The following is a 67,131-nucleotide window of genomic DNA, read 5'->3' as shown; positions in this document are numbered from 1 at the left end:
ATCGCTGTACAGATGCCTTAAATGTAGGCCAACAATTTGCAGGCCTACATTTAAGATGTCTGTCTCAGCCTATGGAGACACATAGGGATGCTTAAGCATGCCCAAGGCCACTTTCAGGCGAAACCATGCCCATGCCCCACCTTGGGCATACTTAAGCATTCCTATGCATCTCCTTAGCTGTGTGAGTGCTCTTTAAGTCACATTAAGAGGTAAATAACGTGACTGAAAGCTTGATAACTTCCTCCTCAGTAGGGTTACCATATTTTTACTTAAAAAAAGGAGGATGCTTGGCCCCGCCCTGTTCTACTCCCAGCTCTGCCCCATAACCCCGGCCCCACACAAACCTCATCTCTTCAGGGAGCGCGTCTGGAGGGCATCTGTGCATGTGCGGAAGTAATGTGATGACATCACACGCATGTGTGTGTGCATGTGACATCATCGTGTTGCATTCATGCATGCACAGATGCCCTTCAGACACGACCCCAAACTTAACAGTTTTCATTACCTGGACAAAGTGCCGGGTTTTGAAAACCTGTCCGGATGCCTGGACAGTCCGACATGTCCAGGTAAATCCAGACATCTAGTAACCATACTCCTCAGTGCTTATGTATTAGCTTTTTTTTTGTTTGTTTTTAGCTCTTTTGCCATAGTTATATTAATAGACAAAGCCCGTAATAAGTCACTTTCTGGAGGATGAGATGTACCAGCTACTTGCTTTTAATCAATTTAATACTCTTGCTTTTCCATTTATCATTTTTAATCACCATCCTGCTTTGTTTTTAGTCCCTGGGCAGACAACATCCCTAAGATCTCTCAAGCCCTTTGGTATTTTTAAGAAGGATCATTCTTTATTTGGTAAAAAAATTTTATTTTTTTATTCTAAACTTTATTATCAAATAATGTTTATTGAGCTTAGCATAGGAAAAATACCGACAACACAACCTGATACAGACAAGCTCAGAATTTCAAAACAACCATATAACACTATCAACCCCCAGCCCTTCCTCCCACCCCACCCCCATCCTCCATCAGAGCAACAATATGGGATGACAAAATCCAATAATCAAAAGAATTCAAATAGTGCAAACAAAAAACACACAAAACATATGATTCAGCAATTCAGCAGGTGACTCCGCACCAGGGGAGTCATAGTGTTCCAAAATGGTTCCCAAGTACGTTGAAAGGGGCGCCCAAAAGTAGAGGAAAAGTTGGAAATATCTCTACTCTCCCATATCAAGGGTGTAATCAAGCAGCACCTCCAGAGAGAAAAGTCAGGAGCATCTGTCTCCAACCATTTGAGGAGGATACATTTCAAAGCGACCAACACAGTCCATTTAAGGAAAGTAGTCGCTCCCCTCTGGCGAGGACAGTAGTGAGGAGGAAGTTCAAACAAAAAGAGAGGAGTATGTTGAATTGTAATGTTCCAAATGCGCTCCACAAAAGTGAAGATCTGATCCCAGTAGGCTCGAATGAGGGGGCATGTCCAAAACATATGACCCAGGACAGCCTCCGAAGCATGACAACGAAGACATTCAGCAGAGGCCCAGATTTGAGAGAGATAAGCCCTTTTAAGAGAAATATAGTCTCAAAATCAGTTTATACTGCTGTTCCCAAAAGTGGTATATTTTCAAAAAGTAGATAATTTTTTAATAGCTGTCAAGATCACATCCTTGGGTAAGTCTATACCAAGGTCGTGAGACCAAGAGTCCTGCAATCGATCGTGGTCAAGCAAGGGGGACTCATCCCGGGAGCTGGGAACCAATCGTATAAGCTGTGGACAGCAACTCTTGGCAAGAGATGGTTAAGTCTGCAAATAATGATGAATCTGCATATAAGCATACCCATCCGTGGGAGGAAGATCATATTCCTGTTGCATATTCCTGGGCAAAAGATTTTATTCTCCCGTCCTCCTCAACCAGATAGAACAAATAATGAATCCCCCTTGCTTCCCATCGAACAAAAGTAGCATTGTCCACACCAGGGGGAAAGAGATTATAAAAGCGTAAAGATAGAAAGGGAGAGATAGTAGGGCTAACACCCTGAAACTTGCACACCCACCTCCAGTCCCTCCTCAAAGGTCGGCACAAAACCCTATAAGAGAGAATGCCAGTCTGAGAGGAAAGAACTGAGTGTAAGTAAGCACTAGAATGGTTATCTGTAAAACATGAGAGCTCCAAAGGAGTATTAGTAAAATCTGAGATGCCCCGGAAAAAAAATCATTAATGTGCCGCACGCCACAACCGACCGTTATAAAGTGAAGATTCAGCAAACCCAGACATCCCTTGTACCATGGTGTGGTCGCTACCTGATATGGTAAATGAGCCCTTCTACCCGCCCAGACGAACCCTTGAATTAAACAAACCAGCCTGTTCTCATCTTTATGGGTCATATACAGGGGAAGGATCTGAAAGACATATAGCCAACAAGGTACAATGAGCATATTATAAAGACTCACCCACCCAAGCAGGGAGAGGGGGAGACCCCGCCACAGGTGTATCCTATTAGTGAGCGTCTGAAAAAGGGGATTGATGTTTAAAGAGTACAATTTAGTAAGATCATTAGAAATAACTCCCAAATATTTCAAATAGGAGTCAGCCCATTGCAAGGGAAACATCCCTCTCCAAGTGGTGCGAATCTCAGGAAAAGATGGAGTACTTATCTGTTAGTAGAGAGAGAAAATCTGCAAGGCAGAAAGAAAATAACCCAGGGAAGGAACCCCCAGGAGCCCAGCCTCCCCCAGGGCACAGAGAACAAGAAAAAGTAAAACTGCAGAAATGAAATGAAACTGAATCACATCAATTAGTTGAACAAAACATACTGACGGAGGACTACCAATCCCACCCAAACACCCACCCCACCCACACACATAGCACAGTATCCAAAACCAAAAATAACCCAACCCCCTCCCCCCCCCAACTAGCCAAAAGGCAAAAAGGTAGTACAGGCCCCTAAAGGTGTCCAAATAAAGGGTCACTCAAAATGTGAGAAACGCCCCAACACCACCCCCTGATATAATACACAGAAAAAATAACATGCAGCACGGGTATACAGTACTAAGGTTCATAGCCAATGAAATTGCATGCCTGTAATCTGAACTTCTTAGCTTTATAGCCACTCAGGTAGGCCAAGAAAAACTCACGGGAACGGAACCTCCGCCTCCAGAGTGTTCAAAAAGTCTTGGGCCAAAGCCAATGAAGGAAATTGCTGCCAATGACCCTCATGGAATACCCACAAGATAGCCGGGTAGATCAGCATAAAGTGAAACTTCCACTCCTGAAGTTTTGCACAAACAGGGGCAAATTTCCAGCAGGTCTCCATGAGGGCCACCGAAAAATCCTGAAAAACCCTGACAGGATTTTCAGCATATTTTAGTGAGTTCCGCTTAGATCTGTATTGGTGCAGCAATTCCACCTTATGCACATAATTGTGCAATTTGACAATAATGACTCTCGGTTGGGTGGCATCAGATCCTCGACGGCCTAAGTGACAGCGTATAGGCTGTACTGGTGCTGGTACTGTAAACTCACAGTTCAGCCAGTCCTCCATAGTAGTGAATAAGGAGGCATCGGAGACCGATTCAGGGATGCCCAGGAAGCGGAGGTTCACATGCCGTGCATGGTTCTCAAGTTCTTCTATCTTATCGGCCTGGTGCCACACGAGGCTCCGCAGCTCTCCGAGCTACAAAGACGTCATCGCAGAGGTATCTTCGACAGCGGAAACTCGCTGCTTAAGTTCCCCAGTCAGTGAGTCGTGTCTGAGTGGAGCCCCTCTAGGTGAGTAAGTTGGTCAGACAATCTGATCAAGCGCGGGTCTAACACAGAAACTACCGTCGTCTTCAGCATTTCCATTTGCGCCTGAGAAAGCTGTAATGTGGCGGTATCCGGTGACGCGGCCGCCATCTTGGCCTCGGCGGTCTTGGTCCTCTCTTTGTCCTTTCTCTGTGACCGAGAAAGCATGGGTTTGGCGACCAAAAAAGCAAGGGTGTGACCGAGAAAGGGGTTTGGCGATTTTAGCAAGTATTGGTCCATAAACCATTCACAAAGTAAAAGGTGAAAAATGGAAAGCCAATTCGCCCCCGATGCAGATGATTTTGGCAGGGATGGCGCTGGGGAGCTGCGAGCAAACAACATAAGAATTGCCGCTGCTGGATGAGACCAGTGGTCCATCGTGCCCAGCGGTCCGCTCCCACGGCGGCCCCTAGGTCAAAGACCAGTGCCCTGAGACCAGCCCTACCTGCGTACGTTCCAGTCCAGCAGGAACTTGTCTAACTTTGTCTTGAATCCCTGGAGGGAACACGTCTGCCGCTGCTCAGCACATCACGTGACCCTCCTATTCTAAACTTTATATCAGTTTACTACCCTTTTGATTTTATCCTCTGATTTAAACTCCCCTTTGTGAGAAGAACCGGCCGAGGTGTAGGTGGCCACAAAGGACTGGTCCCCCAGTAATGAGTGCCTACCACAGCAGTTCCAAAGGCCGTTTAATCTTCACTAGACTCATAATACACAAGTTAAATATATACAAAACTGTGGTACAAGGGTCAAATTCCCTCACCCCTCTCTGCAGGAGTCCTTGAGTAGGCAAAGAACAGGAGTACTGATGAGAAATCCAAGGGCAAAGGAAACACAGACCCAGAACAGGGGAGCAGGGGCACAGGTACAGGAAACCAGGAATTGCAGCCAACTGGGAGCTCTGGACAGAGACAACGGCTAGGGAGCAGTGACAAGGAGGCATATTAGGCAGTAAACCAGTGCTGACCCAGCCCTGAAGCAGAGCTAATATCCAATACTAAGAAAAAGGAGGACACACCCATCTATGAGGCAACACAAGGCTGGGGGCACAGCTCCTCCTACTGACAGGGAGACTCATACCTTGCACTTCTTAATCCAAGTCCCCTGCTGGCCCTGACACCCCTTTCCTTTCTTCCCTTTAGGTCTTATTTATTTTATGTATTTATATCCCACTTTTTATCATTTTAATTCTGTGGTCTTATTTTATCAGGTAATTTGTGACTGTTTTGTTTTATTTGTTTTTATTTTTCTTTTATTAGGCGACTTGTGACTATATTATGGTGCTTTATGTGCATTGTTTCATTTAGTGGAAAAGTGATGCACCATCAAGAGTGATGTGGTATGTTCTACTTATTTTGTTTAGTTTCATTCATATTGCTGGTTGATAGCATGCCTAGTTATATAAAATAGTATTTTTAATGCATTTTACGTTATATATTTTCCCTTTTCATCTTTATATGTGTTTTATCTTTTATTACAATTTATGAATAATGGGGTTCAGAATGGGCTCAGAATGGGTTACAAGTTTACATACATAATAAAACATAACAGAGTATACTGCCCACATATTTATACCTTCTTTTTGCTGTCCTTGTCGTGCATCAATTGTATATTAGTTGAATCCCCTGAGGTAAGCTTAGTGCCAAAACATATTTTGTAATTGATTCACATATAAAGATTCTTAATTGATCATAATACATGAGGACAAGCTGAATGTATTTTATGTATTATTGTCTACTAGTCTTTAAGCCCGTTACATTAATGGGTGCTAGAATAGATGTGTGCGTCTGTCTTTCTCTCTCTCTCCTTGGCCGCTTTCTGTCTGTCTTTCTTTCTTTCTGTCTCTTTTTCCTCCGCTGTCCACCACCACCCCTTGCCAGCAGTAGCCCTTCTCCCTTCCTTTTATCTCCCCCATGTCCAGCAGCACCTCTTCCGTGCTCCCCCTGTCCAGCATGTTCATTTGCAGCCTGGTGAGGATAGCGTCCGGCTGTAGCGAACCTCACAGGCCGCTATGCACCTCAGTAGCAAGTTCCCTCTGACGCGATCGCGTACGTCAGAGGAAACGTGCTACCGAGGTGCTGAGCGGCCTGCGAAGTTTGCTACAGCCAGCCGCTATCCTCACCAGGCTCCTTTAAAGAGCAGCGTCGGCAGCGGTACTGGGCAGTTTCACAGCAGCGGCGGCCACCGTAGCCAGCAATTGGGCGGCGACAACGCGGCTCTGGCGCCGCTGGGAGAGAGCTTGCCTGCGCTTCCTCCAGCAGCAGCGGTTGGTGAGTGAGGGTGGGAGGAGGAGAGTTACCAGAATGTTCCCTGCCGCCGTATTCTAAAATAGAATTTGGCCACTGAACAGAAAACACGGCGGCAGGGATCACAAAATCCTAAGTGCGCATGCGCGCTTAGGGTTTTATTATATAGTTATATTTGTTTATTTATTGGTTTTATATCCCTTTACTCTTTAGTGGTCCACACAACTTTTTATTTATCTAATAATCCACATACATACATAAAAACAAGATACATTATTGGGCTTCAGATTACATCATCCCTGCAAGAGAAAAAGAAATTCATAGAGAGATATTAAACATATCACTGCCACCATCAAAATCCATGCTTCATAAAGGGCTCCTTTTACAAAGCTGCGTTAGGGCTTTAATGCACAGAATAGCGCGCGGTGAATTGCCCCGAACACTAGACCTTAACGCCAGCAATGAGCTGGTGTTAGTTCTTCTTTTTTTTTTTTTTTTAATAATTGTTATTGAAAGAGCAGCCAGCAGCACCCTAACAAGGAAACTTAAGCTACAGCACAAAAGTAGGAATAAACAAATAACAAAACAGGCAGTCCCGGGAGGACTATAGTAACGCTCAACCATGAAAAGACAAATACAGTAACCCCAGTGAATATATGCTTTGCAGAAATAATACAAATCGACAGTAACAATGCCGGTTGTGGCTTGAAATTGGTGTCCACCACATGGATACAGAACTAAGGCAATTAGAAGGCCTCCTCGGGGAACAAAGCAAAGCTGCCTAACTTTTTGGATAAATGGACTCCACGTCCCATGCACGCCTGCCAGTCATCCAACACATACCTTCCAGCAAGACACACCATACCAACCTCACCAGTCACACCCCAGTCAAACCCCCCCAACTCACCCCCCATGCGCCCCCCAAACACACACACGCCGGCCCGAGAGAACACAGAGACATCAGCGAGTTGCCGAGATTCTGCAAATCAGACTCAGGGCGATGTAGTAGACACAGCCTCCTCGGCTGCGATACGAAAAGCCCGCCACAAAGAAACATAAAGGTGTTTATCGATGGAAGAAGCGGAATGGTCGGTATGTATCTCAAAGGAGGCAAGCTCCCTCATCCGTTGGATCCACTGCGTAAAGGAGGCTGGCGTCTGGCTCACCCAGTGCTGTAACAAAAGTTTTGTCGTCAGCAAAATCGCAGTGTAGAGAAACTTCCTGTGTGGGAAAGCAAACCCCGAGCTGGTGTTAGTTCTAGCCGCGTAGCGCGCGGTGTAGCATGCGCTAAAATCCTGCATGCACTAAAAACGCTAGCGCACCTTAGTAAAAGGAGCCCAAAGACTCAAGAATGAGTCCCAGACTTTCTCATACTTTTCTAAATTTTCCAGAGGAACACTGCCATTCAGCTGAGGCAATTGTTTGTGTATGAGATTACCAGATAGCGCAAAGAGCAGTTCCAGGTGTCTGTTTCTTTCACAGTGTCACTGCAAACCCAGCTACATGAATCAATCATTTTGACTTTAATCTTTAAAACCTTACAACAGGAAGCTCCCTTATGTACTACCACTGCTTCTGAAGATCTATAGATCAGCAATGGCATGAGCATTACAATCTGGAGATAAGGGATTGCTGGACTTCTTTCATTTAAACAGATTCGACTCAGCATCTACCGTGATTCTATTTTTATGGTAAACAGGCCCAGTACTTTGGAATGCTTATCTCAATGCATTCATTCTATCTTAGCACTTCTTACCTTTAGAAAATGCTTGAAAGAACATTTTTTCAGCATTCTCTTAAGACATCTGTATATACAGCCCTAATATGAGTCTTTTATTCAACATTTTTATTTTTAACTAGTTTTTTAGCCCGTTACATTAACGGGTGCTAGAATAGATGTCTGTCTGTATGTCTTTCAGTCTGTCTCTCTCCATGGCCGATGTCTGGGGTATTTTTTTCTTTTTCTCTCTCTTTCTTTGGACGCTGTCTGTTTTCTTTATCTCTTTCTCCTTGGCAGCTGTCTTTCTATCTGGGGGGGGGGGGTGTTCTCTCTCTCTCCTTGGATGTTGGCTGGCTGTCTGTCATTCTTTCTTTTTCTCTCTCTCCTTGGCCACTGGATATTTTTGCTTCTCTCCTTGGCTGCTGGCTGTGTGTCTTTTTTCTGTTTGTCTCTCTCCCTTGCCCCCTTCTATCTTCCTGGCCCCCTGACTTTCTTTCTGTATTTCTTTTTGTGTTTATGAAAACCCCCACTCAAAACCCACATAGATATACAATATATTAAAGAAATTAGGTTATGGGAAAGTGTCATCCGTTTTCCCCAGGTCCGGAGGCGATGGGTACCCGCTGGCAGCTTCTTTCCCTTCCCACGCCTGAGGGCAGCCGCACAAACCGAGCAGCCCGGTCCCCAACCATCCGCTTCCGCTTCCCCTCCCCCTCCCCCCACCTTCAGAGGGGTGTATTTGAACCCTCCATTCAGGCTTACCATCCGAAAAGGCCGATCCCTAATCCTGGAACGTGCTCGCCGGGAAGGAGTTGAGGTTGAAAAAAAAAACCCGCTGCCAAGATGGCGATCCAGGGCGTACCCGCTGGCAGTTTTCCCTTCCCACGCCTGACACCGGCCGCACGGACTGAACAGCCTGGGCCCCAACCATCCGCTTCCCCTCCTCCTCCCCCTCCCCAGCTGGAAATCACCTTCAGAGGCATCCTCCAAGCCCCGGGAAGAGATGCGGCAGGGCGACTTGTCCGGACGGTAGAAGGGGTGGATTTGAACCTTCCGTTCGCCACTCCCCCTCCCTCCCCAGCCTCACTCGAGTGCCATGGAACTCCTCCATCCGTGCCATGGAACAGCCCTCCATTCGCCAGGAAGGAGTTGAGGCGGGAAAAAAATGCCACCGCTGAGATGGCAATCCAGGGCGCCCGGGTAATGGTGTATGCCACATGCGCCTCTTCCCCCTCCTGCCAGTTCCAGGGTTCTCTCCAGCGAAGGTTATTTTTAAGTGTAAGAGGTCTGTGCGAGCAGGAAAGCCAGCGCTTTCCAATTTGTCTGGCGGCCACTGGAAAGCTAAGTGCGCATGCGCACTCTGCGGACCACGGAACTACAGATCAGGGATCAGGGAACACGGCGGTAAGAGTGCGCATGCGCGCTTAGCATTTTATTATAGTAGATGGGGTGGGGGGTTGTACATTGTTATTTTGTCTGTGATATTTATTATTTGTTTGTTTTCTTGTGAACTACCTAGAATTCGAGATAGAGTGGGATATCAGAATTTTTAAATAAATTGTGAAATAAACTTTTTGTAAAGCTCAACAGTACTTTGTTTTCCCTTTTGCCACTAACTTTGCTTTCAAATAAAATAGGCACGGTTCAATGGGAATGAGCCCCCTGGGTTTAGAAGAGGGAAGTCTTACCTGCGGGACTCTGGAGTCGATACACCAAAATTTCAACTCTGACTCCAACTCCTACTGATATTAGGCTTTAAGGGCTCCTTTTACGAAGCCGCGTTAGCAGTTTAATGCGCGTAATAGCGCGTGCTAATTTGTCAGCCACGCTAGCCGCTACCGCCTCCTCATGAGCAGACAGTAGTTTTTCGGCTAGCATGGGGGTTAGTGCGCGCTAAAAAGTTGCATGTGATAAAGCCGCTAACTCGGCTTTGTAAAAGGAGCCCTTAATAATTAAATTAAAAAATGATGGGATTATATGGGATCAATGATAGCTCATGAATTGGTTGTGTTGACAAGTTATACAGTCAAATAACTATGAGCACTATGAGGTCACCATTTCCTATAAAAACATAAGAAGGATAGAGTCTACTCCCTATTAGGGTGTTGTGTCTTTGACAGAAATTTATTATATTATTTATTTATTATATTAAATTATTTATTATATTATATTATTTATTTATTATATTAAATTTATTATATTAAACCCGGATATCTCAATCCATTCTCCTTTTTCTGGAGCCATATGGTAACCCTATATTTACCTCTATTTAGGAGGTGCTAAGTGCTCCCACATTAACTATGTGTTATCCAGTTAGCGGGTACCAGTGACATAGCTATGGGTGCGCCTGGTTGGGACCGGCCCACTCATTCTTGGCTCAGGCCTACCCAACACAATTCAGCAGTGGCCGCCTTTCTTTCCTCTCACCCACACCTGCATCTGTCATTTGCCCCACTCACCAGCCTAAAGCCCAGCAAATCCCCCCTCTCTCTAAACCTCCCCTTCCCGAGTCTCATCACCTTTGCAAGTAGGAGCAGTGGCACAAATTTGCTTCCTGTGCTGACTCCACAGACTTTCCTCTGCCACACCATGCTCTTGCAGATGTCACTTCCTGTTTTCTCTCTAGCAGGACGTAGCAGAGGGAAGCCTGTTGGGTCAATGCAAGTAGTGGATGCACATCGCTGCCACTGCTACCACATAGGGACTGAGGTACACTGGGGGGGGGGGGCAATTGCTAGGCCACAAATGAGGGAGGGTGGTGGTAAATGCCAGAGCTAGGGGCAAGATGCAGGATAAATTATGTGGTGGGGAGACAGTTTGGGAAGACCCATCCAACACAATTGTTGGCCCACCCAAAATAACAGGTCTAGCTACGCCACTGGCAGGTGCTAATATGAACTAGCTACGCTATTGGCAGGTGCTAATATGAATGCACGAACTGGATAATATTTGCACATCTATTCTGTGTCCCAAGAATGACATGCCCTCTCCCAAAAATATTACAAAAAAAATAAATAGTGCACACTTACAGGCAAATTACCACAAAACACTTTAAAACATTTTGCTGTAAACCTTTTTCCTACATTAACATAGTAACATAGTAGATGACGGCAGATAAAGACCCGAATGGTCCATCCAGTCTGCCCAACCTGATTCAATTTAAATTTTTTAATTTTTTCTTCTTAGCTTTACCCAGTACTGTGCTTGGGTTCCAACTGCCGAAATCTCTGTTAAGACTTACTCCAGCCCATCTACACCCTCCCAGCCATTGAAGCCCTCCCCAGCCCATCCTCCACCAAACGGCCATATACAGACACAGACCGTGCAAGTCTGCCCAGTATTGGCCTTAGTTCAATATTTAATCTTATTTTCTGATTCTAGATCCTTTGTGTTTATCCCACGCTTCTTTGAACTTAGTCACAGTTTTACTCTCCACCACCTCTCTCGGGAGCGCATTCCAGGCATCCACCACCCTCTCCGTAAAGTAGAATTTCCTAACATTGCCTTTGAATCTACCACCCCTCAACCTCAAATTATGTCCTCTGGTTTTACCATTTTCCTTTCTCTGAAAAAGATTTTGTTCTACATTAATACCCTTCAAGTATTTGAACGTCTGAACTCAAGAGCCATGCCGTAAGCCCACAGCATTCTATATTCTCTAAAGTGATTGGGCTCTGTGTAAACAGTGTCAGATGGAGAAGTCGTCTCAGAATCTGATCTCTTTGCAGCTGAACTAGATATGCATACCGTGGGTGATATGGCCAATCTGGAGCTACAAGGATCACCAGCCCTTGATGTGTCACTATTCTTTGAATGATTCAGCCTATCATTTGCCAAGGCAGGAACACATACAAAAGATCCCTGGCAGGCCAAGGTTGTACTACAGCGTCCATACCGGTGCTTCCCCACTCGCACCTTTGATTGAAGTATTAGGCAATCTTGTGATTAATTACAGGCTGATGACATTAGGTCAAATGTTGGATGTCCCCAACACTGAACAATCCTACTGAATACTATTTGGGACAGGGACCACTGTCCTGGGTACTGCTTCTGTTGACTGAGAAAGTCGGCTTGAACACTGTTCACTCCTGCTACATTAATTCACTCAATTTTCTATACTATTCTCCCAGGTGAGCTCCGAACGGTTTACATGAATTTATTCAGGTACTCAAGCATTTTTCCCTTTCTGTCCCGATGGGCTTACAATCTATCTAATGTAATGTATCTAATGTGCCGCTGAGATGGCTAACAGATGGTTCTCTGCCCAGTAAAATAACAGTTAGGTCTCCACTTTTAATGGCGCACTCTTGGTGCTTCCTTGTCTGTTAACATAAGCCACTGCTGTGGCATTATCTGAGAAGACTATAATGTCATTCGAAGCCTATAATGTCATTCGAATGGCTTTCAGCTCCAATCTAGGACCACGGTCTGTGAAGGTTCCCAGTGGCCTTGGGCTGGATGACCCTCACAATGACCTCCCCAACTGTAAAGGCTGGCATCTGGTCAGGATCACCAACATTGCTATGCTTAGAGGCAACCCCTTGGACAGCATCTCCAGCCTTAGCCACCATCGCAAACTTTGATGGGCGTCAACTGTCCACTCCAAACGCATCTAGAAGTCCGACAACAGTGCATTCTGGAGAGGTCGGAGATGAGCTTTCACTCTTAGTACTATCTCTATTGTTGCCACCACAGACCCCAATAACTGTAGATGTTGACACACTGTTGAGGCTGGCATTGCTAGAATCTCTAAAATCTGTGGCCTCGGCTTTTGTTTTTGAGCCTCTAGAAGAAAGACAAGGCTCTCTGCCATGTTGAATACAATCCCTGAGTACTTCAGGGATTGCAAGGGATCCAGATGACTTTTTCAGAAATTCATGATCCAGCCCAGTTTCTGCAAGAGGCGGACTACTTGCGTCACAGCCCTGTGGCCTCTGCTAGAGATGGAGCCCTGATGAGCCAGTCATCCAGGTACATATGGAACCTGAATTCCTACTCTGCAGAAATGTGTTGCTGCCACTCCCATTACCTTGGCAAACATGTGTGGCGCTGTTGCAAGTCCAAATGTGAGCACTGAGAACTGAAAACATTTCTCCTGCACATGGCATCTGAGAAACCTTCTGTGAGCCAGAAAAATAGGAATATTCAAGTAATCCTCTGTCAGATCCAGAAAGGCTAGGTATTCCCCTCAGAGCAACGAAAGCAATAACTGATCTTACTGTCTCCATACAGAACTTAGATATTTTTAAGACTACACTTAACACAGTTTAGTAAAAGGGCCCAAATGTGCCTTAATTTTGTCTGTTAATGAGCTTTTGGTGCAAACCCTTAGCACAGATTAGAACATAGACCACTTATGGGGTCTTTTTCAAAGACCCTGGCTGTCCTGGGTAGTCCTGCTCTTGCTATTAGAAGCTAAGCAGGGTCAGGCCTAGCTAGTACCTGGCCCCATGTTGGACAGCAGCAACCTAGTGGAGCCACACACTGTGCAGGAGAAGGCAATGGCAAACCACTCCTGCACTCTGCCTTGAAACATCACAGGGAGGATTCCTCACTGTGCACATAGCCATGGGTCAGTAGTCAACTCAAAGGCATATACATACCACTTCTACTCTGGGACCTGGGTTGGTCACTGTTGGAAACAGGATACTGGGCTTAATGGACCTTCAGCCTGTCCCAGTATGGCAATTCTGTTCTTAAATATGAAACAGTTGCAGGTTTTCAGAAAGCTGCTACATGACCAGTAGTAAAACAGATGTAGGCTCTCAGACTAACATCCTACCCATATCGAAGGGTTACTAAGGAAAAAAAAAAGAGGGTAATAGGATGATCATAAGGACTGTTATATTTTCATTATTTTCAGAGGAATAATAGCCCAACAATACGCTGATTTCATAGCTTCATTTTATCATCCAAAGGAACTTTATCTTACTATGTTGTAATTTTTATGAGAATCTCATTAAACACAAAATATGCTAAGGGAGATGAGCATATCAGAGAAATTTCTAGAACTCAGATCATAGGACCTCTTCTGATCAAATACCATTTTAGGTCCACATCCTGTGTTCCATTTTTTAAAATCATTTATGCTCACTCCTCCCACCCTACCTTATAAATCAATTTCTCTGATATGCTCATCTCCCTTAGCATATTTTGTGTTTAATGAGATTCTCATAAAAATTACAACATAGTAAGATAAAGTTCCTTTGGATGATAAAATGAAGCTATGAAATCAGCATATTGTTGGGCTATTATTCCTCTGAAAATAATGAAAATATAACAGTCCTTATGATCATCCTATTACCCTCTTTTTTCCTTAGCAACATGACCTGTAGTAGGCAGGGAGCTTAAAACATATTACAACCATTAGAACTTATTACAATAAGACAAATTTCAAAATCTCATCTCTCTCTTTTAAGATTTTCTATAAAAATGCTTGTCTTATTTATTATGCTATCTGTTACCTAAGACCTGCTCAGGAAGTGTGTGCGAGGTAGGACTGGAAAGTTCTTTCCAAGCCCACAGCCAGTCAGGTTTTCAAGCGATCCAAATGAATATGTGTGAGATCAATTTACATGTATTGGAGTTTCTGTATATGCAAATGATCTCACATATAATCATTGTGAGTTTCCTTTTTAAAAAAAAATAAAAAAATTCTTTATTCAATTTTAACCTTTCATCAAGTGTACAAAATTCATAATAACAATATTAAGTAGACCACTTGAACATCTTATCGGTATATTTTATAAACATAAAAGCAACCCTCCCCCCACCCTCCCTCTAATCCCATTATTAATTGTAAGATCATAAACCTAGAGAATGACACGGTGACAAAATTCATCATCATTCCCGTCCCCGCGGATAACCGCGGGAAATAATCCCATGTCATTTTTTAGTATCTATTTCAACCTCAGTCCTTCTACACCAGCATTCTTCAAAGCAAAGCTTGAGAGTCAGTGGTTGTGGCCATTCATATTCTGATTCTTCCCTCTCTCCTTAAAGAATGACATAAAGATGGTTTCCCGCGGTTATCCGCGGGGACGGAAATGGTGATGAATTTTGTCACCGTGTCATTCTCTACATAAACCTTCCAATAGAAACCCTACCCCATCCCAACACTAAGTGGTGTATAATTAATAGAAAAATAGCATTTAATCATGACAAAAAGATGTTAATGGATTCCATATTTTTATAAAATTTTTATAATTTCCATTCTGTACCGCTAGTGATTTTTCCATTATATATAGGTGACACAACGAATTCCACCAGAAATTAAAATTAAGTCTACTATGGTCTTTCCAGTTATTAGTAATATGTTGGATGGCAACTCCTGTCATGATCAATAAAAGTTTATTGTTACACGATGATATCTGACTCTTTTTTCTCATAGACATTCCAAATATCACAGTATCATAAGATAACGCTACATGATTTTCCAATAAACAATTGGCATTGTGAGTTTCCTAAGGAAAATGTGTACTACAAAGTGTGATAATTTTCCCATCTCTAGAATGCTCTCTCAAATAATGTCTGCCTGAGGAACTTAACTGATTTTCAGGACTGCACTCAAAACTTCTATATTTGGCTTTAACCTTTACAGCCTATTGTTCTGTTCAAGGCATCACACTAGCCATGATTCATTTCGGTTCACTCCCTTTTTTTTTTTTTTTCCATTTTGGTCCCTTTCATGTGTAACACTCTTGGAGAAATTCTGTAAGAGGTGTGTCTGCATTTACACCTGATTTTCATATGTAAATGCAGAAGTATACATCCGTTACATACGCTCATCCCAAGTGCTATACCATAAGCTTACATGTGAAGTGGCATAGTGTACAGCTAGGAAGGGGTTGGATAAGGGGGAGGAGCATGGGTGGGATGTGGGCATGTCCAGCAATAATTGCAATGCACACCTCGTAAAATACTACATTGAGTTTGGCCACCCATCTATTTATCCCACAGGACTCTGTACCCCCCATCTTGTCCCCGTTTAATATCTGCACTTGGCCCCTCAGTTACAGGGTAACCTGCATGGTAGAAAAGCATTAGCATCATATCCATGTTATTTGAATGTTCTAATATGTGCTTATTAAGTGTTTCATAAGTATTATGCTAACATTGTATTGTATCTCTGATATTTGAATTTCAGCGCTATTAAATGTGTATATTTTTAATATTGTTTCGTGGTAGTGCTATTAAGTTTCAGTTTGCTGATTTCAAGTTCACTTCAATTATTTATGTTTATATTTGGTTATGTTACTGTTATGCTGTTAACAAATTTGTACGTTTTATGGTAAAATGTACCTGTTGTACACCACCTTGAGCGAATCTCTTCAGAAAGGTGGTTAATAAATCTCAATAAACAAATAAATAAGCAGGCATGCCTTAAATCTTATTATTAAAGTATATAAAGGGACAATATTCTGTACAACTATTTAAAAATCACAAATAGAGCCTTCCAATTCTATCTGGTTTTGGTACAACCTTCCCAAAGATCCAGGGCTCCTTTTACTCAGGTGCACTAGCGTTTTTAGCACACGCAGGATTTTTGATTGCGCTAAACCCCCGCTGCGCTTCTAGAACTAATACCAACTCAATGCTAGCATTAAGGTCTAGCACACACGGCAATATAGCGCACGCTATTCCATGCGTTAAGGCCCTAACGCACCTTTGTAAAAGGAACCCTCAGTTGCGTATGTATTTACATCATCTGGAAGTTAATTGGATTGTCTTTCAGACATAGGTGTAAAAGAGAACCTAAACTGTGTGGTGGATGAACAGGAAAATAAGTGTCTATTAAATGTTAGAAATGTTCCTTGATGCCAGCAATGATGGATGAATCTGTTGCAGTAACGGTAAGACGCTGGAGCATCTGGACACATGATGGAAGGACATTGCAAACGGGAGACAAGACACAAATGATGTCATTTAACAGTTCATTGAAATCCAAAAGCAGCTTCTGCAGAAGAAGACAGATGTTGATGCCTCTGTATAGGTAGTTGGTGAGGCTGCACTTGGAGTATTGTGTTCAGTTTGGGAGGCCGTATCTGGTGAAGGATATTAAAAGACTTGAAGCGGTCCAGAGGAAGACGACAAAAATGGTAACAGGTTTGAACCAAAACTATGAGAAGAGACTGGAAGATCTAAATATGTATATTCTGGAGGAGAGGAGGGGCAGGGGAGATATGATACAGATGTTTAAAAACCTGAAAGGTATTAATATAGAACCAAATCTTTTCCAGAGAAGAAAAAATAGTAAAACTAGAGGGCATAATTTGAGGTTGCGGGGAGGAAGACTCAGGAGCAATGTTAAGAAATTCTTATTCACGGAGAGGGTGGTAGATGACTGGAATGCCCTCCCGAGGGAAGTGGTGGAGAGGAAAACGGTGATGGAATTCAAAAAAAGCGTGGGATAAACATAGAGGATCTCTAATTAGAAAACAAAAAATGTAAATTAAAGAGCTAAGGCTGGTACTGGACAGACTTCCAGGGTCTGTGTCCCGTATGTGATGATTTGGTGTAGGATGGGCTGGGGAGGGCATCAATGGGAACTCCACTAACTTGGAACATGAAGATGTTACTGGCCAGACTTTATGGTAGATATCCTGCAAACAGGATGGTTGGATAGGCTGGAGTGTGCTTGGACGGCAACTTCAGCATTTGGAACCTAGGACAATACCAGGTGGACTTTGACCCAGTTTATGACTTTGGCAGCCTTTGAACCAGAAATATCAAAGAAGAGACAAGTTAACTTAATCATTTAATGGGTATAACTAACAGACTAATTTAATTTAATGGGTATAACTAATAGACATACTGGATGGACCGTTCAGGTCTTTATCTACCGTCATTTACTATGTTACTATGAATTCAGTTGCTAATTGTCTAAGATTTGTCAAGTTTATACATATTGATACTAGTCTCAAGTTTTTAGAGAATGACACAGGGACACAGGGCTCCTTTTACTAAGGTGCGTTAGGGCATTAACGCGCGGAATAGTGCACGCTGAATTGCCGAATGAATTAGACTTTAACGCCAGCATTGAGCTGGCGTTAGTTCTAGCCACGTAGCGCGATAATATCCTGCGTGCGTTAAAAATGCTATTGCACCTTAGTAAAAGGAGCCCACAGTGTCCCTACCCCATCCCTGCGGGCTCTGTCCCTGTACCGGCCCTAAAGATACCCACAGTTACCTGCCCCATGTCATTCTTTAATTTGCACTAGTACGAAGGAGTGCTGAAAAGTTCTCAACCCATCCAAGAAGAGAATGATGTGGATATGGTTCAATCAAAGATTTGAAACAATGTCAAAACCGTTTCTGCAAATTGGCACTTAACAAAATAAGATAACACTCTGTTCAGTTACAGTGGCAAAATAACGCTCAGAATTTAGGAAGTTGGTTGGTTGGACTGAAAACTTTTCAGCACCCCCTCCTATGTAATAAAAGTGAGCCAAGTATAGGACAATCAAGCCATTGTGACATCACTAATGAGGTTTTTTTTTATTTTAATTTTAATTTAATTTAATTTGAATTCTTATATACCGCTAATAACCGTGAGGTTTCTAAGCGGTTTACAAAAATGATACATTAAAAGATACAATAAATAAAAATAAATACACACTGTCTTGGTCAGATCATTATCTAATTACTTTTCCTCTTTACATGTCACTATTTTTTCCTCTTTTTTGATAAAACTCTTCAGATAGTATGTTTCAATCTTGTCCATGGGCTTCATTACCTGAATCCTACAGGCTATATCACCTTTGTCCCAAGCCTTTCCAGACTGTTTTCCTTCTTTGCTGCTTGAAGAACAAGCCCATTCTTGGAATACTATTAATTCCATTCTCGATTGTCTGGGCTTAGGGAGCAAAACAATGTCCAACTCATTTTAAGGGTCCCTAATATCATCTGTAACTAGGCCTCCTAATGCAGAAAGTTCATAGAGCAGAGCGCCTGTGATAAATTCCATACAATGGAATATTGTGATCTTTGTAAATCCAAACTACATTATAGCAACTCCAAATTAAGGTTAGCCAAAAGAAATTATTTTAAGGCAAAATTGCCTTTGTTCATATCCCTTCAAAAGCAGCTACTCTGTCTTTTACCTCTTCCAGGAAAACTTTTCTCCCCGCCACTTACTCTTCTATAGATTCCCTGGTCTTTTGTTTCTAAGGTAGAGAAATTAGGGGAACCTCTGTTACTAACTATGACGTCCTCAGAACAAGATTCCTCAGCTACATTTATCCCCATCTCTAGTAGCTCTGTCTCTAGTCCAACTTTCCTGTCCACCATCTCACTTATATATCACTCTACTCTCAACCAGTTTGCCTCAGTTTCTTTAACATCTCTTTTTAAAACTGTTTCCTCGGTGAAACTGATGATATGTTCACTAGACCAAATTCCTTTTTCCTGGTTGAGGGTGGCACAGTATGATTAAATAGAATTAATGCCAATGGTAATAAATCAAAGCCTATCTTTAGGTTGTATCCCCTCTTCCTGGAAAGAAGCAACAGTGTATCATGTGCTTAAAATCATCACTCGATCTGGCAATATCTTCTATGAGCCAGTTTCTAATCTGGTTTTTTAAATCCAAACTTACAGAAGAGATTAATAAATGGAAGAAGCTGGGAATAAAACAAACATACTCCGATTCTACATCCACATCAAGCAAGTTTACTGTTTCAGTGCTGTGCTGGTGGCAGAATCACATCTATACTCAGTGATCTTATAAGAACCTAAGAATAGCCTTACTAGGTCAAACCGTCTTCTTTATTGTCATTCAAAATATGACCATATTACTCCTTTACTCGAATCCAAACATATGCTTCTGAATGTTTACAGAATACCATTCAAATATAATGTACTTACCTTCCAGATCCAGTCTTCTGGGCTCCCCTCATTTTTGGCTAATTACCTGATCCCCTATTCACCAAAAAGGGATCTTTGTTCTTCCAACCAACATCTTCTGTCTATACCATCTCTCAAGACAGATGTTCTTGGATATTAACCAGGATTCTTGTTTCAGTTAAGGCACCTACACTATGGAATTCACTACCATTATACTTAAGGTCTGAAAAATCTCTCGAGACCTTTAAGTCTCATTTAAAAGCCTATTATTTCAAAATGGCATTCGACATGACCTCATAGGATAATTTTTACTCTGGTTAACATGTATATACATATTTTTTATTTAGCTGCTGAACATAAGAGTGAAGGACCCGACAGATATCCAACTTGCACAACCGCTTCTGCTCCAAAGAGCCCTCCCGACTTCCCAACACTGGGAGGACTACGGACTGATTAACATAAAAAGGCGAAACCACCTTTAGCAGAAAACAAGGAACAAGCCGCAACACAACATGCTCCCTAGAAAACTTCAGGAAGGGAGGCCTACAAGAGAATGCCTGCAGCTCAGAAACACATCTCGCAAAAGTAATAGCCACAAAAAAGACCGCTTTAAGAGTAAGGTCCTTCAAGGAGCAGGAATCTAAGGGCTCAAAAGGAGGGTGCACAAGCACAGACAGGACCATAGAAACATAGAAATAGACGGCAGATAAGGGCCACGGCCAACCAAGTCTGCCCACCCCAATAACCCTCCCCTACCTTTCTCTGTGAAGAGATCCCACGTGACGATCCCATTTTGACTTAAAATCAGGCACGCTGCTGGCCTCAACCACCTGCAGTGGAAGATCATTCCAGTGATCAACCACCCTCTCAGTGAAGAAGTATTTCCTGGTTGGCTCTTATTGGTGGAATGAGGCATTATGACTTCACAATCTCAGCTCTGGTTACCAGACACTGAAACTCTTCACACTATGAGGGGGTGCTGAAAAGCTCTTAGCCCAACCAAGACATGGATATGATTCAATCAATGATCTGAAACAATGTCAAAACTGTTTCTGCAAATTGGCACTTAACAAAATAAGATAACACTCTTTTCAGCTACAGTGGCAAAATAACGCTCAGAATTTAGGAAGTTGGTTGGTTGGGCTTTTCAATATCCCCTCATATTCTATAGCAGCATCAGGGGCACCAAAAAGGATGTACTAAGTTACAGAATTGCCCCAATGTTGTTTCCAACTATCACACAGAAATTGTAAACAGGACTTGCTAAAAATGAAATTAAACAGAAAACACCCAGAAGTGTGTGTGTAAGGTTATTAAGCTATTATAGTCTGTGATTTATGAATGATTTGATAGTACCATGGTTTCATGCCAATTGGTGTCTAGCCAGTTTTATGATATGTTAAATTGTTTTCTCGTTCTGCTATTTTAATAGTTTACAGTTTTATTGTTTTGTGAAGCACTTTGAACTCCCTGGTAAGGCACAAACTGATCCAGCAGTAAATTACATCTAGAGAAGAGATTTATTTGATATGGAAAGCTCAAATATTCGGGGTGGGGGGGGGCAGGATTAATCCTTTGCTATTCTGTAAGCACACAAGAGTATTAACTCCCTCCTCAGAAAAGTATTTTAAAACTCCCACAAATATGGCCTCCATGGATTTGACTGCTGAGGAGGAAGCAGCGGGTGAGAAGCCTGTTCACTTCTCCTGCTGGCTAGACAATGCATGGGTGGGGGAGGGTAATTTTATTGAGCAGTTTTTGCAATAAAGGCCTTTTAATACACATGCTTCCATAGCTTTTGAGATTGCAGGCTATATATAAGAAATAAAATAAATAAATATAAAAGGAAATTTATAAAATTACATCCTAGAGGTAATAAGAGTGCACCTTCTAATCTAATCTAATATTTGTATGTCGCACATACCTATTCAGGCTCTAGGCGACATTCAGAGAGGGGTTGAAAGGGGATCAGGAGGAGGGACTAAAAGGGGCCTTGAAAGGGGAGGAGGGTAAGGGGGGGGGCAAGAAATCATAGTTGTCTAGGAGCTCATCTAGCAAAAGAGGTGGAAAGATTCATTTCTGAGAAGTCAAGTAGGTTCAGCTGTCAAAGAGGAAAGTTTTCAGTTTTTCCGGAACGTTGTATGTTTAGTTTCTTTTCTGATTATTTCTGGCAGGTTATTCCATGTTTTTACTCCTATGAATGTAAGCATGGAGTGGAACAAACATCTGTAATAGAGATTTTTCATAGAAGATAGATTCAACTGTATTCTGTTTATGAGTCTCCTGGAGGTAGACCAGGCCATTGAGAATAGTTGGGTGAGAAGAGTGGCTGAGTTTCCGTGGATTATGTGGTGTAGGATGTATGATGTTTTGAAGAATATTCGCAATGAAATTGATAGCCAGTGTAATTGTTTGAGGTAGGCTGAGATCAAATCATATTTCTTTAGGTTGAAGATAAGTTTGACAGCTGTGTTCTGAATGAGTTGCACTTTGTGAACTAGAGAGGAGTTGATCTCCAAGTATGCTGAGTTGCAGTAGTCCAGCTGGGGTAGTACCATCAGCTGGACAATCAGAGCAAAATGATGTTGGTGGAAGTATGGCTTAATAAGTCTTAGTTGACGCATAGTGAAGATGGTCTTTTTCCGGAGGCTGGAGATTTGAGGATCCATTGTGAGTGTGTCATCCAGAATGATGCCAAGTACTTTTGAGGATTTCTCTACTGCAAGGGTGGTACCGGATTGATGATTAATGCTTGTTGGGACATTCTGCTGAGCGGTGTGGAAACAGATGGCTTTGGTTTTGGTGGCATTTAGTTTAAGTTTGTTTGTGGTTGCCCACGTGTGGATTTTTTCCAATGTTGTTTGAAATTTTCTTGTCTATGTTTGGTTGGTTGATTGTAATAGGGATGAGGAGAAGAATGTCATCTGCGTAGGATAGTAAGGTTTCGTCTTCTAATTTAATGTTTCCAAGTGAGCTCATGAAAAGGTTGAAAAGGATGGGGGATAATGGGAACCCTTGCAGAACTCTGCAGAATGCTTTCCAGGGGTAGGAGAATACTCCTTTCTTTTTAACCATGCACTCTCTATTTTGTAGAAAGTCTGTGAACTAGTCTAACACAGCTCCTGTAATTCTGATTTCAGATAGCTTGGTTATGAGCAAATGATGGTCTACCGAATCAAAGGCAGCGGAAATATCAAACTTAATTGCCGATGCTTGATGGCTGATGCTTAGTAGTTGTTTTACTTTGGTGATTAGGGTGATGATAAGGAGTTCTGTGCTGTGTTGCTTTCTGAATCCATATTGGGATGGGTGAAGGCATGAATGTAGCTCAATATGAGAGGCTTGTTTGCTTACGTGGGTTTCAAGGATTTTTGTTAGAATAGGGATGCCAGCGATGGGCCGGTAGTTTGAAGTTTTGGAAAGGTCTGCTGTTGAAGTTTTCGGTTTGGGTGTGAGAACAATTTTGCCCATTTCCTGGGTAATTTGCCTTGGCTCAGGGAACTATTTAGGAGGTTAGTGAGCTAGGCTATGATTATGGGGGGGAATGGCCGACAGTAGGTAAGCGGGGAAGTTGTCAAGAGGACTACTGCGCATAGTTTTGATACAAGTCTTTTGGTATCGTGGTTGGTAAGTTCAGTGAAGGCGGTCCAGATTTGATCTGCTACAATAGGTTCTTTGTGGGGCTCAGCAGTGCTAGGGTGGTGGTTGCTTTGTATGGTGGACTTTGCAATTTCTGCTTGGACTGATTTGATTTTGTTGAGGAAATAGTCTGCCAGGTCTTGTGCAGATATTTTGTTGACGTGACCGGTTGATAGTTGGTCTAGTGGGATGTAAGCTGTCGTACCAGACGGAACAGCCATTTATTATTGGTTGTTTTATTTCCTAGTTTGCTTGTATAGAAGTTTTTCTTGGCTTCATTTGTGTTGAACTTGTATTTGTTAATAGCTGCATACCACTGTGCTATGTGCTCTGGCTTTTTGCTCTTTCTCCATTTCCTCTCCAATCGTCTGCATTGTTGTTTGTCTGTTCTTAGCGAGTCTGTAAACCAGGGTGAGGTTCGATTTGGTTTTATTTTACATGGATGGAGGGGGGTAATGGTGTCTAGTGTGTTAGTTGTGGTTTTGTTCCAGTTGGTTAGCATTAGAGTTGTGTTTTTCAATGGGGCGGTGAGAGACTCGGATACTGTGTTCCAGAATAGTTCAGGTCTCATCTTTCTGCGCACTAGTCTTGTATCCGTGGTGATCTTGCTGTTCTGGTCTTTGTCTCTGAGATTGAGGCAGAAGTTTAGGAGGTAGTGGTCAGACCATGGGACTGGGAACCATATGACATTGCTAGTGAGATTTATGGAGGAGGAAGATGCAAATAGATCAAGCATGTGGCCTTTTTTGTGTGTGGGCCTGAGTGGGCAATTGCAATTTGGTGGGGGCTTTGAGTTTGGTGACCTCTTTGTTGACCGTGGATTCAAGAGGGAGATTGGTATGTCCCAGGATGATTGGTTTATCATGTTGGCAAGCTAGGTTGATGATTATTTCCGTTATTGTAGTGATGGATCTAGGTTGGGAGTTAGGAGGTTTATAGACCAGAAGGAGTCCTACGTTGTTCTGTGTGGAATTAGTCTTATCTTCCAGTTTGCAAGCAATGTATTCCAAATTGGTGTGAGACCTTGAGTATTTCCGAGATGATATAGGCTTTTTTGTGAATAATTGATAGGCCACCTCCCCATTTAAGTTTTCTCGGGAGATGGAGTATGTTGTATTTTGGGGGGCAGAGGTGGGGGAGTTCTGGGCTACCTTGGTCTTTTAACCATGTTTCCGTGCTAAATACTAGGTCTATATCCTTGGTGGAGATCAGATCATTTATGAGGAATAGCTTATTGACCACTGATCTTGCATTCATGTACATGCAATGGGCGGAGGAGGGTTTGTAATTGTTTGGATTCATTGTTGGGTTGTTGTGTGACTTAGGGAGGGGTCGCTTTCTATGTATATTTTTGTCAAGTCTCTTGGTCCAGATTATGGGAATAAGTTGACCGCTTCCACTACGACCTTCCGTAGGATGTGTAAGAAGTTCTTGTGATCTAGGATCTTGGGATCTTGGGATTTTTGCATTGAAACTGTGGTTGGGAGATATGTTGTGTAGTGCTATGAGGGTGGTGAAAAATAGTATCGGGAGCTGAATGAAGGAGGGCTTCATTTTGTAGTCTGGGGGGGTTGTTTTTTGAAGTTATAAGGCAGTGTGAAATGAGAACAAGTATTGCATGTGAGAGTTAGGGCTGTTGGCTGTTGGGAGGCGGAGCTCGTCTCCCACACCAGCACACCTCCTTCCCTAGCGGTCGCCTGCCGGAGGTCTGTTTGGGGCAGCTCCCGAAACAGCAATGGAGCTGCCCTGCAGATAAGGAGCTTTAAGTTTGCGCTGCTAGAGCTGTTGGGAGGCAGAGCTCGTCTCCCACGCCAGCACAACCCCTTTCCTAGCGGACGCCTGCCAGAGGTATGTTTAGGGCAGTTCCTGAAACAGCAATGGAGCTGCCCTGAAGAGAAGGAGCTTTATGTTTTAAGTTTGTGCCACTAGAACTGTTGGAAGGCAGAGCTAGTCTCCCACGCCAGTACAACCCCTTCCCTAGCAGACGCCTACCAGAGGTCTGATGTTTCAGAGCTGAAGTCTGGGTGAAGTCGTGTGATTTCTTTGCAATGTTTATAAAATGCATCCCCACCTTTATGCCTGCTGTTAAACAGTCTAGGGGTGATTTCTGGAGCTTTGCCCCACCTGTGCTATAGAGACACATAGCTCATTATAAAACTACCCTTGTGGTGGGAGTTTGAGACAGACCTCCACGGGCAGCGATTGGCTCTGGCTCTCCCCATCCTCTTCTTTCTGCCGGAATTTATCAGGGCAAGGAAATCTGCCTTGGAAGTCACTAAATTACACATGTAGACCCTAGGTAGTGTGTTTATCCTATCAGCCTGTCCTACAAATCTTTATAGGCCCCTGTCTTGTTTTTATTGCGATTGGATTTGTAAGCAGTTTGCCCGTGTTCGAAATTCCCATATCAAAAGCGATCATTTATTATTATTTTTTTTTAATTTGTCTCCCCATCTCTAAAAAAACAATCAGTGCTCCAAAATGCCGAAGGAACAAAATAATTTTAGCAAAAGTATGAACGTTTGAGCTGCCTACCTTTCTATTCTGACAAAGAGTAAAGGAGGCTGGGCAATTAACCCCAGATTCCAGGAAGGCCCTGACTGTCCTCTAAGGAGCCGAGGGACAGCACTGGCTCAGACCGGCTGAAATCAGAAGTCAGTCCTGGCTGCCTTGGCACGCCGAAAGCAACGGGAGCGCTGCAGCAAGGCAAGGACAGGAAAGTCTGGGATGCGCTGCTGAGGCGCCCAGAGCCGCGCGGGGCTGATCGGAGCCCACCGAGAGCACAGAGGCAGCAGCACTCAGCCGCCCTGCCGGGAGCGCCATGGGCGGCAGGCTGAGCCGGAGCAGCAGCCTAGAGGGCGAGAGCCCCTCCGCCGAGGACCTGGCTCCGAGCCCGGCCGGCAAGCGCCTCCAGCTGGCCTCCCTCCTCGTCGGCTCCGAGAAGCTGTCCAGGGTGCTGAAGAGGGGCAGCCCGCCTCCCTACGTGCGCCGGGTGGGCTGGATCCGCGAGATCCAGACGCTGCTGCGGGCTCATAAGCAGGAACACGCCGTCCCCATTCTTCGCCTGCTGAGGAAGGTAAGGAAGGGGGCCCGGGAGAAAAAAAAAAGTCCATCGCTGAACACAACTGGGGAAAGAGGGCGGGGAGGTGATCACGCTGAGCGAGTCCTACTGAAATAACTCCTAAGGTTAAACGGGGAGATGGGGATCTAGGGGTTTCTTGCTGCTGGAATTGACCCCCCCCCCCCTCTCTCCAAAAGAAAAAAAAAGAACTCTCTGATCCACGGGAGGAGGGTGTCTTGTGTGACTGTGGACCGATCACACATGGGGACATGTAATGAGCCAGCACGTCTGAAATGTTGCCGGGGATGAGTGAGCTCCTCACCCTTTAGCCTCTCCTAGGTTTATTCCGTCTTGGATTCTCCTAAGCGGGGTTCGGCGCGCAAAGGCCCTACTGGGCTGAGCAGGCTGAACCCAACGACAGCTCTCCAGCCAGTGCTGATGCACGCCAACTTCACTGGGCGGAAGGGTCTCTTTCTATCGCCCTAGCACTAAAAGCCTGATCAATGTCACTTTGTGCAGCCGCAGAAAGTCCCGTTTTTGCATCTAGGCAAAGCCAACGTCTGACTGATTTACGGATTTGTATTGGGGTATTCGTGAAGCGTCATTTGCTAGCTGCAATTATCTTTCTCGCTGGTAAACAAGTCTTGCACTCTCACCAAGCCAACTATATGACTCTAGTTCAGGACATAGATGGGTCCCACTAACCCCCTACGCATTTTCTTTCTTAGGAAAGTGATGGAAATTGATTGACCCACTGCCCTTACTATAAGCATTCATATTACCACCAGCTGTCCTCCTTTCTTACTCATGCAAGAAAGAAAGGGAGAGCTTGATTTAGAGGCTTCATCAAGGCCACGCCCAGCTGCCCTATGTGCTTTTAGCTGCTGGAAACGTCTTCGTAAAAAGCAATACACAGCTGATGCACTGGGGAAAAGAGCCCAACCATTAAGTACCGGTATGAGATTTACAGATTTAACAGTAGGTAAAGGAAGAATTGGACAGTGTAGTTATCAGTCAGGTAAACAAGTCTGAATGAAATCCACCCCTAGGTATTAAAATTAATCGGGGGTATTATGGCACTCCACTGAACTGAATATTTCAAATAGAAGTAGATTACAGACAATCCCAACAAAAAGGGCTTTCTAGCTGCCAAAATAATATCAATTGCAGGCAAGAAATGTAAGTATTATAGTGCCTCAATAAAAGTAATCATTATTTTAGCAAGAATCAATTTCGAGGAAGAAAAACCCCTTAAAGTCTTTATAAAAGAGAAGATGGCTGTATATTTGGAGAACAAGGGATTGATTAGCTAGGCTCTGCATAGTCTCAAGCAGCATTATATCGTGGACTAACCTTGTTAGGTTTTGGAGACTGTCAGTTGAAAACTTGATACAAGAATAACGATTTGCTTTCGACTGCCTGAATTCTTCCAAAGCTTCTAGGGAAAAGTGATCATCTAGGGACTGGTCATTATATTTGGAAGACAGTTATGAATAATTACGGGTGCTACAGATGTACATTGCTTTTTAATATTCCTTTATTTTGGATCAGCACATAGCCACAGCAGTTAGGCGAGTGAAGAAAGGATTAGGGTCGATGGTTCTACCCCATTTAGAACAAAGCAAAAAACTCTGAGCTTACCCTCAAGGAATCTTCCACATTCAGCCAGATGAATGAGAACATTGCCAAGACTGAAATAAATCAGTAAAATGAGACTATCACCAGGGACAGCCCAAGTATCCAGATGCAGAAGGCAAGAATATTTGGCAGGAATTCATACAGGAGCTGTAGACCCATTAGTAAACAAATACCTTCAGTAGATTGACCTCATAATTGACAGGTTACCAAATAACCAAAGAAAATAGTTTATTTCAAAAACTGCTCAGGAAAATGTAATGTTTCTCTCTAGTATATAGACTAGTTTAACTTCTAGACTCATCAGACAGGATGTCTCATTGTTAGAAAAGCAGTCAAAAAGGTCCAAGGTTAGGAGAACCTTCTTGGCCCTGAAAAACTGCAAACATTTTGTCAGGAGGGAAAGACGAACACCTCGAGCAATGCTGGCTAAAGACCACCACAGTTGTTAACCAAGATGTATTTTCTCTGATCTGCTTACCAAGCGGTCAGAACAGAGCTCATTAAGCCCTTGCCAAATCGCACCTCCAGCTGGACAACGATTAGCTCAGAAAATATTACAATAGAATGTGAGAACTGGGGCCAAGAAATACCAGGCGGTGTTGCTCAGTGTTTGTATCTGCAAACTGAGAGAGAGCTATGAGTCATCCCTCCTGGTTCTTTGTGTCTTAAATACGGCATTTCTATGACCTTGTCCCTCGACATTGATGTTCAGTCTCTGTCAAACCAAAGCAAAGTAACCTCTATCTGTTTAGCATTTGTAATTGTGTCATAATAGCAGTGTTCCTTCTCCCCCTTTGGAAGCCTTCATGAAACTCACATGCCTGTGTGTTCATAGTGTGAAGCTGACTGGAATGCCTCTTAGAAGATGTACACAGGACACTGAAATAGGTGCACCATGATGAGGCTTTGGAAATTCCTTTGTGCCCAGCGGATATGCTTTGAACAAAAGATTAAGTGCATCCATAACTTGGCAACTATTACGTATCAACCTTGTAACTATGATGGCTTTTGCTTTGGTGACTTCAATGATTCGGGCACTTGGACTAAACAAAATGGTCCAAATTCATCAATCCCATATCATACATCAGCCAGAGCAAGATCCACCTTGTCAACCTGAGAGGTGCAAAGCTGCTCATTTCACTATAGCCACCCCTCCCCCCAATATCTCACTTCACTTATCTCCCCCTTATGCTCCCCCCCTCCGTGAACTCCATTCATCAGTAAAAGTCCCTCATATTTATACCCTTCTCCTCCACTGCGAACTCCAGACTCTGTCCCTTCTTTCTTGCTGCGCCATATGCCTGGAGCAGGCTGCCTGAATCAATACGTCATGCTCTGTCTCTAGCAGTATTCAAATCCAAGCTAAAAGCCCACTTTTTTGAAACTTCTTTCAACTCTTAATAGGAGCCCGAGAGCTCGTCTCGACGGGCATACCTAACGCGGAGCTGGGAGGCCCGCGTGGTAGCCCGTCGGAGACGCGGGGACGCTGGGGTGAGCAGGAGGCAGGGGATTGGTCGGCAGGTCTTCCCGCCACCGGGAAGACCTGCCATTGGATAGTCGTGGCCGCGGAGGGCGTCGGGAGGGGGGAGGGTTTATAAGTCGGGCCTCGGAGGACTAAAGGCATTTCTGGTCCTCCGAGGCGGCTTTCCCGCCCGCCCACCCTTTGGCTTCTGGGTAGAGGGGGTGAGTTGGGATATTTGGGTGGTATCTCGAGCTACTGGCTGGGCTCATCAGGGGATGAGCGGTGGGCCGGCTGGGAGCCGTGCCTGGTGGGTCAGGTGACCCAAGTTAATGGGGCATGTGGGGGACATGCCACCCCTCAGATTCTTGCTTCATGGCGGGGTCGGGGGCATAACTTGTTTTACAGTAGCTCGAAATAATTTTGTGTTATGTTTATACTGTTTATACATTGATATGTTATTTAACAACCTGTTATGACCAATAAACAGGGCTGCAGCTATTTTTTCACCATAATTAGTGTTGAGTTTTTTGTGGGTGAATGTAGGGGAGGGGTAAGGGTTTGAGATATACAGGTAGCGAGCCTATCCAGATTCCGCTGTTACTCCTACTAACTGCTGTCAGATACCTAAGCTCATAGTATCATTTCTTCTACCAGAATCTCCCCAACTCTGAGATGTCCTGTCTACCTGCCCAAATTAGATTATAAGCTCTTCTGAGCAGGGACTGTCTTTTGTATGTTAAATGTACAGCGCTGCTTACGCCTTTCAGTGCTATAAAAATTATATATAGTAGTAGTAATCCCATTAATATCAGATATAGTCTATTCTTTCTATTTATTTGCTCTTCTACCAATTCTGGCAAAAACTGATCAAGACAAAACATCCATAGGACGTCATAAAACAAAGAATAACAACACAGATTCAAAACATTAAGAACATGAAAAATTAGATATATCACACTTGTACCAATCACCTTTCTGAAGCTCCTCACTTCCATCAAAAGCAATAGCAAACAACGAGCGACAATAACGTTTATGCCACAAGAACAAATATTTGGAATACGTGGGAAAAGATTTGTGTATATATAAATCTATGGCTTGATTCTAGTAAGCAAGTTGATTCTGGAGTCTTATTAAATTATGGAAACTTTTAAGAAACCAACAAGAAAGTTGTTTAGCCTTGAAGACTTTACAGATCCCTTCTTCAGAAGTCCAAGACTGAAATTATTCACATAAAAGACTTGTGAGATCAATGGCATAGCGAGGATATGTGGTGTCCAGGATGATGGTGCCCCTCCCCCACCCTCTTCTCCGACCCCCCCTGCTCTTTCCCGACCCCCCTGCCCCATGCCACCTTCCCCCATACTTGTTCAATTTTCCTCATCGTGTCGGCTATCCCTTTGATGTTACTTCCTAGGGGCGGGGCCTGTAAGTGATGTCAGAGAGAGGCCACACTGACGCAGGCAGCAAGTTCATAATGCTGCTCACACAGGAAAAATTAAAGAGGTACGAGGGAAGGGAAGGGGCGCACATGCGCAGCAGGGGGGGGGGCAGAGAGGAGGACAGGTGCCTGTGCCCTTTACAAAGGCTATGTCCGGGGTGGACCGCCACCACCATCCTCTTACTATGCCAGTGCATACAGATATTTTCAAAAAAACCCTTTCTTTCTGTAAATCAGCTGAAATACTTCCTGAGCAGCCTGAAAAAAGGAACGACCATTAAAAAAAAAAAATCCTAAACTTAACACTGAAGGGAGAACAGGTCAAGTACGCATGGCCCAGATTCTGTATTGTGTGACGCAAGTAGCGCCAGTAGTTGACAATTAACACCTATTAGCTGAAGCCAATTGTCACTAATTAGAAGTACAAGTACAACTTTCTAAGCGCATTCTATAAAGTGATGCATATAAATTCTAGTGTGTGACTCCCCTAAAGGGGTGTGGCCAGGGAGGAACATGAGCAATTTGTGAGCATTCCTAAAGGTTAGGCATACTGTTATACAATATGCTCAATCCACCAAGAATTTAGACACAGGCATTTAGGCCTGGTTTTCATTGGCCAAAATGGGTGTACCGAGATGTTATTCAACAGAAATCAAAATAAAAAATGGTTGTCTATTAGTTGAATAAATATACCCCCAAAAACCATTAAAGTTCAAAAAGGACTGAAGACACAAAACTCCAGATACTTAAATCCCTTACCATATATACTAGAGAATTGAGATTTTTTTTATATAATAAATTATTGAATGAATAAATTATTAAATAGGTATCAAATATGGAGTAAATAAAGGTTGAGACTTTTTTTTAAAATTATTTATTTATAAGACTTTTTTTAAAAAAGTAAGTTAGATGAATGAGAGCAAGTAGTTTAACTATTGATAATGGATTAATTTGGTAGGGAGGTGGGACTAAGCCAGTGATATTAGAGGAGTTAGAGAAATGATGCTTTCTTTCTCTTAAAGATATCCCACAATGGGAGGATGCACTCCATGATCTGAGGCTTGTCCCTTAGTTAATGTTTTGAATTTTTAAATTAAAGTATTAATTAAGTATCTGGAGTTTTGTGTCTTCAGTCCTTTTTGAACTTTAATGGTTTTTTTGGGATATATTTGTACCGAGATACTGAGCATGATTCTACAAATCACTGTAAGTGCCATTCCAATTAACACTGATTTTTTTGGTACCATATGTAGAATTTGGGGGATACTGTACATGAGAAGTGCCTCTGCTGGGTCAGACCAGAGGTCCATCGTGCCCAGCAGTCCACTTGCACGGCGGCCCAATAGGTCCAGGACCTGTGTAGTAGTCCTCTATCTATACCCCTCTATCCCCTTTTCCTTCAGAAAATTGTCCAATCCCTTCTTGAACCCTAATACCGTACTCTGTCCTATCACGCCCTCTGGAAGCGCATTCCAGGTGTCCACCACCCGTTGGGTGAAGAAAAACTTCCTAGCATTGGTTTTGAATCTGTCCCCTTTCAACTTTGCCAAATGCCCTCTCGTTCTTGTGGTTTTCGAAAGTTTGAAGAATCTGTCCCTCTCCATTTTCTCTATGCCCTTCATGATCTTGTAAGTCTCTCTCATTTCCCCTCTAATTCTCTTCTCCAGGAAAAAGAGCCCCAGTTTCTCCAATCTCTCAGTGTATGAAAGGTTTTCCATACCTTTTATCAAACGCATCGCTCTCCTCTGAACCCTCTCGAGTATCGTCATATCCTTCTTAAGGTACGGTGACCAATATTGGATGCAGTACTCCAGATGTGGACACACCATCGCCCAATACAACGGCAGGATAACTTATTTCGTTCTGGTTGTAATACCCTGGTTGTAATACCCTTCTTGATTATACCTAGCATTCTATTCGCTCTCTGTATACATTTCTGTGTGGACTGTCCAGATTTTCAAGCAGAAGTATGTATGTACTTTGAAAATTTTGCAAAGAAAACTCTGCCTTAATGTTTATACCCATTCTTTTGGGTGCACAAATTTTTGAGGGTTAAATTACATGCATAAATTCAAATTTTCAAAAGTTTATACCCAAGTGCAAACTCATCCCCATTCCCAGCCCCCATCCCCCCACCCCCAACCCTCCCATCAAATAGTGAACAAGCTTGCTTGTTTACAGACTGTATCTAGGGAAGTTTTATATCAGAGTATCTCTGTGAGCAAAGCAATGTCTTTGACAATTACTCTTAACGAACTCTGCTGTGAGACTCATTGTGGTGGAAACCTTTTAATGATGATCTTGGCACTGGCCATAGCAATTGCTGACTGTATTATTTCCTTGCAGATAAACATTTTACATGTTACATATGTACTCCCATATCCCCTTCCTTCCATTATCAATCCATGGCAGATCTTTTTAAGGTACCTTCAAGATCCTTCATTTGGCAAATTTCTCCTAGTAGTGATATGTCACTCAGCCATTGTAGCTGTCTGTTACAAGTTGTAATGAGGCAAACTGCATGCTGAAGTTTGTTTAGCAATATGGGTTTTCTGAAGCAGCCTCTGCGAAACGCGTCGGAACCCAAAGTTTTCAAAAGATATAAGATAAGTGCATATATTTTTTAACTAAACAAATGGAATTTGTGGATTTGGGCAGTATCACTGGTGCAATGATTGGAAGTAGTTCAGACAAGCTATTGGGAAAAATTCCTGGATAGTGGTCTCTTTGATAACACTTCTGAGCACTTTGAAAATATATATTTCTAAACGTATAGTGGTTTGCCTTTTGAAAACAGGCATTTTCTTACTGCCGACTTTGGACATCTAGCGCCATACGTCCAAATCAGACTTATGTTTTGAAAATGCCCTTCCATGTGCCAACACTCTTGCACCATTATCTACAGCACCTTCTGCTGGGAGCAGTGGCATAATAAGTGGGGAGCGGACCGCCCCGGGCGCCATCTTGGTGGGGGTGCTGGCACTTCTCTACCCCCCATGCCATGCTCGCTCTCTCCTTTCCCCACCCCACCCCCAAACCTCTTTAAAATCTTCACCAGTGTGAGCAACTACTCTAACCTGCTGCTCACAAAGTCCTGACTCCCTCTGAACCACTTCTGGGTCACGGGGGCCAGGAAGTGACATCAGAGGGAAAGCCAATGCCAGTGAAGCAGCAGGCTGGAGAATCTGCTCACATGAAAATTAGAGGTACGAGGGTGGGAATGAGGGTGCAAGTGTGGCATAGGGGCGTGAAAGGAGCGGGGTGGGGGGCAGAGAGGAAGGCATAGGGGGTTGGCGTGGAAGGAGCAGGAGAGCGGAAAGGAGGCCCACCACCCTGGGCACCTCCCACTCTCACTATACCACTGGCTGGGATAAACTGAGACTGCAGGAGCAGTGAGGTGTCCTGTAGTCAGCTCACCTGCACCAGTCCCTACAACACCTGCTGGGAGAGGCTGAGATTGCAGGAACAGTGAGCTCCCCTACATCCTGCACTTCTATACTATTTGCTGGAGAGGTTGGATCTACATGGTTTGTGAGCTACCCCATAGTCAGTGCTCCTGCAACACTCTCTACAATACCTCCTGTTGAGAGAGTTTGGGACTGCAGGAGTGGTGAACTCCCATACATCCAGGGATCCTGAACCATTCCCTAATGCGCTTCCTGCTGGGAGGAACTGTGAGATACCCCCACACCCACAACTCCTGCACTATGTTCTATAATGTCTCCTACTGAGAGAAGCTGGGATTATAGGAGCTGTTGGCTCCCACCAGGAGTCCTGAACTGTTCCCTACAACACTTCCCCATTTCCCACTAAGAAAGGATAGAACTTTAGGGTCTGTGAGCTCACCCATTCAGCACTCCTGACCTATACAATTCCCTATAACAACTCCTGCTGGGAGAGGCTGGGACTGCAGGAGAAGTGAGCTCTGCCATAACCAGCGATCCTACATTCTTCCATGCTTTCCATTCCTGGTGCTCCATCTTGAAGTTGTTCCGTTCCAGGTTCCGTTCATATTTTTCTGAATATGCATCATGTTTCTGGACAGTGATTCACAAGTGCTGTTTTTGTTCATCAGGATCTTGGATTGGAGGGAACATTTCTGAATGACATTCTTTACAAACATGCCACCTTCCTTAACCTTGTGGATCCTATCTCCCATGATCTGCTCATGAGCTTGGCCAGGGATCTGCAGTGTCCGAAAAAGGTGAGTTGTACAATTCAAGTTGTTTTTCATTCCTAAAACACAGGGAGCACTAAGCAGAATGATAAGGGATTCCCACCTTAATTCTGTCAGGGAATGCAGGTCACTATAATGAAGAAAAGACCTCATTACCAAATTGTGACAACAGAGATGTCAAGTTGCCTAGTTGCTGGGAGAGGCTAGGATCGTACAAGCCCTGACATTCTCAGTTTCAGAAGGAAAATTTTAGGCCCGTCCCGGATTTCCGATGCACTGTGGGACACGCAGCACTGAATAACTATTAATACCATATTGCACTGGAGATGTAAGTTCAAAACCAAGACTGGCAACAAGTCTCCTTCCTGGAACTGGCATCCTGCAGTCAACACAGTCTCCAACTGTCAGCACTATTTAACTCAAAGTTCCTGTGCTTGCAGTGATTGCAGCTGAATGCTTCAGTTTGCAAATATAATCCCCAGTCTCTCACAGTCCCGTGGGAAGTGCCCCAATCACTGGTTTAGGTAACTGGAACTAGAGATCCAAGTGGAGGGATCGTCCCCCTATAACAGATCATAAGCCATCAGTTTCCCCCCAGTCCTGCATGTTTTTCCACTGTGTATTCAGCACTACATTTGCTATAAATCTGCTGCTCTGGCCAAACCACTGAAAACTAGATCACTATTTCTATTTTTGCCTGTCCTCTATATTAGGGTGACCAGTGACTGCCTCTGTTGTGGACAGAGCTCCATTATTCTAGACCAGTGGTCTCAAACTTGCGGCCTGGGGGCCACATGCGGCCCGCCAGGTACTATTTTGAGGTCCTCGGTATGTTTATCATAATCACAAAAGTAAAATAAAATAGTTTCTTGATCATATGTCTCTTTAGCTATAAATGACAATATTATTATTAAGACTTAGCCAAAAGGAAAGATTTATAAACTATAAAGACTTTTACCTCATGCAAAATTGTCATTTAACTATTTTTTCTGAGGCCCTCCAAGTACCTACAAATCCAAAATGTGGCCCTACAAAGGGTTTGAGTTTGAAACTACTGCTCTAGACTGAGTGTAGAACAGTGTCTGTCAAACTGTGTGCCAAGGCTCAGTGGTGTGCCCTGAAGAGATTCCAGGTGTGCCGTGAGAGATTCCAGTATTTTAAAAAAAATTTTTTATTCCATACATTTGTATACACTAGAATAGATGACATGTACGTCACATACGCAAGAGTCTGTCAATGTTATGAGTGTCTGTGTGCGTAAGGATACAGCTGCTCAGACAAGCATCATTCTTTGATGTGATTGGTCCTTGAAAACAGGTAATTTTATTTTTTATGCAGTATTTATCCTAACGAGCAACAAAGCAATCAAGGCTTCTTATCTTTTTGAACTTGGATTTTCAGCTCTGATAGAAATTAAATTGAAAAAAAGAGAACGACTGCAGATGGTGGATGATGAAATGTATGTTTGCTTGTCAACTATCAAGCTGCGTTTTGAGTTAATTTGCACGCAAAAACAATCACATCCATTGCATTGATTAGCAATTCTATCTACTTTAGTTTCACTGTTGTTACAATTACCCATACTTAGCTTAAAGAACTTTACATAAGTAACTCTCAAATTTAATTTTTTGTTTGATTTGCAATTTTATCGTTTCATGAGAGACATTTGCTCCGTTTAGTGTGCCAGATCTAAAAATGTTTGGAGACACACTGGAAGAAGCTGTCCAGTACCCAGAGCAAAGACAAAAATAGGAATAATGATCTCATTTGATCCTCATCTTCTGTTATTATGATTGTCTCCAAACCCCTGGCAATGATGTTTTATGGTGTGCATTCATTCAGTTGGGCAAGCAGCAGTATTGGTGCTTCTGTGTTTATAGAGTAGGTGCAAGTTTGAATTCTCTGTGTTCTTCACAGTTGCTATCTTAAAGAGTGCTGATGAGTGAGTTCCAGAGCTTCTGAGGAAGGAGTATTTGACAAAATCTATTATAGGATTAACTTTACAAACAGAGAGTAAATTGCACTTTTTCCTCGTCTGTTTACAATGTTTTCCGGTTCAGTAAAATAGTTTAAACAGGGTTGTGTGGCGATGAGATAGATGAATTGTGGCTTGAGGTCCTTCTCTTATTACCTAATATGGAATCCCCAGTATTTACAGTCAGAGGAGAGTGATGAAGACGAGCCCGTGTAGAAAGTTACTGTGGGCAGAAGCACACGGTTAATGAATGTTCTGGCCACATGAAACAATAAGAGGCTCATGGTACTAGTTAACTCATGTGGTAGACATGCACAGCACTATATTAAAATGGATGATGATGAAGCCATTAGATAATTATCTGTAATGCACAGGAATAAACAGGGGTTTTAAAAGCAGTGTGAGACAGTGGCGCAGTAAAGGGGGTGCGGACCGCCCCAGGCACCAAGTTGGTGGGGGTGCTGGCACCTCTCCGCCCCACCCTGCCACCCTCACACCATCCCTCCCCACCATCCCGTACCTCCGTATTATCTTTGCCAGCGCGAGCAACTTCTGCCCATTGCTCGCACCAACCTGGTCAAGGGGCAAGGAAGTGACGTCAGAGGGAATCCAACGTTAGCGCGAGGAGCATGCTTGCAGAAGTCACTCAAGCTGGTAAAGATTAAGAGGTACGGAGGAGGGAGAGTGCAAGTGTGGAATGGGGGGAAGGAGCAGGGGAGCACAGAAGGAGTGAAGGCCTGGAGAAGAAGGTGCAGGGAGCGCAGGGCAGGGGGGCGCGATGGGGGGGGTACCGCGGGTGTGAGAAAATTTTCACCTGGTCCTGGGAAGCATAAAAAGGAGGGGTAATACAAGTTCTCGGGATTTAAATGCCTCACTTTTCTTTTTTCTGCAATCAGATCAGCGCTTTCAACTTTCCAGGAGACAGCACAGAAGGTAACCGCGCTGTGCACATGTCTAAACAAAAGTGAACATGTAGCATACTTCTGCACACAAGCTGGAGCATGAAAAAAGATTATGCAGCACGTGTATATGTATTATGAACGGCATCATTTTTTTATGCATGTGCATTGTTTTATATACAATAAATTCTGAGATACCATGCTTATACAATACAATACAATTTTTATTTATGTATCGCAAATACCTCAATGTAGTGCATGGCGGTTAACATAAGAATTGGAGACAATGTCCAGAATTACAATCTAAAAGCAACACAAATTAGCCCCTCTTTTACAAAACCGCGTGAGAGGTTTTTAGCGCCGGCCGGCACACTGAATGCTCTGCTTTGCTCCGACACTCATAGGAACTTTAACCAAGTAGAAGCAGTTAAGGGTAAGGGATTATTCGAGGAGGTAGTAAAAGCACCTAAGGCAGAAAGAGGAGGGCCATCTGAAAAGGCTGAAGGTGAACCAGAAATATGAGAAGGAGGTAGTGATGCAGAAAAAGAAACTCTAAGATCAGAAATTTTGGAAACAAAATACAGGTAGTCGTCGACTTACGACCACAGTCGGTTCCAACTGATAGGTTGTAAGTTGATTCAGTTGTAAGTCGGCCGATGTTAATACAGTACTGTATACAGTACCGTACTAACTATTTTTTACCCCTCCCCGCGTACCTTTTCCCTGGTGGTCCAGCGGTGTATCCTGCCTGAGCCCCTCATGCTGATGTCAGAAGCCAGCAGCGCACCCGGGCCGGCATGCGCAGGAGCGAGCTTTTAGAACTCCCACCCCGCCCTGCGCCACTGACTGAAACACTGCCATAAGTTCTCATGGGACTTGTGGTTCTTGCAGCAGTTCTAAAAGATCGCTCCTGCGCGTGCCGGCCCAGGAGCGTTGCTGGCTTCTGACATCGGCAGGAGGGGCTCAGGCAGGATACACCGCTGGACCACCAGGGAAAAAGTACGCGGGGAGGGGTAAAAAATACTGTACAGTATTGTAATTAGTATGGGCTGGGGAAACACGTCGTAAAGTCGAATGGTCGCATGTCGCATAGGTCGTAAGTCAACGACTACCTGTAGTCTGCAAGAGTTTGGGCCTTAAGAGGAGGCCCTTATGGAAAAGCATGCAGAAAAAGTCAGACTGATATTAACATGTTCTGTGGTTTAATTGGGAATTCAGAGTACAGTGGTAACTGGTGGTTACCTAGCTCCTTCTAAGCTCTCTTGTTTTGGCTGATCACACGTGTTGGGAGTCTGTGGAGCAGATTAAAATGGAAAAGATACTGAAAAGAGAAGTAGAGAACAACAGGGGAATTGGGTTGAGAGAGCCACGCTCATTGATTAATGCTATCTGAAAAATCTATTGCTGTTGGTTAGTGCTGTATTTGAACAAACCCTACCGGCTGCTGCATGCTGTGTTTGAGAATTTCCAGCCTGCATGCTGTGTTTGAGAGAGCCTCATCCATTGGTTGGTGTTCTATTTGTTTGAGAGAGCTTCACCTATTGGTTAATGTTATCTAAGCAAGCACCAGCCCCCTTCCCCCATATTTAGAGCTGTGGTTTATTATGAGAGCTCTGCCTTCTGGGTCCTGTGCTAGTTGGCACTATAGCTTGAGAAAACGTGCGAATGCAAGTACACTTGATAGTCATTACAGAGCTGAGGCTTGCTCATTAGAAACTTGGTTTGTCTAGGAAACCTGGCAAAAAGTCCTAGGAGGTTAGTATTGAAGAAAGCCTTGCCCATTGGTTGGCGCTGTAGTTGGTTTTGAGAGAACCTCATTCACTAGATGGGATTATGGTCCTTTGAGGGCATTGTTTGGTGCTGTATTTGTTAGAGACAGCTTTGCCTGTTAGCTGGTGCCTTGTTGGGAGAGCCTCAAACCCTTCCTCTTTTGGTTTGGGCTGGATCCCTTAATCTATTTATTATGCCTTTGAACTGCTCTCAGTTTGCAGCTTCAAGCATGTTGAATCTACTATCATAGGAACAAGGATCTCTAGAACTGACCATATAACACTGGGGCTGAAGCAATTGCACTGGTTACTATTGTTGTATAAAGTACAATATAAAGTGTTGTCTCTGATCCATCATGCCATGTATTTGTCTATGCCAGTTTATTATAAGCAAATCGTCTGAACAGGACTTTGAAATCTGAACACGCTATGTGGTTACCTTTTGATGTAGTGGCTAAGGCACCAGATCTTCAACTTTTTTCCATTGTGGAAGCTCAGTTATAGAATGCCCATCCTGGTCAAATTCATTTATGTGCAAACAGGGCCGGATTGACTCTTAGATGCCCTATGCACTAACAAATTTTGGTGCCCCCTTACACTTGTAATTCAAAATATTAAAACAAATAATAAGCCATAAAATAAAATTTTATTTATTGAAAATTTGAAATTAAACAAAACTTACAGTAAGAAGGAAAATAATATTTATTTCTGTATGCTTCCATTTTATTTATGGCTTAATAATTTTCTCTGACTTTTTTTTTTTTGCAAAGTCTTTGATCAGATCTTCATAATCAATCTTATGTAACACATCTGCTTCTATACATAACAGAGATAAGGCATCCAGCATTCAAAATATATAAAACGTACTTACATTTTAATAGATTAAAGAGCCAGAACTGAGTGTGCTATTGGAATAGTCATTAAGCAACTTTGAGGCTGTTTGAGGCTTTGAGACTTTTAAAGCAAGAGGAGGTTCTGAATGCACCTGCAATTAACACCAGTGACAGTTGGCAGCTAAACTAAGAACTTCTTATGAGCTAGTACCCGTCACTTGCGCTGTTTCAAACACATCTAGACTTGTTCAAAATATGTATAGCTTCCAATCTGCGAGCACAGTGTACTTTTTGCAGGATAAACATGATGGTACAACAGAGAACACTTTATAAACAGAACTTAATTTAATGAATTTAATAATTTAAATGTTAAATTCAGCTATGAGAAAGTTCTGTGGTGCCCCCTTCCCTTGATGCCCTAAGCACGTGCTTACTTTGCTTATAGGGTTAAACCAGCACTGTGTGCAAATGTCATACATTCTAAAAAAAAAAATTTGGAGATAACTTTTGGTTACGGCTTTTCTTTTAAGACTAGTCTGTTATAATTTTTGATATGAAGAGCTGTTTTATTTGATGATTTGTTATGTTTGCTATTTGGTTGTTGGTTGGTTTGTTTTATAAAATTACTAGCTGATGCCACGGCGTTGCACGGGTATTTAATTATAGCAATAACACTGTAAATGGATTCAAATAAAGATACTTTATAGTGGTGAATGAAATTATTTTTTTACAGCTTTATAAAAAGTACAATATTCAAATTATAATATGAAATATTTGACAAAATGAATACAATACAACTAACACAAAACTTGATTATAAACAACATTTTTAGTTTCACCTCCAGGAGCAAGAACATATAAATTCTTAGGTGAAGAGACCCTCAGAACATATCACCCCAGTTAGTGAGGGATCTGCATACCAAGTTTCGTTCAAATCGGTCAAGCCGTTTTAGATTTACTGTGAGAATGGCAGCTGTTTACATTTTTTCCATTGACATGAATGGGTGAAATCTGATGTTCTGTTTGTAGCTCCGCCCACGTGTGCAGGTGGGCCGCGAGACCCCCAGGACATATCACCCCAGGTAGTTGGAATTACTGTGAGAATGGCAGCTTTTTACATTTTTTCCATTGACATGAATGGGTGAAATCTGATTTTCTGTTTGTAGTTCCGCCCACGTGTGCAGGTGTGCCGCGAGACCCACAGAACATATCACCCCAGGTAGTGAGGGATCTGCATACCAAGTTTCGGTCAAATCTGTCAAGCCGTTTTTGAATTACTGTGAGAATGGCAGCTCTTTACATTTTTTCCATTAACATGAATGGGTGAAATATGATGTTCTGTTTGTAGCTCCGCCCACGTGTGCAGGTGGGCCGCAAGACCCCCAGAACATATCACCCCAGGTAGTGAGGGATCTGCATACCAAGTTTCGTTCAAATCGGTCCCACAGCTTTTTACATTTTTTCCATTGACTTGAATGGGTGAAATCTGATTTTCTGTTTGTAGCTCCGCCCACGTGTGCAGGTGGGCAGCGAGACCCCCAGAACATATCACCCCAGGTAGTGAGGGATCTGCATACCAAGTTTCGTTCAAATCGGTCCCACAGCTTTTTACATTTTTTCCATTGACGTGAATGGGTGAAATCTGATTTTCTGTTTGTAGCTGCGCCCACGTGTGCAGGTGGGCCGCGAGACCCCCAGAACATATCACCCCAGGTAGTGAGGGATCTGCATACCAATTTGCGTTCAAATCGGTCCCACAGCTTTTTACATTTTTTCCATTGATTTGAATGGGTGAAATATGATTTTCTGTTTGTAGCTCCGCCCACATTTGCAGGTGGGCCGTGAGACCCCCAGAACATATCACCCCAGGTAGTGAGGGATCTGCATACCAAGTTTCGTTCAAATCGGTCCCACAGCTTTTTACATTTTTTCCATTGACTTGAATGGGTGAAATCAGATTTTCTGTTTGTAGCTCCGCCCACATGTGCAGGTGGGCCGCGAGACCCACAGAACATATCACCCCAGGTAGTGAGGGATCAGCATAGCAAGTTTCGTTCAAATCGGGCAAGCCGTTTTTGCGTTGGCAGCTTTTTACATTTTTTCCATTGACATGAATGGGTGAAATCTGATTTTCTGTTTGTAGCTCCGCCCACGTGTGCAGGTGGGCCGTGAGACCCCCAGAACATATCACCCCAGGTAGTGAGGGATCTGCATACCAAGTTTCGTTCAAATTGGGCAAGCCGTTTTTGCGTTGGCAGCTTTTTACATTTTTTCCATTGACATGAATGGGTGAAATCTGATTTTCTGTTTGTAGCTCCGCCCACGTGTGCAGGTGGGTCGCGAGACCCCCAGAACATATCATCCCAGGTAGTGAGGGATCTGCATACCAAGTTTCGTTCAAATCGGTCAAGCCGTTTTTGCGTGATCGCGGCACATACACACATACACACACACATACATACACACATACATACCTCCGTTTTTATATACTGTATATAGATTAAGTGTGGTTATTTGGTAATCACCTAGGTTATAGGTGGTTATAAACTTTTTAAATAAATAAAAAATAGTAACATAGCAAATGTCAGCAGATAAAAGACCTGCATGATCCATCCTGTCTGCCCAAGAAGGAGGCCAGAGCAGAATCTAGCACTCTGCACAGGCTCCACGTCTTCAAGATTAAAGACGGTGTACTAATATTTAATCTCTGTCTCTCCCTATCAGTTTTGGGGCACAAACTGTAGAAGTCTGCCTGGCACTGGCCCTACCTCCCAACCATCGAAGCCCATTCCGGCCTTAAATCTAATCTGTTTTTGCCTTTTAAGAGACCCTGAAGGGACGGCCTGGCATTGCTCTTGCTTCCAAACCTCGGAAGCTGCTGTGATGGGGCCATTTAAGTTTTGCATTAATCAGATTCCATCCTTTTCCTATACAGTGATCCTCTGTGGTTTTCAGTTATCAGGGCTTTATCAGGCTTCTGATCATTTTATACACTATAGGCTTGCATAGAAGAAAGGTGTTTGTTAATAGGATAAGCACTCTATGTATTATCAGCTGCTTGGGTTCTGCATGTTGACTGTGCTCTTTGGTTAGGATTTATATACACTTCTCCTTCCAAATCCGCAGGTTTAGTACCCGTGAATTCGGTTATTCGCAATTTTTTTGCTTGCACCTCCTCCTAGTTTTTAAAGGCTGAATCACTGCATCCCGGACCTCCCTAGACCTTACCTGGTGGTCTAGCGATCATCCTACGCTCCTGCCCCGTGCTGAACTGTCATCAAAAATGGCTACCATGAGTTCCCGTGGTCTCATGAGGCTACAACGAGAACTCACAGCAGCCATTTTTGTTGACAGCTCTGCAAGGATCCGGAGTGTAGGAAGATCGCTCCTGCCCCGCATCACCGCTAGACCACCAGGTAAGGTCTGGGGAGGTCTGGGACGCAGGAGGGAGGCGGGGGTGGGTCAGAGTCGACCCTAAAAGTTATCCATATTCATAGACCGGCTCTGCCCCTAACCCTCGCGGATCCTGAGGGAGAAGTGTACTATATCAGTGTCTAGCAATCTTTCTCGAGCTGTGGCACACACTAAACCTAGTGTCCACGGCTCGAGACACCCGAAAGTGCGTGATGTTGCCATGATGATGTCACATGTACGCGTTGTGACAAACCCAAGTCCGTTTCGGGTTTTGTTTATGACAAACCCAAGTCCAGTCCGGGTTTTGCCACAGGGATAAAGAGGAAATACCCTATACCCCTATGCAAGAGAGCTGACCAAGTAGAATCACACACCACAGAGTTAGCTGACTACTGCTTAGGCACTGAAGGGAAGTCAGAAGAGGCAGGGCAGGAAAAGTTGAAGCAGGGAACCTGCGCACAGTTTAAACCTGTCCCTAAACCTGCTAGAAGATTACTGCCATTCCAGCAGCCTATTCATGCAAGAGTCAAGGCTGGAAAGGAACCTGCACTTAGCCAGATGGAACAAGCCTTCCCCCACCTAGGCTGAGTGGGAGTTTCTCTCCACAGCTTAAAACGAGGCAGTGCAGAACACTAGGGGGGCAAGCAGAGTGGAGGCAAATGGGAGAAAGTAAGCCTGGAGAGAGCCAACCACTCTCTCTTCACCAGGAGGAGGCTGGAGACACAGACTGGCAGATGGTGGACGCAGAGGAGCTTGCTTCTGCCTCTGAGAGCTGGGAAGGAACCCCAGGGGAAGCCATGGATACACAAGAGAGTCTGGTAGGACCGGAGAGTTTTCCCATGGATATTGAAATGCAGTGAGAGATATGTGCAGTACCTTTGCCCACAATCACTGAGCCTCCAGAGAAGATAGAGTTTTGTTTGAAGGGGAGTTGTCTCTCAGTTTATTGGGAACTTTAAGTTTGTGCCTGAGAGCTTTATTTCAAGGCTAACAAATGTTTGGAAGCATTTTCCTGGTAGCTGATAGGCTGAGCCAAGTCTGTTCCTCCCCCTCAGCTGTGCATAATTAATCAGAGCAACGTCTCAGCAGAGAAATGTTCTGAGAGCCCTGCACGTTCCCAGAGGCAAGGCTATCCACACAGGAAACTTCTCCACCGACTTGGTTGTGCTAAAGGTGCCTTGCAAAACCTGTGCATGTGAGGGTTATGCCTCTTTGCAAAACAACAGTGTGTTTGGGAAAACGTTGGGCTAGAGGTAAACCAGGAGACCTGCTTGCCTGTTTTTCTGTTGCTCATTTTGTTTGGAGCTTGTTTTTCTTTTCCTGGGCTTTACATGCCCATGAACTGGCACAGCTGCTGAAGCATAAGCTACTTAGTAAATGTTCCTTAAATGATGTGCTTACACTACCTGCCCTGGTGAAGAGGACTGTGTAGCAGAAGACTGAGAAAGTCCAGAGGCAGGGGACTGAATGTTAAGGCTGTACTTACCAAAACCTGGACACTGGATTAGAGGGTTTTGCCTCTGAGTAAGCAGCTTGTGTTTGCCAAAGGTGAATGATTATTTGTTTTGAAACTGCTGAGCTGAAGCCTGTTCTTTTACTTGCTGAAACCAGTGACCATAATAAAACCTTGATTTAATGCATTCTGACTTGGACTCTTCCCTTGCATGCCCTTATTAGGCTAATAAGAAGCCAGGCAAAGTCCTGAAGGGTCCCTTAGTGGTAAGGGACACGCGGGGCCAGAGAACTGTGTCACGATCCCGGGGCTCACAGCACCGCTCCAGAGCGCGGGTGTGACAGCGTAAAGGCCCCATCAAACAGGCCTTGTACCAGCAGTGAGGGGTGCCAGCAAGGAAAAGGACCAGAGAGAAGGAGAGCACTGCCGCTGGCTGATTGCCTACAGGATGTGCCTCTCGCGGCGAGAGGCACATCCTGTAGGCAATCAGCCATTGCCATCGCCTCTCCTTCTCCCCAATGTGTCGCAGTACACCTGAAATCTCAGGAGGCACACAGTTTGTGATACACTGTACTATATTATACAGTACAGAGTCACAAATGTGGCACCTATCTCCATACCCCTCCCTATCTTGCTCTGTTTATCTTCAGTGTTTTTTTCTTCCATCTTCCTCTCTTCTCTTGTATCTGTACTTTGTTCCACCCTATTTTTGTTCTAGCTATAGTCAAGAGCTCTTGTCCTCATGCTATAGCAGTCAGAACCTTGTTCTCACATGTGTGTTTGGTTACAGGAATATGACCCTTTGAAGTCCACCGACCGGATCTGCAGACAACTCATCTACCATCTGACTCCCCACTCCAAGTGGCAACGACATAATATGCCCAGGAGGAAGTGCCAGGCCTGGTAAATGTGAGAGGATGCAGATGAGGGTGGGGGTGAGAGCAGAAGAAAGGAAGCTAGGGTCCTCATCGTGTCATAAAAACATAAAATCAAAATCAGCCATGGAATTCAATGTTAAACAACAGCAGATCACTCTAAAGAAATGTTTTGAACAAAATCATATATGAATATATTTTAAAATGATGGCGGAGACATCAGAGACTTCTTTCATAAGGCATCTCAGTCTCTTGCTCACTACTACCCCTGATTTGTGTGTGCAACTTAATTGGTTAACAAACCAATCAGCACCAGTGATTACCAATTAACAAACAATTATAGGACTAATTGTCACCAATTAGAATTTATGCACACAGCTTTCTAAGCGTATTCTATAAAGTGGTGTGCAGAAATTCTAGTGTATGGATCTCAAAAGGGGGCGTGGCCAGGGTGGAGCATGGGTGGGTTATGGGCGTTTCTAAAAAGGCACCCTATTTTAGAATAAGCCCAATGCACATGAAACTTAGGTGTAGGTATTTAGGCCTGGTTTTTATTGCACCTAAATGTTGGTCAAACAGACAGTCACTATGCAGTATTCTATAAACCACGCTAAACTCTGGAGATGGTTTATAGACTAGTGCTAAGTGCCAAATTTTTTAGGTGACATATATAGAATTTACTCCAAAGTCCCATATGTCTGTTAAAACTCTTTCTTTTCAAACTAATGCTGGGTTTTACTAAACCACGGAAGAGCTTCTTATTACGGTCTGATGAGGTAAATGCTCCGACGCTTATAGGAATTGAATGAGCGGCAGGACATTTACCTCACTGGTCTGCGGTAAGAAACTCTTCCACGGTTTAATCAAAGGAGCTTTAAAAGAATAGTAGAGGGCCTCTGCTGTATTTTTGTTATGCTGGTCCTGGTTGATATTGAGACTAAATTTAGAACAGCTTAGCTTAGCCACTGAATATTGCCAGCACCCACATTCAAAGCCATTTACATACAGGTACTCAAGCATTTTCCCCTATCTGTTCAGTGGGCTCACAATCTATGTAAAATGTACCTGGGGCAATGGGGGGGGATTAAGTGACTTGCCCAGGGTCACAAGGAGCAGCATGGGGTTTGAACCCACAATGTCAGGGTGCTGAGGTGTAGCTTTAACCACTACACCACACTCTTCTCTGCATTTAACTGCTGGTTCCTCCCCAATGCCTGGGGTTGCCAGATTTTTGCTAAAAAAGAGGATGCATGGCCCTATTTCATTCCACCCACAGCCCTGCCTCATTCTGTCCCCCTACCCCGATCCCACACAAACCTGGTCTCTTAGGGGCTGCGTCTGGAGGGCATCTGCGCATGCATGGATGCGACATGATGACATCGCATGCATGTGTGTGCATGCGTATGACATCACCACATCACATCCTTGCATATGCGGATGCCCTCAAGACGCCCTGATCGCGACGCTTTTCAAAACCCAGACAAAGTGCCGGGTTTTGAAAAACCATCCAGATGCCTGGACAGTCTTCTAAAACAGCAGTTCTCAACCCTGTCCTGGAAGACCTCCAGCCACTCATTCATATTCATTAGGGATAGCCCTAATGAATATGAATGGGGCAGATTTGCATGCCTGTCACTTCCATTATATGCAAATCTTTCTCATGCATATTCATTAGGGCTATCCCGAAAACTCAAGTGGCTGGTGGGCCTCCAGGACAGGGTTGGGAACCACTGCTCTAAAAAGAGGACATGTATGGGTAAATCCGGACCTCTGGTAACTCTACCAATGCTGCTCCTGACGTACCCACTTTTTTGTGGGCTGGTCAGAGCCAGTATTCAGCAGCACTGCCCAGTTAATATCAGTGGTTAAGTGGCCCTGAGCAATTTAGAGAATGCACAGATGTAACAGTGTTTCTAGGTAGCTTTTTTGGAAGTCTGTTCTTCACTTCTTTTTTTTTTAATAATTCTTATTTCCTTTTTCCTATATACGTTCCTGGGTTTATGCCCCTATTATCATGGACTAACATAAGGCCATTGCTATATCATTTCCTTATGATTGCTGTATTTATTCTTTTGGCTTTATCTTGATTGCACTTTGCTTTAACAAGTTATGTTCTAGTGAGAATTGTAAAGTCAGTAGAAATAAAGATAAATACGGAATGAGCTATGGGAAATAGATCAAATTTTTGAATACACCGTCAAAAGTGCGGAGGACAACGGCACGCCGACAATCCTGTGCCAGCATTTGAGCGCAGGACAAATGCACGCTGCTGCTTCCGCCTCTTTGAGGCCTTCTGTTTTTTATGCTCTGAAGGGGCTTTTTATGCTCTGAAGGGAACCCCCCAACTACAATTAGAATTCCTTGCGCTCCCGTTGGGTGGGGGATTGGGGGGGAGGAAAAAAACCCCAGTACACTAAAAACTCCCATTTTCCTTCCCGTTTTCGGTTTTCGGGACTTTTCAGTGTTTCCCCCCACACCTCCCCCAACAGGAGCACAAGGAGTTCAAAGTGTAGTAGGGGTTTCCCCCACACCTCCCCTTAGAGCACAAAAGGGAAGGCCTCAAGGCGGTGGAAGCGGTGGCGCACATTTGTCCTGTGCTGAAATGTCAGCACGCCTTTGTCTTCCCCAGGTTGTTGTTTTTTTTTAAATATATGTTTATTAGAGGAGCAGTGCACAGAAGAAATGTACAACAGCCAAGCAGTAAGCAACAAAGGGCAAAAACCAGCAATAACAGTAAACAGTACTACCAGGCAGATGAGCTAACATAAGATCTACCAAGCAAAGTCCAATTTTTAATACAGAACCCCCCCTCCACAACCCCCAACCCTCCCCCCAAACCCCTGCGTCCAAGGATTCCGACCTGCTCTAGAAAGAACTCCAACAGTCCAAATAAGCCAGCGACTTCCAACCAGTGGCATCCTTCCTACGTTGTCGATCCCAAGTCGCCATTTGGGACATGCTGGACCGCCACTGTTGGACCATAGGGCGCACTTCTCCCACCCAATGTTGCAGGATAAGTTTTTTAGTAAGCCCCAGAGCTATCAACACAAAGCGCCGAGAAGGCTCCTTAAGACCAGCCTCTACTAGGGGACCCATGACACCAAGCAGCATAGTCCAGTAAGACCATTCCACAGACTGTCCCAGAACATCCTCCACCACCCGGAGCACCTGCACCCACAAAGGTCCCACAAAAGAGCATTCTAAGAAATGATGCACTAGCGTGCCCCAGAGAGCCGGACAGCGAGAGCAGAAAGCATCTGGCAACAGATCCATGGTACTCCCCTTGCAACGTGTAATGTAGGCCTTATGTAAGATATTAAGAAGGATCTCAAGCAAGGCCACATTAGGGGAGGCCCCAGCACATTCCACAAAGCACAGGGCCAACTCTGCAGCAGTAACTGTCTCTCCCAACTCAGAACTCCAAGCCTCAGCCATCAAGTCCAAAACCTGTGTAGGCTTCCAGGACCTTCCTATCTTGTACCAATCCGATAGTGTGTTAAACTCAAGAGAGACGGAAAGAAAGACCTGATCCAATGGGGAAAAAGTGGGCACCGGCCCACCCGACGTGCGGAGCGACAAGCAGTAATTACAAAGCTGTAGATAGGCCAATATCGACCCCTCACTCCACGTCCAATGATCCTGGCAAGACTAGAAACTGGGAATCAAGACCGGCGAGCTCTCAAAAAAAAGGCGTGCAAGCCAGCGGGGAATTTAGGGTTGACCACAAACTCCATAAAGGGTGAGGGGCCCTTCGTGCCCCCACCACCACCACCACCAGCACCATGCACTACGCAGGGGTCAAAGCATAGAGGCATAAGCCCCTGCACCACTCCACAAAACATTAAAAACCGATACCGGAGCAGCCAATAATTGCCAAAACCCTGTCAGAACAAACTTAGATGCGCCAGAGTACACCTCATGCACCCATCGTAGCAGAGCAGCCGCATTATATAGACGTAGGTCAGGAAGATTTACTCCCCCCCCCCCCCGCAAGCATGCTCTCTAACCAGCTTATGATACCAAATTCTTGCCCGCGGGGAGTGCCAAATGAAAGAGGAGATAATACCCATATATACCTGCACATCCGCTTGTTTAACCCAGAGGGGTGCCATTTGCAGGGGATAGAGCAATTTGGGTAAGAGGACCATCTTAATAAGAGCAATACGACCGAGAAACGAAATCGGGAAGTCCATCCACCGCCAGCATAAAGCTCAAATAGCGTCTAATTTGTCCACGTTTTTCCGATATACCACCTGGGGATCTGCATGCAAACAGACCCCCAAATACTTAAGCGTACCCTGAGACCTGTCCTCCGCAGTTTTGACACATCACAGGTACTTATGACCCAGATTGGTTACTTTTTAAGGCAAGATGCTGGGCTCGATGGACCTTAGTTTGACTTAGCATGGCTATTCTTATGTTCTCAATGCTTGAGCACACTCAAGTGCAGACTTAGGGACTCATTTTCAAAACAGAAAGATATCTAGAAAACAGCACGAAGTGGCACTTGGAATTTTTAATTGTCAAAACTTCCAAGTGCTGATTTTCAAAACAGACATTTTAGACATCTTACAGGTAATTTTCTCTCCAGTACAGCTAAATATTAAGGGGACTTGTTAGAAGCATATTGTGGGTGGGATTAGGGCGGTCTTAGGACTTGGACATCTTGCAGAGTTAATGAAACCTTTTTGAAGACGTCCAGGGCGTCATTTAGATGTTCAGAGTTTTAAAAGCGCATAAAGACCAAAAAGGTACCCAAACAGACCAGATGACCGCTTGATGCATGAAGGTGTGACCCCCCCCCACACACACACACACTTTCTCAGTGGTCACTGACCCCCCTCCCACCTCTGAAAGATGTGAAACAGTACATACCAGCCTCTATAACAGCTACAGATATTATAGGAAATCCTAGTAGAGCAGCAACCAGGTGTCTGGAGTAGCCTGGTGGGCGATGTAGTGAAACTGTAAACACAGAGAATGAAGTCTCAATGCTGTTACAATTGTGGTAGTCAAGAGTACTTGATCTGGAGATCTTTGTTTTCTCTTGTTTGTGTTCATTGGGCGATGTAGTGAATCATAGAGAGGGGAATTCAGGCCCATATCCTACCCTACCCACTACATTTATGTAGAAAGTGTGAGGCCACCAAAACTTACCCAAGACCTACTGTAGTGCCGTATAGGTGACACCTGCAGCCATAAGGGCTATTGGGGTGGTAGACAGGTGGGTCTAGTAGATTTGGGGAGAATTTTGGAAGGCTCACCATACACTAAAGGGGGTTATGGTGAAATGTGTACCTGGAACCCTTTATGTGAAGTTCACAGCAGTGTCTCTGAGGTGCTTTACTGCTCTTTTGGCATGTCTGTGTGGCAGTGCCCCTAAGGTACCCCACTGCTCTGTTGGCATGTTTGTATACTAAACTAAACTAAACTAAACCTTAAGTTTATATACCGCATCATCTCCACGGAAGTAGAGCTCGGCACGGTTTACAAGAACTTAAAAAAATGAGAAAGGGAAAAAAAGGAGGATACAAGATGGCGGACGCTATGTAGCTGTGCTCGGCAGGCTTAGCGTTTTTTCTTCAAATTAATACTTCAACCAGATACTGTACTTACTTGTCGGAATGCCTCATGCAAAGAGGAAGGGGAGTGTGAGAGCGGGTCTTTTGCCGCTGCTCACATCGTCTCCAGCCCAGCAGTCAATTCAGCGGTTTTTGCAGCCGCTGAGCCCAGCCGACGCCCAGATGTCCCCGCGGCGGGAGAGTTCCGCGTCGGACCCGAGTGAGGGAGCACTCGGGTCTTTGGACTTGTTGACATCGTTGTCTCCACCGCATCTCTCTGCGCCCCCATGTCCAGCAGAGGCGCAGAGTGACGAGCTTGGCCCCGAGGGAGAGGAGTTGGAGACCCCGGAGCAGGCAATGGGAGGAGCTACAGCCCTAGCTGGAACGCTGGGAGGAAGGGCTGCTGAAGGAGAAGGAGCACCAACAAGCACCCCAGCAGTGACACTGGAAATACTTTTGGAGGCTATCAAGAGAATGGATGTGAAGGTGGAGAAGACTGCCTCAGATGTTGAGGTAATGGTTAAGAAAATGGATAACTTTTCTGAAAGTTTGCTAAAAGTTAAGCAAGAATGCATGGATAAAATACAAATTGAGTCAGCTTCACTGAAAAACTCAATTACCACCATTGTTAAAGAACAAAATTCTACAGCCCGTAAAATAGAAATGATTGAGAACTTTAACAGAAGATTGAACTTGAGAATTCTAAATTGCCCAAGGATTTCGGCAATATCACCTATTGAGATTTTTAAAAAATTTTTGGTAGAATGTTTGAACTATCCGCAAGATCAGATTCCGCCCTTAAACAAAGTGTACTTCTTACCTACTTCAAAAAGAAATTTAGATATACCTAAGGGTGAGAATTTGGCTACTGATAAAGATCTGCAAAATCTTACGGCAATATTAGAGGAATCATCTATGGAAGTTAAAGAAAGAGGAACTTTAATTGTTAACTTTATCTTTGAACAAGATCTTAACGCAGTTATGAGGTTATTCTTTAAAAAGTCTGGATCACTTTTTTGTGGTCAACGTTTATGGTTATATCATGATGTAACTAGAATAACCCAGGAAAGAAGGAAAATGTTTTTGGGCATGAGAGAAGAGACAAGGAAGCTAGGTGCTACTTTTTTGCTAGCTTATCCATGCAAATGTGTCATTAAGTTTAAGGGCCTGAAATATGTGTATTTTACACCAGATCATCTACGTTCCTTTTTAGATCTCAAAGGTTTATCTAGTGGAGGGAATGTAGCTTAAAGGAAATGCTGGGTTCTAGCGTTTAAGTCTTTACTTTTATTTCTTTGTTGTATCATTGTAATATTACTCCTATAATATCTTTGTTTTCTTTTCCTCCTTCTAATTGAGGTCTAAGGAAGAGTTAAGTTTCATACATATTTATTTTAAAGACTGCAATGTTTAATGATGTTTTTCTTTTGGAACATGATTCTGTATTTCTAAATCAAGTAGTTATACTTGTAAAGTATGTTAAATTCAATAAAAATAAAGTTAAAAAAAAAAAAAAAAAAAAAAAAAATGAGAAAGGATAGGAAAAGGTTTACATAAGTTTATAAATAGAGTGGAAAAGTATAGCCAGTCTATTAAAATGCTGGCCCCTCCAATATCCAAATTGGCTTGTTTTGGACATTTTGCATTTTAATGTTTTGATTTTCAAAAATGGCCAAAACAGATAGATTCCTAAAGGCCGGAACATCTTGACATGGAAAAGAGACAACTCAGGGGAGACATGATTGAGGAAAATACTAAGTAAAGTGGAATATACTGAGTAGAGTGAAAAGGGTAGATGTGAATTGCTTGTTTACTCTGTCCAAAAATACTAGAACTAGGAGGCATGTGATGAAGCTAATAAGTAGTAGATTTAAAACAAACCAGAGAAAATATTTCTTCACACAAATGTGGTGGAATCAGTTAGCTTAGCAGGGTTTAAAAAAGAATTGAATAATTTCATAAAAGAGAAGTCCATAGGCCATTTTTTAAATGGCTTGGGGAAATCCACTGCTGATTCCTAGGATAAACAGCATAAAATATGTTATACTACTTGGAATCTAGCTAAGTACTTGGGCCCTGGGTTGGCCACTGCTGGAAACAGGATGCTGGGCTTGATTGGCCGTCGATCTGTCCCAGTATGACAATTCTTATTTTCTTATGTTAGAGAATGTGGTGAAAGCAGTTAGCTTAGCGGGGTTTAAAAAAGGTTTAATTTCCTAAGAAAGAAGTCTATAAACCATTATTAAGATGGACTTGGGAAAATCCATTGCTTATTCCTAGGATAAGCAACATATAATCTGTCTGGCCACTGTTGGAAACAAGATACTGGGCTTGAAGGACTTTTGTTCTGTTCCAATATGGCAACTCTTATATTCTTATGTTATGTATGTTCTAAGTAGGCTTTCACATAATATGGTAAAGAAAGGGGTCTTGGTCTATCCTGTGCTGAGCCAGAAACATATTAACTATTAAAAAGCCCAAGATTCAGCTTTGTTAAGAAAAATGATGTGCATTTGTTCACTCTTTAATGATTCTCCTGCTTTTTCCTCCTCTTTAGTTTAAAGACCATTCTGCAGAAGAAGTCATGCAATGACACTGTGGATCTATCAGGAATACCTCTGTCTGTCAGAGATATCCAGAGGGTAGCGTATTACTTGCAAAGTAATGGAGACAGCCTTACCACAGTTGACCTGAGCTTTACAGAGCTGACTGATGAGACTCTTAGCCTGTTAGTGCCCTTCCTAGGATCACTGCCCCAGCTCACCCACCTGGCACTCAATGGCAACCGTTTGACCAGAGCAACTGTGAAGGAGCTGACAGATGTGATGAAAGATGCTAACAGATTCCAGTCCTTAGCTTGGATCGACCTTGGCAACAATGTGAATGTCTTCTCTATGCCACAGCCCCTGCTGGTGAGACTACGTAGACGACTCTGCCAACAGACCATGCTCCCGATTATCCATGAAACTCTAGATGCTGAACTTTCTGGACGTGAACAAATCCAATTCCAGGAGGAAGGTGAAGGAGAAGGGGAGGGGGAGGGAGGACAAGATCTTCTACCAGGGACAGCAGACTGGAGCACACCATCTGCTTCTGCTCTACAGGGCTACCAGAGGTGAAAGGGTGCAGTGGATCAGTGAAGTTTTACATAACCAGAACTTTAAAAAAAAAAAAAAAAAAAAGTGTCAGCTTTACAAGCCCTTTGAGACACTTTTTATCTTCTCAATGTAACATTTACTAAGTGGAAGGGTTCAGGGTACATAGTTCTGTCACTAGTCACACTGCACCTACCATCACACTGGAGGACTCCAATGAAGAAACTCATTCCAACAGGTTGCAAGAAGGTCCCTGAGAACTACATCACATGCTTGCTTTTCCTTATGAAGCCCAGTCTGGAATGACTCATCTCTCAACTGAGCCTGCCTTTTCTTTAAACATGTGCATTTGGATTAATCTCCAAAGTACAGAACTGAAAACAAAGCAGAGAGGCTGCACAGACATATGTAGCCAGAAGCACCCTGTAGGGGAAGGCAGATTCTTGGGGGTTAGTGTGATACATAATAAAAACATTTGCTGTTGTATAAATGCATTATTTCACCTCTCTTTCACTCTAAGACATACTTCAAAATTAGGCAGCTTCACCCTGCTCTCTCAGACATTTCCTGCTTTAACAGTGTGTGTTTATTTTCAAGAGTAGAGAGGAGAAAGGTGAGGTTTTTCATATGTAATGTTCATAACTCAGTTTTTACCTAATAAATTTCCAGGAAAACTTAATGACTTCAAGATCAGTAAAATTGTTTCAGCACAAGAATTTTTAAAACTGTGTTAAGATGGCATTTGCAATTTTTAATAACAAGGGGAAAGTTTTATCTGCCCCTGGGAAATTCCCAAACTGCAGTATAGCATTTGTGAGTCAAGATCCTGTCATGGAAACAGCATTCACTTCCCTCTAAGTTCACTGTATGTAACTCATGGAGACAGAATGATAAAGATATTTCCTCCAAGTTCACTGAATGTGTCTCATGTGTGCACACAAAGGTAAAGAGAGGACAACTCTGTAAAGCTCAGGTCAGCTGTGGGTCCTAGCTGATATTCTGTGCTGGGAACCCACATAGCTAACTGGCCTATTTAGGCCAGCTGTTCTAACTTGGCCAGGTTAGCTCTGCGGGTCCTGGCACTATGGAGAATGATACAGTGACAGAATTTGTCCCCATCCCATGGCATTCTTTAAAGTATATCTCAACCTCAGTCCTTCTACACCTGCATTCTTCAATGCAAGACTTGAGGGTCAGTGGCTGTGCCCATTCATACTCTGATTCTTTCCTCTCTCCTGAAAGAATGGGACATGGGGATGTTTCCTGCAGGATGGGGACAAATTCTGTCACTGTGTCATTATAACCACCAGCTCCTGCCCTCTTTCTACATGGGTGGTAGGAGATGATATTTAGCAGCACTGCCAAGTTTAGTGCTCTTAAATATCAAAGGTTGAATGGCTAGAAGTGATTTAACCTCCTTCCACTCTTCAAGCTCAGGGTTTCTCTTTGCTCAGCATCCTCTGAAGGCGTTGTCAGAGAATGTGGTGATAGAAGTTTAAAAAAAGGTTAGACAAGTTCCTGGAGGAAAAGTCTATAGTCTGCTATTGAGACAGACCTGGGGGGAAGCCACTGCTTGCCCTGGGATTGATAGTATACAGGGATCTCAAAGACCCTCCTTGAGGGCCGCAATCCAGTCGGGTTTTCAGGATTTCCCCAATGAATATGCATTGAAAGCAGTGCATGCACATAGATCTCATGCATATTCATTGGGGAAATCCTGAAAACCCAACTGGATTGCAGTCCTCAAGGAGGGACTTTGAGACCCCTGGTATAGAATGTTGCTACTATTTGGGTTTCTGCCGAAATCTTGTGTCCTGGATTGGCCACTGTGGAAACAGGATACAGGGCTAGATGGACCACTGAACATAAGAATAGCCATACTGATCAATGTCAGGTCCCCTTTAGAATCAGACTAGTGCAGGGGTAGGCAATTCCAGTTCTCGAGAACCGGAGCCAGGTCAGGTTTTCAGGATATCCACAATAAATATGTATGAGATAGATTTGCATCTCAAGGAGGCAATGAATGCAAATCCATCTCATACATATTCATTGTGGATATCCTGAAAACCTGACCTGGCTCCGGCTCTCGAGGACCGGAATTGCCTACCCCTGGACTAGTGATTTGGGCTGATCACATTTTTTCTCTAAATATTTATGATTTTTGTTCATTTCCCATCTGGAAAAGGAAATGAAAACCACTGAAAAAATATCATTCAAGAGAGAGATGTAATTCCAAATACTTAGAAACAATTTAGAGATACTTTTAGTGGCATGAAAATTTTGCATGTTGCCATAGTAATATTTTAAGTGATTAAAGTAAAAAAAAAAAAAAAAAAAAGAGAGAGAAGGAAATAATTTACAAAACAGTAACAGTATAATAAAAAGACAAGAACCAGGACAATTTTCAAGTTTTGCTGCTGGTCTTAGTCCTGGTCAGGCTGTATTTCTTGCCCAACAGTATGCTACATCCTATTTTGCTGTTGTCCCTGGATTATACAGAGCGTTTCTTACCAATTCTTTTGTGGGAAGTCAGATTTTCTCTATTTGTTTTGGGAAACATGCACCTCTGATATCTTCATATTTTATACTGTAAAGAAGGAAATACATTTCTGTTTCTGTTGCTCCACTGTTGCACCCCATGCTGAGTCTGGCTTCTTAAGGATTCCAGTTCACTTTGCATCTGTACATTTCTATTTCTAATCTATGGTCTTTTTCTTACATTTGGATAGAGTCTGTCTGTGCTTTGCATGAGTCCAGTGGGCTATTCTGCCAGCAGGTAGTTTCTAGAGAGGGCAATCTGCAGCTGCTCGGCAATTTTATTTTCCAATCTCCATCTGCCAAAATGAATGCATTTGCATTCTAGGGCCTGTCGCAATGCTTCTATGATTCCACTGTGTAGCACAATTTTATTTTATGTAATGAGTGTTCTTTCTTAATTGCTTATACCACAAAAGTATAGAAAATGACTTTGCTTTTGTGACCAGGACATTGATATTTTGAAATTTATCTTTTTTGCGGAAAGCCATGCTGCTCTATAACAGGAACAAGCACCGTCGTTTCCTCTAGTTCACTCAGTGCACCTCAAAGAGGATTACAACAGCATCATTGATTAAGCGGCATGACTTTTGAGGAGTGTGATGGATAGTAGACATTTGGGTCGGTATAGAACCCTTTTTTTAACCTCTTATAACATTATGCTATATGTATCCTATCTCTTTACTTTCTTATCTTTAATGGAGTTCCTTTCATAAAATATCTGTATTGTAAAACGCTTAGATCTGTCAAATGCTGAAGCAGTAAAACATATAACAAGTTCTAATAAAATATAAACATCAAGACCTTACTAAGTGCCTTAAAGTATGATGAGTATGGCTGGGAGGTCATCGGAGACTTCAAAATGGTGGCATTCCTAATGGGTCTCTAAGGCAGTTTTACCAAGATTCCCTGGGACAGCAGGGACACAAAGGCAAACTACCAAAGATGGAATGGCCACAGCAGACCGAGTTCTCTGTGGAGAGAAACATCATCAAATGGGAACCACTGGTGGACCCCCGGAAGGTGCTAATGCCACCACTGCACATCAAATTGGGCCTAAAGAAACAGTTTGGCAGAGCTCTAGATAAGGAACCGGCAGCCTTCTAGACATCTTCCCTAATCTGTCTGAGGCAAAGTTCAAAGCTGGTGTCTGTCAGACCACAGTTAAAGAAGATCTTGGAGTGCAAGGAATTTCCTAAGGAAGGAGAGAGTGGCTTAGAACAGCGTTGTTGCAGTAGTTTAGGGACTTCCTAAGCAATCACAAGGCCAAAGACTATATGGAATTACAGTCAAACCTCGGTTTGCGAGTAACGCGGTTTGTGAGTGTTTTGCAAGACGAGCAAAGCATTCTTGCGAACACCCCCTAAGAACCGGAATCACATCCCCCCACTCAAACCAGCATCACTCCTGCCCGCAAACGCTCCCCCCCCCCCCAGAGAACCGACATCACATCCCCATGCTGGAAGTGGCATCCCTTGCTCACTCAAACAAGCCCCTTACCGGCACGCAGCACCAACCCACAGGACGTGCCGGTGCCAGTCAACAAAGATCCCGCCTCTTGCCTGGGCTGGGCCTTGAGCATCTGCGAATGCTCAAGGCCTTCTGGCTCTCATTCTCTCTGAGAGAGCATGCGCAGATGCTCAAGGCCCAGCCCAGGCAAGAGGCGGGATCTTCGTTGACTGGCACCGGCACATCCTGTGGGTTGGTGCTGCGTGCCGGTGCCAGATGGGGTAAGGGGCTTGTTTGGGCGAGTGGGGGATGCCGCTTTCAGCACGGGGATGTGATGCCGGTTCTCATGGGGGGACGTTTGCAGGCAGGAGCGATGCCGGTTTGAACGGGGGGCATTTGTGGGGGGGAATGATGCCGGTTCGAGCAGGGGGATACGATACCGGTTCTTGGAGGGGGCGTTTGCGGGAGGAGCGATGCCGGTTTGAGCGGGGAGGGGGATGGAGCAGCGCCGGTGGCCTCGTGGGGGGGGGGAGGTGGAACCAATCAAGCGAGTTTCCCTTACTTCCTATAGGGAAACTCGCTTTGATACACGAGCAATTTGGTTTACGAGCATGCTTCTGGAACGAATTATGTTCGTAAACCAAGGTTCCACTGTAGTTGAGAATCTGGTGAAAAATTACAGTAAAATGTTTCTCAAAATCCATGTTCTTGATGTTCATCTTGAATCATTTAAGGATAACATGGGAACAGAGGAGCAAGGTGTGTTCTTTCATCAGGATATACTAAACTTTGAACGCCGCTACCAAGGACAATATAATGAGAACATGATGGGAGCCTACATCTGGGGGCTGATTCGTAAAAGTAACTTACAACAAAATTGCAAATCTTGAAAAATTACTCATTTCTAAGTCTTTTGTGGTCATCTTTGTATAACTTCAATTTTATATAGGTAAATTGTAAAATGTGTCTATCCTGGTCACAAAAGCAAAGTTTCATGGAAATGACAGGCATTTTCTATACTTTTTGGCATTGAGGAAATTATACTTATTGCCCAGGAACAAAAATCATGCTACATAGTGTTCCTGGCCACTGTTGTAACTAATAGGCAGCTACTCTTTTCCAAGCACAAATTTGCACAGTCCTTGTGCACATGTGCACCTAGCTCAGACATGGGCAACTCCGGTCCTCAAGGGTCGGAATCCAATCGGGTTTTCAGGATTTCCCCAATGAATATGTATGCGATCTATTTGCATGCACTGCTTTCATGGTATATTCCCTCAAGGACCGGAGTTGCCCATGTCTGACCTAGCTACAGTTCCATATCCAGAACTAGCCTCAGCAGTTTTTCCCAAGCCTCTTCCATTCATGTGGCAATGAAAGAGTGACTGACTCCACAAAGGGTTTAAGAAGCTAAGAGGAAAATCAAAAAGGAAATCAAACTTACTGCAACCAAACTGTGATGCTCCAGGTAGATTGTAATATGGAGGTAAGTCCCTGAGAGATCCAAGGACACTAGAAACTCTCCTGGAGAGGCAGCATCTATCACCCTGTACTCCGTGCCATTTGGAAAAAAGGATTTTGCAAGAAGCGGGAACTGGCTTTAGATCCAGAATGGGTCTCCAATCCTCCGAGCCTTTCTGGTACAATGAAGTATAAGGAGTATCCGCCTAAGCCCCAATTCGTGTTCCGGAACAGGTTCCAACATCCCAATGTCTAAGAGGCATTGCAGAGTATCATGGACTCTGGACTCTGTTCCGGTCAACTTGTTGGAGTCCAGAAACCAAGCCAGAGGTGGGCAAAGGAGGACTAACTAGTATCCGATGAAAGTCAAGTCCACTCCTGACAAAACTGAGAAGTCAGCCTTCGAGATGAGGAAACCATGCCTGACCCCTGGCATCATTGGGGCTTTATAGGCACAGCCACTGCACAGGAACCTGAGGACACCTGGAACTAGAACCACTGTAATGTGGGCATAGCCCTGGGAATGTCACTGGGAGGAAAACCCTGTGTATCCCTGATGACACCTGCGGAAGGAACAAAGAGTACTATGACCCCCCTCCCGATGTCCAGCAAAACTTGTTCACAGGGAGTGACTTAGGGCAGTGCCCGGCAATACCTGTATAGAGGTCATTCAGACCTATACCAACAAAAAGCTGGCCCTTGAAAAGACGTCCGCATAAGGTGATCCTTGAGGCAGCTTCCCCAGTCCAAAGACACATCCAAAGAGTCCGGCGCGCGGACACTGCACCTGGAAAGAATGTACTAGGAACTCAAATGAGATGATAAAGGGTGCCCGGCACCTAATCCACACCAACCATCATCAGCGGAGGACAGGCATGCACTTCCACGGAGGACGCATTGCGCAGGCTGGAATGACAGGCACACACCAAAAATGAAGTGGCCACCGCCGCTTGACTACCTGAAAATGTCATTGGAAAAGAATATTTTGTCCAAGAGAAACTGTGGATCGTCCATGGTCAATTTCTTTGTTTTCCAAGAATATTTTGTTACATAATATCCACCCTGCGATCCTGAGAGTCCTTAAACCTCACAGAGAAGGCCGAATCTTCCATGGCTTTTGTTAAATTTAACATGTGAAAAGCCAGTCTGGTGTTGTTTGAAGAATGCCTTTGAGCAACGAACCCCATTTGGTGTATACCTATAATATAAGGGAGAGCCTTGGCTAAGTGCAATGCCAATAACTTAGCCAACAATTTCCCATCTACAGTGATCAAAGAAATAGGCCCATAATTTGCAACCAACATGGGATCTTTATTTGTCTTTGGCAAAACAATAGTTAGAGATTCTGCCATAGGGAGGGCTGCGGACTGGATAGCCTGTGCCTCAGTGGAATCTACTCAGGCTGTTCAAACCTGCCAAAAATCAGGATCCAGGTGATAATGCATAGACATAGCTTTAGAAGGTCGGAAAGAGCTTTCCGGGGTATCACATTGTTCTGAAACCAGACCAAGAAGCTGTGGCCTGAATGGGAAAAAGGGCACAGGAGAACAGTCCAGAACTGAAGTCTGAGAAATGAAAAGTTGGAGAATCCAAATGGAGCTCTTTCAGAACATCATCAGTAGAGAGGCAGACAGAAGCCTGCTTAAAAATCTGCGAAGAAGGGTCAGCACCCAAATCCGCTCAGGGCAACCGAGGAGACCATTCTCATCAAAGACAGCCAGATCAAAATAAACAGTAGCAGGAGACAGAAGAATCAAAATATCTGCATGGCAACTACTGTAATGGAGGTCTGGCACAGCCAGACGAGAGGGCTCCCGAAAAGGAAGCTTCACCACAGGCACAGACTGAAAAAGCCCCGACACATCCACCAGCTGTGTCAAATAAGCAAGATCTGAGGAATATGCCTTTCAGAGAAGCCAAATAAAATCTAGTGAAAAGGCCCAATCCGCAACTATGGCAAGTCTCTGTTGAGGTACATACGCAATGCCAAAAGAGTCCCCCAACTCAAAATGCAGGCATGTTGCACCAGACACCAGAACAGGCTCTGGGTGAGATTTTCTTTAGAAGGCACAAACCCAGGCAGGCTCCCCAGCCCATGATTACTCAGAGGAGGCAGTCCGAAGCTCCAGCCCCCTCCCCCCGTGTGCTATGGCACGCGGTACACAATTGCTGATCCGGCACAATCAATGTCTACATTCAACAGATTAGGGGCTGGAGAGTCCATCCCAAATGATTTTGTGTCAAATCAAGAGGTTTTTGAGGCATAAATAAAAGTTAGAAAAAATATTGATTTTAAAATCCAAGATGGCCACCATCACGAATTCACACCAAAAACGGCAAAAGAAACAAAAACTGGAAAAAAAAAAAAAAAAGCGATTTGGGGGTCTGTGGAGGTGGAGTACCTGATCCCTACCCTCAGAAATTGTGAAAAACAACTTTAATATCATTTTTCAAGCCACCCTCAAAGTTCCCATAGGACAGGGGTAGGCAATTCCGGTCCTTGAGAGCAAAAGAAAGCAGATAACTGCAAAGACTTCTGCATGGATTGCTTACAGAAATTGTAACTGGATATGTTTGCTAGCTCTCAGGCTAAGGGGGTGGAGCATGTGCTCAGAAGTTTTGTGGATTTCTGCAACTCCCAGATTGTGGGTTGGGATTGAACACCAAGTGTATGGAATCTGGATGGGACATAATAGAACTACCTTTAAAATTCTAAACCCAGTCTTTACAATAATGAACAAAGAGGGTCCCAAATATCAAACATCAGCTGCACATTGTCTATACCCTAAATAGAGCAATTCACCCAATCTGTCAATGATCAAACTACCAGAAACCAAACACTAGGCCTTATCCCATCCAGGGACCAGTCTTTGGAATACTTTGCCAAAAGAGGGGAGAATGATCAGACTATTTGGTATTCTGAAAACATTGCATGGTCTGACTGTACAACATTGTTTCCCCAGATATTCAAATATGTGCTACAGGAATTTTAAATAGATAAAACTTAGTGCTACTTTTTATTATTTCAAGCCATCGAGAAGATGATGATACTTGTGCCACATTGAAATATTTAAAATGTAATATTTTTGGATTCTGTTCCTTAAATATGGTTATTGTATTAAGTTTTGAAACTCTTTATCTGATTTTAATTGTGTAATTTATTAATGTTTAGCTATATAATCTACTCTGAAAACTGCTCAGAGCTGTTGTAGCACTATATAAAAATATAGAAACATAGAAACATAGAAATAGACGGCAGATAAGGGCCCACGGCCCATCTAGTCTGCCCACCTTAATGTCCCTTCCCTTACCTTTGCCCTGTGAATAGATCCCATGTGCCGATCCCATTTGGCCTTAAAATCAGGCACGCTGCTGGCCTCAATCACCTGTAGTGGAAGACTATTCCAGCGATCAACCACTCTTTCAGTGAAAAAGAATTTCCTGGTGTCACCTCGTAGTTTCCCGCCCCTGATTTTCAACGGATGCCCTCTTGTTGTCGTGGGACCCTTGAAAAAGAAGATATCTTCCTCCGCCTCGATGCAGCCCGTAAGATACTTGAACGTCTCGATCATGTCCCCCCTCTCTCTGCGCTCCTCGAGAGAACTATACACACACAAAACAGAGCGCCTCATCCCCAGAGAAGGAATGCTCTGTTTTGCTGCCAATTCACATCATGACCTGTCAGGTCTCTTGCCTATTGATGATGACACAAATGTAAGCTTCCCTAGTTCATTGTCAAAATAAAAAAAATTTTCTTTTCTTGTATCCAAACACCAGCCTTATTAACCCTTCCTTTTACAAAGCCACACTGCCAAGCAGCACAAGCTAAATGCCAAGCTACCCATAGGAATATAATGGGAGAGGAGGGAAATTAATTTCTATCATACTTTCCCATTTTATCACATTTTCCCAAAGTGTTTACAATCATAAAAAACATACGAGATCACACTTCAATGAAATGATTTTTAAAACCTCAGGTTTAAAATCAATTCAGTTTTGAACCTAACACTGCCTTTGACCCCCACCAAATTTTCATCAGGAAAAATAAAGAGACACATGGCCCTTCAGTTTCTTTCTAAAAAAAATTTTTTTTAAAAGTTTATTTTTAATAAAACAAAACAATGTATACAATAACTCAGTCTACAACAAATGCACAGTGAATCATTCAGTGTACCCACCTCTAACACATACCATCTAATATCTAACCCACCTCCCACACGGCTCAAACCACACAAGTGAGAAATTCCCTGCCTACTCACAACACAAGACTCAAAAGCTACTGTCAAATTTCCATGTCCAAAAAGTGCGCTATTTCCTCACAAATGAGAACTGCTTATGACGAACAAGCACAGTCAGCTGATACATTACATACTACTGATCCAATTTACACACAACCTGCTGCCAGTCCAGTGGGATGCATTACTTTCATTGGCTTGCCAACACCTGAGCCTTAGTCATACTCAACCTCATCAACGCATCTTCTCCCTCATCCAGAGCCACCACTCTCACATTTAACAAAACTATCTCCATAGCAGGCAATACATCCCGCTGAAATATTTGAGAAAACATCTCAAATAATCATCTCCTGTAGGTCCTCTGTGCACCACATCCCCCTCCAACACCCGTCGGTCCCAGAGGCATACATCTCAGTGAGTACAAGAAGGGTATACTACCATCTAAAAAGCACCTTGTACCCATTTTCCACAATCAATGCAGTCATCCCTAAACTCCTTGTGCGTTGCCAAATCTCACCTCATTCAGACATACCGAGAGCTCTCCCCAAATCATTCTCCCAGTCTTGCATATATTTCATCTTGCTGTTATGTCTGTAGTTTCAATACACATAGATTTGGGATATTGCTCCCTTTTGGACAACCAGTCCTAAAAGCTTCTCAAACTCAGTTTTCCCCCATCGCAAGTCCTATACAACTGAGTTCTCCACTTGCAGGTCCCCAAAGCTTTTCACCTCCCCGCGCAGCTCATCAAAAAACTGTTCCATACACACTAAGCCACCCTTTTCCCCACCTACCAGAACTTGCTTCCTCCCAGGACAAACTCCACATTATAATGCAGTGGTGTACACCACAAATTCTCAACCTCCAAACAACTCCCATCTCAATCTCTTCCACACTCTCAGAGTGAGATTCTGATATGGACTCCCCTTCCCCAGTCCCATCATACACATATAAGGTTGCCAAAGCAAATGCAGTAAGACGACATTACCCTCCACCTGTTCCAGCTCCGCCCACTGTTTAATATCTTGTGCCTGCCACACTAAGAAAGTTGTGCTGCCTGGTATTATTTCTTAACATTAGGTACTGCCAAATCCACCTCCCGCTTATGAATCCACATAATCCACTGAGCAACACAAAGACACTCCCCACCCAAATAAAACAAAACAGCATCTGTTGAGCTCTCCTCAATGCCCTCTTGAAAGCTCCCACAAGCCAGGTAGAGAAATGGTAGAGGAGTCTAGATAGAATCATCATTTTAACTGTATCTATCCTCCGTACCCAGGATACGTGAAGTCTAGCCCACACCTCCAAATCACTTTCCTCCAGATAAGGACATCATATAAGCTGGTACCTGGTCCCCCAATTTGCATTCGATTATTCTTATGCTTCTGACCATATACCCAAATCCTCCTAGTCTCCCCACAGTCTCACACCCTCTGTGCAAGCGGTTCAATCACTAGGGCAAACAAGAGGGGGAACAAGTGACAGCTCTGTCTTGTCCCCCTGGCTAAGATAAACAGTTCAGAATAACTTCCATTAATCTAATAGAGACCTTCAAAATACTTAGGGGCATAGAGAAGGTGGACAGGGACAGGTTCTTCAGACTAAAAGGGACGACAGGTACGAGGGGGCACTCAGAGAAACTGAAGGGGGATAGGTTCAAATCAAATGCAAGGAAGTTTTTCTTCACCCAAAGGGTTGTGGACACATGGAATGCGCTCCCGGAGGAAGTGATCCGGCAGAGTACAGTACAGGGATTCAAACAGGGATTGGACGGATTCCTGAGGGAAAAGGGGATCGTGGGGTACTGAGGGAGGTGCTGGGGTGTTGCATAAGTATATAAAAGCTCACCAGGTCGTGTAGGTGAAAGGCCGGAGGGTTAGGACTTTGATGGGAAGATAGGACTTCGATGAGATACCTAGGGGGCAAGGGGGCCCCTTCTGGTGATTCAGGCAGGTCATGACCTGTTGGGCCGCCGCGGGGGCGGACTGCTGGGCGGGATGGACCTGTGGTCTGACCCGGCAGAGGCACTGCTTATGTTCTTATGTTCTTATGTTCAAACATGCCAAGGGGCAATTATAAACAGCATGCATCCAGCTTACAAATCAAGGACCCAGCCCCACCCATCCCAATACTTGAAATATGAAGGGCTAGGACAGTCGATAGTCTCTTTCCAAATTTCAAATAGTCCTTGTTGCAACTCAGTTAGGAGTAAAGTCAACATTTTGAGACTCACCACTGAAAATATATGTGTTTGTATTCTGAATTTTCCCACCTCTATACAGGAGGGAATCTATAATAATAGGTCCTGTGACTAAACTTCAGTTAGACATGTACTATTAAGTTTCCATTTCAAATAGCCAGGTCCCACATTCCTCAAAACCTGAATCATCATACATCCAATTTTTAAACCTGGCTCCTGTTTTATTAGGAACCAGTGCAGAGCATGTAATAGAGGGGTTGTGAACAGGCCGAGCAGTCATTGCCCTTTACCTCTCCACTTCCAGGTGCTTCTGGTCTTTCAGGCACTGTTCTTGCACCTCTGTTCTTCACATGACCTTC

At 43.7% G+C, this 67,131-nt stretch overlaps 1 protein-coding gene across 1 annotated transcript; it reads left to right on the top strand.

Annotated features, from left to right (window-relative positions):
- The first annotated feature begins 26,061 nt into the window (after nucleotides 1-26,061).
- LRRC75B (leucine rich repeat containing 75B) lies at nucleotides 26,062-55,691 on the top strand. The gene is made up of 4 exons (XM_033957263.1): nucleotides 26,062-26,316; nucleotides 34,915-35,043; nucleotides 46,149-46,261; nucleotides 54,352-55,691. The coding sequence occupies exons 1-4, from the start codon at nucleotides 26,062-26,064 to the stop codon at nucleotides 54,911-54,913; spliced, it is 1,059 nt and encodes a 352-aa protein (XP_033813154.1). The 3' UTR covers nucleotides 54,914-55,691.
- The last annotated feature ends 11,440 nt before the right edge of the window (nucleotides 55,692-67,131 follow it).

The sequence above is a fragment of the Geotrypetes seraphini genome, chromosome 8 (genome assembly GCF_902459505.1).
Source record: "Geotrypetes seraphini chromosome 8, aGeoSer1.1, whole genome shotgun sequence".
Lineage (NCBI taxonomy): Eukaryota > Metazoa > Chordata > Amphibia > Gymnophiona > Dermophiidae > Geotrypetes > Geotrypetes seraphini.
This window is presented reverse-complemented; position numbering and strand designations above follow the sequence as displayed.

Coding starts and splice junctions, on each gene's coding strand:
- LRRC75B (XM_033957263.1), top strand. CDS start 26,062: ATGGGCGGCAGGCTGAGCCGGAGCAGCAGCCTAGAGGGCGAGAGCCCC. Junction 35,044..46,148: donor ATCTGCAGTGTCCGAAAAAG/GTGAGTTGTACA, acceptor GTTTGGTTACAG/GAATATGACCCTTTGAAGTC. Junction 46,262..54,351: donor AGGAGGAAGTGCCAGGCCTG/GTAAATGTGAGA, acceptor CCTCCTCTTTAG/TTTAAAGACCATTCTGCAGA.